Raw genomic sequence first — 72,089 nt, forward strand, 5'->3', positions numbered from 1 at the left:
GACTTCTTTCTCCCCTCTCTCTCCAGATAAAATCCTGCGACTTGTGACTGCAGGCCGCCCAACAACCTGCCCGCTTGACCCCATCCCCTCCTCTCTTCTCCAGACCATCTCCGGTGACCTTCTCCCCTACCTCACCTCGCTGATCAACTCATCCTTGACCGCTGGCCATGTCCCTTCCGTCTTCAAGAGAGCGAGAGTTGCTCCCCTTCTCAAGAAACCAACACTCGATCCCACTGATGTCAACAACTACAGACCAGTATCCCTTCTTTCTTTTCTTTCCAAAACTATTGAGCGTGCCGTCTTTAGCCAACTCTCTTGCTATCTCTCTCAGAATGACCTTCTTGATCCAAACCAGTCAGGTTTCAGGACTGGTCATTCAACTGAGACTGCTCTTCTATGTGTCACAGAGGCTCTCCGCACTGCTAAAGCTAACTCTCTCTCCTCTGCTCTTGTCCTTCTAGACCTGTCTGCTGCCTTTGATACTGTGAACCATCAGATCCTCCTCTCCACCCTCTCCGAGCTGGGCATCTCCGGCGCGGCTCACTCCTGGATTGCGTCCTACCTGACCGGTCGCTCCTACCAAGTGGCGTGGCGAGAAGCTGTCTCCGCACCACGTGCTCTCACCACTGGTGTCCCCCAGGGCTCAGTTCTAGGCCCTCTCCTTTTCTCCCTATACACCAAGTCACTTGGCTCTGTCATATCCTCACATGGCCTCTCCTATCATTGCTACGCTGACGATACACAACTAATCTTCTCCTTTCCCCCTTCTGATAACCAGGTGGCGAATCGCATCTCTGCATGTCTGGCAGACATATCAGTATGGATGACGGATCACCACCTCAAGCTGAACCCTGGCAAGACGGAGCTGCTCTTCCTCCCGGGGAAGTACTGCCCGTTCCATGATCTCGCCATCACGGTTGACAACTCCGCTGTGTCCTCCTCCCAGAGTGCGAAGAGCCTAGGCGTGACCCTGGACAACACCCTGTCGTTCTCCGCCAACATCAAGGCGGTGACCCGCTCCTGCAGGTTCATGCTCTACAACATTCGGAGAGTACGACCCTGCCTTACACAGGAAGCGGCACAGGTCCTAATCCAGGCACTTGTCATCTCCCGTCTGGACTACTGCAACTCGCTGTTGGCTGGCCTCCCTGCCTGTGCCATTAAACCCCTACAACTCATCCAGAATGCCGCAGCCCGTCTGGTGTTCAACCTTCCCAAGTTCTCTCACGTCACCCCCCTCCTCCGCACACTCCACTGGCTTCCAGTTGAAGCTCGCATCCGCTACAAGACCATGGTGCTTGCCTATGGAGCAGTGAGGGGAACGGCACCTCTGTACCTTCGGGCTCTGATCAGTCCCTACACCCAAACGAGGGCATTGCGTTCATCCACCTCTGGCCTGCTGGCTCCCCTTCCTCTGCGGAAGCATAGTTCCCGCTCAGCCCAGTCAAAACTGTTCGCTGCTCTGGCACCCCAATGGTGGAACAATCTCCCTCACGACGCCAGGACAGCGGAGTCACTCACCACCTTCCGGAGGCATTTGAAACCCCACCTCTTTAAGGAATACCTGGGATAGGATAAAGTAATCCTTCTACCCCCCAAAATTGTAAAGTGGTTATCCCACTGGCTATAGGGTGAACGCACCAATTGGTGAGTCGCTCTGGATAAGAGCGTCTGCTAAATGACGTAAATGTGCCCTTGAGCAAGGCACCTAACCCTAATTGCTCCTGTAAGTCGCTCTGGATAAGAGCGTCTGCTAAATGACTAAAATGTAAAAATGTAAATGTAGGTATGGACCATAATAACAATAGGAATGTTTTGGCTAAGTAAACAAGGGTATTGAACAGACGTTCAGAGCCAGGGTCAAACACAACGTTACAATCAAAGTAGAGCAAATATAAATTCAGTGAAAAAGCAAATTGTCTACCCAAGATCTTCTGGATGTGTAAATGAATATAATTCCAATAAGACTGGATCCTTCTACAGTACCAAAAAATTTGCCAGTATCCTGTTTACATTTGAAACATAAATGTGATGCATTGGAAAACATTATGTGAAGGCGGATAGGTATAAAGTAGGTTCTATGAAAATAATTGAGATGTAGTTATTTTATGCTTATGGAGGTGCATTTTGGGTAGACCCTTTCGCAGATAGAAGTCCATTCTTCCTCACCGAATGCATGTCCAATGTCTCTCTCCCAAACATGCCTCAACGCGTCACAGGATGAGGCACTTCTGTTCAATAAAATAGAATGTAAATCGGAGATGAAACTTTTCCGGATTTTTAAATAGTTTTTCAACTTCAGTAATTTGAAAACATAGTTTATTGACTTTCTTTTGACTCTCTATGAAGTGTCTAATTTGTAGATACTTCAAAAAACCTTTGTTGGGTCAAACTCAGTTTTTATCTGTAGGAACGATTTAAGAGCATCCTGAGTAAATAAAGGCGGAAGGTCAGAAGGTCAGAAGGTCAGATACCCTTCGTCTTCCAGTCCAGAAGTCCAATACTCCTTATTTGGGGGGGGAAATCAGGATTAAGGGCAATCGGTGACCAGAGTGATATATGGTCTTTCCAAGCTAAGAGTGTATTATGTACTGTAAAATGGTCAGATAAAGCCTGGATCCTTTCAAAGCTATTAATAAATGGTAAGGAAGCTAATGCTCTTGGATGACATGCTATTGATTCCATCCCAACCCAAAGTGAGAGGCGTCTGTCTAGGCACCAACCAATCACGTGCTTGATCTGAGCAGACCGGTAATATAGCAGCAGATTTGGCCCCAGAGACCCCTCCTAAGTCCTTAGGCTTCATTCGTTTGGTACATTTGGTTCTAGGTTTCTTATTATTCCAGATACAGTGGGGAGAACAAGTATTTGATACACTGCCGATTTTGCAGGTTTTCCTACTTACAAAGCATGTAGAGGTCTGTAATTTTTATCGTAGGTACACTTCAACTGTGAGAGATGGAATCTAAAACAAAAATCCAGAAAATCACATTATATGATTTTTAAGTAATTAATTTGCATTTTATTGCATGACATAAGTATTTGATCACCTACCAACCAGTAAGAATTCCGGCTCTCACAGACCTGTTAGATTTTCTTTAAGAAGCCCTCCTGTTCTCCACTCATTACCTGTATTAACTGCACCTGTTTGAACTCGTTACCTGTATAAAATACACCTGTCCACACACTCAATCAAACAGACTCCAACCTCTCCACAATGGCCAAGACCAGAGAGCTGTGTAAGGACATCAGGGATAAAATTGTGGACCTGCACAAGGTTGGGATGGGCTACAGGACAATAGGCAAGCAGCTTGGTGAGAAGGCAACAACTGTTGGCGCAATTATTAGAAAATGGAAGAAGTTCAAGATGACGGTCAATCACCCTCGGTCTGGGGCTCCATGCATGATCTCACCTCGTGGGGCATCAATGATCATGAGGAAGGTGAGGGATCAGCCCAGAACTACACGGCAGGACCTGGTCAATGACCTGAAGAGAGCTGGGACCACAGTCTCAAAGAAAACCATTAGTAACACACTACGCCGTCATGGATTAAAATCCTGCAGCGCACGCAAGGTCCCCCTGCTCAAGCCAACGCATGTCCAGGCCCGTCTGAAGTTTGCCAATGACCATCTGGATGATCCAGAGGAGGAATGGGAGAAGGTCATGTGGTCTGATGAGACAAAAATAGAGCTTTTTGGTCTAAACTCCACTCGCCGTGTTTGGAGGAAGAAGAAGGATGAGTACAACCCCAAGAACACCATCCCAACCGTGTAGCATGGAGGTGGAAACATCATTCTTTGGGGATGCTTTTCTGCAAAGGGGACAGGACGACTGCACCGTATTGAGGGGAGGATGGATGGGGCCATGTATCGCGAGATCTTGGCCAACAACCTCCCTTCCCTCAGTAAGAGCATTGAAGATGGGTCGTAGCTGGGTCTTCCAGCATGACAACGACCCGAAACACACAGCCAGGGCAACTAAGGAGTGGCTCCGTAAGAAGCATCTCAAGGTCCTGGAGTGGCCTAGCCAGTCTCCAGACCTGAACCCAATAGAACATCTTTGGAGGGAGCTGAAAGACCGTATTGCCCAGCGACAGCCCCGAAACCTGAAGGATCTGGAGAAGGTCTGTATGGAGGAGTGGGCCAAAATCCCTGCTGCAGTGTGTGCAAACCTGGTCAAGACCTACAGGAAATGTATGATCTCTGTAATTGCAAACAAAGGTTTCTGTACCAAATATTAAGTTCTGCTTTTCTGATGTATCAAATACTTATGTCATGCAATACAATGCTAATTAATTACTTAAAAATCATACAATGTGATTTTCTGGATTTTTGTTTTAGATTCCGTCTCTCACAGTTGAAGTGTACCTATGATAAAAATGACAGACCTCTACATGCTTTGTAAGTAGGAAAACCTGCAAAATCGGCAGTGTATCAAATACTTGTTCTCCCCACTGTATATGTAGAGATATTGGCATTCATTTTCTGAAAAAAGGACTGAGATAGATGGCAGGGGATATTTTAGAATAGATAATTCAGCCGAGGAAGGATATTCTTCCTGACGACATTAATCCTGCCATAAAGAGAGTTTGGTAGGGCAGACCAGTTAACCAGCTCCTGTTTCATCTTTGAGCACAAAGGCATATCATTTGAAGTGAACAGGTCTTTAAGATTTGGAGTAACATAAACTCAGCAAAAAAAGAAATGTCCCTTTTTCAGGACCCTGTCTTTCAAAGATAATTTGTGAAAATCCAAATATCTTCACAGATCTTCATTGTAAAGTGTTTAAACACCGTTTCCCATGCTTGTTCAATGAACCATAAACAATTAATGAACATGCACCTGTGGAACGGTCGTTAAGACACTAACAGTTTACAGATGGTAGGCAATTAAGGTCACAGTTATGAAAGCTTAGGACACTAAAGAGGCCTTTCTACTGACTCTGAAAAACACAAAAAGAAAGATGCCCAGGGTCCCTGCTCATCTGCGTGAATGTGCCTTAGGCATGCTGCAAGGAGGCATGAGGACTGCAGATGTGGCCAGGGCAATAAATTGCAATGTCCGTACTGTGAAACGCCTAAGACAGCGCTACAGGGAGACAGGACGGACAGCTGATCGTCCTCGCAGTGGCAGACCATGTGTAACAACACCTGCATAGGATCGGTACATCCGAACATCACACCTGCGGGACAGGTACAGGATGGCAAAAACAACTGCCCGAGTTACACCAGAAACGCACAATCCCTCCATCAGTGCTCAGACTGTCCGCAATAGGCTGAGAGAGGCTGGACTGAGGGCTTGTAGGCCTGTTGTAAGGCAGGTCCTCACCAGACATCACCGGCAACAACGTCGCCTATGGGCACAAACCCACCGTCGCTGGACCAGACAGGACTGGCAAAAGGTGCTCTTCACTGACGAGTTGCGGTTTTGTCTCACCAGGGATGATGGTCAGATTCGCGTTTATCGTCGAAAGGAACGAGCGTTACACCGAGGCCTGTACTCTGGATCGGGATCGATTTGGAGGTGGAGGGTCCGTCATGGTCTGGGGCGGTGTGTCACAGGATCATCGGACTGAGCTTGTTGTCATTGCAGGCAATCTCAATGCTGTGCATTACAGGGAAGACATCCTCAACCCTCATGTGGTACCCTCCTGCAGGCTCATCCTGACATGACCCTCCAGAATGACAATGCCACCAGCCATACTGCTCGTTCTGTGCGTGATTTCCTGCAAGACAGGAATGTCAGTGTTCTGCCATGGCCAGTGAAGAGCCTGGATCTCAATCCCATTGAGCACGTCTGGGACCTGTTGGATCGGAGGGTGAGGGCTAGGGCCATTCCCCCCAGAAATATCCGGGAACTTGCAGATGCCTTGGTGGAAGAGTGGAGTAATATCACACAGCAACAACTGGCTAATCTGGTGCAGTCCATGAGGAGGAGATGCACTGCAGTACTTCATGCAGCTGGTGGCCACACCAGATACTGACTGTTACTTTTGATTTTGACCCCCCCCTTTGTTCAGGGACACATTATTCAATTTCTGTTAGACAAATGTCTGTGGAACCTCTTCAGTTTATGTCTCAGTTGTTGAATCTTGTTATGTTCATACAAATATTTACACATGTTAAGTTTGCTGAAAATAAACGCAGTTGACAGTGAGAGGACGTTTCTTTTTTTGCTGAGTTTATATGCCTATGTATTTTAAGCCTGTTTCAGTCAATTGAAATGGAGATATCGTTTCTAAGTTGATTGTAGAGGGGATATTCAAAGGTAAAGCCATGGATTTATCCACGTTAATTTTATACCCTGACAGGTTACCATATTCAGATATGATGTCTCTGGTTTAGACATGTATAAAAGCACCTCATCAGCAAATAATGGAATTCTATGCTCTTCCTCCCCCATGGAGATGCCCCTGATGTTTATAGTAGACATTATTCAATGACTAACGAGAACAGAGCAGGACAGCCATGATGACAGTCCCTACCGATAGGAAATATTTCTGATAATTTACCATTTGTGTTAACTGTCGCTGATGGGGTCAGAATAAAATAATTTTACTAAATTAATAGAATCGTCACCCAGATTCACTTTTTCTAATACAGCACTGAAGAATTTCCACTCAACTCTATCGAAGGCCTTTTCGGCATCGAGAGAGACAATGAGTGCAGGGTCTTTAATTCTGCCAATGTGGTTTATGATATTCAAAGTACGTCTCACATTGTCCGTTCCAAATCTGGACTTGAGAAAGCCAGTCTGATCAGGTTTAATGAGGTCTGAAAGTAGCACCGCCAACCTGCGAGCAAGTGTCTTAGCGAATATTTTAACATTAACTCCTAGCAAACTGATAGGTCTAAACGAAGAGCAGTTTAATGGGTTTTTGTCCGTTTTTAGTATCCGGCTAATGGATGCAGTTTTCCAGGACTCTGGTATGATGTCTCTTTCAAACATATCATTTAGAGCAGGCATGAAGATATGGCATATCTCAGGTCAGAATTTGCAGAACTCTGCCGGGAAGCTGTCTAGGCCGGGTGCCTTGCCAGAAGGCATTGCCTTAATAGTTTCCCAAACCTCTTCAGGAGAAAATTAAGCATTTAGTGTATTTTTATGCTCATCTGATATAGTGGGCAAGATGATCTTATTCAGATATTTTGTAATTTCATCGTTCGATGTTGTACATTGTGCAGTATAAAGAGATTTATAGAAGTCTCAAAATGTGTTATTGATGTGCAATGGATCATAAGAAGTGGAGCCATCTGCCATCCTTACAGATTTAATCGATCTTTCATTCTGTTATTTTTAAGTTGGTGTGCAAGGAGACGGCTCGGACGGTTACCGAACTCATAATATTTTTGCTTGGTAAAAACAATATTTTTTTGACATGCTTTGTATGATCTAAATTGAGTTTGGCCTTAGCACAAGCTAGTGAATTCCAGTTCGCTTGGGTTGGTTGTTGTTTATGAAAAAGTTCTAAATGCTTTACTTCAGCCTCCAATTTTTCCCTATTTTCCATTCTAAGCTTCTTGATCAGAGGCTTGGGAAATGATATAACCCCTTATGATTGCTTTAGCAGCATCCCAGATAGTGGCAGCTGAGACAGGAGAGAGTTGATTGTCGAGCCAGTACTGTGATAATATTTATTTTATCAAAGGGCAGAATCATTCAATGTTAAGCAAAGATGTATTAAGTCTCCAATATCTCATTTTGGGGATTGTTTTGGGGCAGCAGGTAGCTTAGTGGTTAAGCGCGTTGTGCCAGTACCCGAAAGGTCGCTGGTTCTAATCCCTGAGCAGACTAGGTGAAAAATCTGTCGATGTGCCCTTGAGCAAGGCACTTAACCCTAATTGCTCCTGTAAGTCGCTCTGGATAAGAGCGTCTGCTAAATAACTAAAATGTAAAAATGTCTTGCCAATTTAAATATCTATTTACACTGGGGCATGGTCAGAAATTACTCTAGAACCAATAGCACATGACTGGACAACATGCCTGTAAGTAGAGGGCATTAAAAAATAGTCCAATCTAGAATATGAATTATGAGGTCTAGAGCAGAAAGTATTGTCTCTGACATTAGGATTTAGCTCTCTCCATACGTCCACTAAACCAGATGAATCACAAACGCTTCTGAGAGTATTTGAGGCTCTATCATTCGAGACTGGATCAGTTGATGATTTATCCAGTTTACCCAAAGTACAGTTAAAATCTCCTGAAATAAACCCAAGTCCCTTGCAGTGTTGATTAAATAATAAAAGCATGCCAGCCATACATTTGGGGGAGTCTGTGTTCGGCCCATATACATTTAGTATAGTAATATGTTGACCAAGTATATCACCTGTGATCAAAATAAATTGTCCTTCAGGGTCTGCATCTTGGTGCTCAAATATAAATGGGACATTTTTATTTACAAGGATGGCAGTGCATCTTTTGTATGAACTAAAATAAGAAAAGTACCCTTGGCTCACCCAGTCCCTCTTCAGCTTTAGCATGTTCTGTTGAAGATAAACCCTTTTCCTTTTTTAAGAATGTTAGAATTTTCTTCCTCTTGACCACATGCCTCGAACATTCCAGGAGGCTGCTTTAAATGGACTGTTTATGTTACACTAGTATTAAAGAATAAATTAACCCAGACTGAGTAGTGCATAACAAAAACAGAACAATTAATAAGACGTTTGTGTAATCCTTTAAGATTTAAGAGTCCCGAAATGAAACGTCAGACCCCCAAAACAGTACCTACCCTGTTTTTTGTCACTTTACTAACAGGAAGCCCACTAAGGGTTTTTAAGAAAGAAAAAATGTTTTCACTATTGCCCTATGTTGAATAAAGGGAAATCTATGGACTATGGATGAAGAATGAATAACCTAATCTTTTAAATTGTGCTAAGCATTATCGCTATTGTACTCATATGCACGTACCCGAACACACACATCATACAGTTACATGTAGCCTAGCCTATATAATAAATCAATTAAATACAAATTGCGGGCCTAAAGCAAATTAATATAGCCTAGTGATTACGCCCCTTTGCCTACCTTGAGGCCCAACTAAAGGAGCAAAATTAACAGGAACGTCATTGGGCCTTTGGCGTATTCATTCATGAAAAAAAATTAAAGAACCTCAGTTCTGTAGATTAAAAGCTTAGTTACATTATAACCATAACGCTTATTAACGATTACTTTGTATACCATGGCATGGTAGACGCTTCCATCCCGAGGTAGTCAGCCATCTATATGCGGTGCATGGACTGCCCAAATACGGCAAATAAAAGTTACCTCACGATCACGTCCGTAAACTGACCATGTGTGCACCCTAATAACATAACTAGCAGCCTTCACGGATCTGGGTACTGTGCTGCTGTTGAGTGTATATTGTCCCGGTAGAAGGTGAGCGCAGACTGGAGGTCGTCCAATGTGTGGCTAGCCCCCTGGAAAGTAATCCTCAGTTTAGCCGGGTGTATCAGGCCAAATCTGACTCCTGCCTTGTGAAGGTGGGCTTTCACATCTTTGTATGCAACTCTGCGTCTTGCCAGGTCTGCCGAGTAATCTGGTAAGATATGGATCTGCTTTTTCATTGTAGTTCAGCGGTCCTTTCGCGGGAGGTCAGAAGAATTTTCTCTTTGGTCTGGAAGTAATGCAGGCGGACCAGCATTGCTCTGGGAGGGCGACCAGGCTGTGGTTTTGCCGCTAGAGTGCGATGCACCCTGTCGATGACTGGGGGCCTGTCAAACGTCTCTCCACCGAGGAGGTCTTGCAAGAAAGAGGCCATGAACTCGGTAGGATTGCGCCCTTCCGTCCCTTCTGGGATTCCGACCACATATATGTTCTGTCTCCAGGAACGGTTTTCCAGTTCATCTAGACTAACCTTCAGCTTCACATTCTTGGAGACAGCTTGTCGTTTTTGGTCTCCAATTTGATAAGCCGCTTAACGATGTCGGTCATCGACGTTTCCATATCTTTATTTTGGGGGTTTGTGTCGCGACAGTTGTTTGTAGTGTCGCTATAGTTGACTGGACTTCTGTGAAAATGTCAGTTTGTAGACTTGACACATAGGAACGAAGTTCGGTCATGAAATCGGAGCGTAATGTAGCCATTTCTGCGCGGATGGTGACTAGCATCTCCATGACGTTATCATCCGCCATCTTGTTGCTAATGCTAGTCTTCGTTGTGTCTTCTTGTTTACCGTTTCGTCTCGTTTTCCCGGTTCCAGACATATCCAAGAATGCCACCCAAATGTTGCTAGAGCCACTAGGTGTGCAAAGTGTGTACTGGTTTTGATTTCCTACAACAGCCAAAGATGTAACATGCGTTTCCCAAAACACCACACAGAGAGAACTGTTGCTAAGTGCGTCGTTGGAGCATCCCACAGATGTCAATTCAAATCAAATCAAATCTTATTGGTCACATAAACATGTTTAGCAGATATTATTGTGGGTGTAGCGAAATGCTTGTGTTTCTAGCTCCAACAGTGCAGTAATATCTAACAAATCAATTCACAATACACACAAATCTAAAAGTAAAAGAATGGAATTAAGAAATATATACAGTTGAAGTCGGAAGTTCACATACACCTTAGCCAAATACATTTCAACTCAGTTTTTCACAATTCCTGACATTTACTCCTAGTAAAACTTCCCTGTCTTAGGTCAGTTAGGATCACCACTTCATTTTAAGAATGTGAAATGTCAGAATAATAGTAGAGAGAATGATTTATTTCAGCTTTTATTTCTTTCATCACACTCCCAGTGGGTCAGAAGTTCACATACACTCAATTAGTATTTGGTAGCATTGCCTTTAAATTGTTTAACTTGAGTTTTTAAAACGTTTCGGGTAGCCTTCCACAAGCTTCCCACAATAAGTTGGGTGAATTTTGGCCCATTCCTCCTGACAGAGCTGGTGTAACTGAGTCAGGTTTGTAGGCCTCCTTGCTCGCACACGCTTTTTCAGTTCTGCCCACACATTTTCTATTGGATTGAGGTCAGGGCTTTGTGATGGCCACTCCAATACCTTGACTTTGTTGTCCTTAAGCCATTTTGCCACAACTTTGGAAGTATGCTTGGGTTCATTGTCCATTTGGAAGAACCATTTGCAAACAAGCTTTAACTTCCTGACTGATGTCTTGAGATGTTGCTTCAATATATCCACATAATTTTCCTTCCTAATAATGCCATCTATTTTGTGAAGTGCACCAGTCCCTCCTGCAGCAAAGCACCCCCACAGCATGATGCTGCCATGGTTGGGATGGTGTTCTTCGGCTTGCAAGTACCCCCTTTTTCCTCCAAACATAACGATGGTCATTATGGCCAAACAGTTCTATTTTTGTTTCATCAGACCAGAGGACATTTCTCCAAAAAGTACGATCTTTGTCCCCATGTGCAGTTGCAAACCGTAGTCTGGCTTTTTTATGGCAGTTTTGGAGCAGTGGCTTCTTCCTTGCTGAGCGGCCTTTCAGGCTATGTCGATATAGGACTCGTTTTACTGTGGATATAGATACTTTTGTACCTGTTTCCTCCAGCATCTTCACAAGATCCTTTGCTGTTGTTCTGCGGTCTTGGCTGATTTCTTTTGATTTTCCCATGATGTCAAGCAAAGAGGCACTGAGTTTTAAGGTAGGCCTTGAAAACATCCACAGGTACACCTCCAATTGACTCAAATTATGTCAATTAGCCTATCAGAAGCTTCTAAAGCCATGACATAATTTTCTGGAATTTTCCAAGCTGTTTAAAGGCACAGTCAACTTAGTGTATGTAAACTTCTGACCCACTGGAATTGTGATAGTGAATTATAAGTGAAATAATCTGTCTGTAAAGAATTGTTGGAAAAATTACTTCTGTCATGCACAAAGTAGATGTCCTTACCGACTTGCCAAAACTATAGTTTGTTAACAAGAAATTTGTGGAGTGGTTGAAAAACTAGTTTTAATGACTCCAACCTAAGTGTATGTAAACTTCCGACTTCAACTGTAAATATTAGGACGAGCAATGTCGGAGTGGCATAGACTAAAATACAGTAGAATAGAATACAGGATATACATATGAGATGAGTAAAGCAAAAATACGTTAACACTATTAAAGTGACTAGTGTTCCATTATTCAAGTGGCCAGTGATTTCAGGTCTATGTATTTAGGGCAGCAGCCTCTATGGTGCAGGGTTACGTAACCGGGTGGAAGCCACATAGTGATGGCTATTTAACAGTCTGATGGCCTTGAGATAGAAGCTGTTTTTCAGTCTCTCGGTCCCAGCTTTGATGCACCTGTACTGACCTCGCCTTCAGGATGATAGTGGGGTGAACAGGTCGTGGCTCGGGTGGTTGATGTCCTTGATGACCTTTTTGGCCTTCCTGTGACATCGGGTGCTGTAGGTGTCCTGGAGGGCAGGTAGTTTGCCCCCGGTGATGCGTTTGGCAGACCGCACCACCCTCTGGAGAGCCCTGCAGTCGCGGGCGGTGCAGTTGAGAAACCAGGCGGTGATACAGCCCGACAGGATGCTCTCAATTGTGCATATGTAAACGTTTGTGAGGGTTTTAGGTGCCAAGCTAAATTTATTTAGCCTCCTGAGGTTGAAGAGGCGCTGTTGGGCCTTCTTCACCACACTGTCTGTGTCGGTGGACCATTTCAGATTGTCAGTGATGTGTACGCCGAGAAACTTGAATCTTTCCACATTCTCCACTATGGTCCCGTCGATGTGGATAAGGGCGTGCTCCCTCTGCTGTTTCCTGAAGTCCACAATCAGCTCCTTTGTTTTGTTGACGTTGAGTGAGAGTTTTTTTTCCTGGCACCACACTCCCAGGGCCCTCACCTCCTCCCTGTAGTCTTGTCATTGTTGGTAATCAGGCCTACTATTGTTGTGTCGTCTGCAAACTTGATGACTGAGTTGGAGGGAGTACAGGAGGGGGCTGAGAACGCACCCTTGTGGGGCCCCTGTGTTGAGGATCAGCGAAGTGGAGGTATTTTTTCCTACCTTCCCCACCTGGGGCCAGCCTGTCAGGAAGTCCAGGACCCAGTTGCACAGGGCGGGGTTCAGACCCAGGGTCCCGAGCTCATTGATGAGCTTGGAGGGTTCTATGGTGTTGAATGGAACAAGAACAATGGTGCACATCTTGAAGCAAGTGGGGACAGCAGACTGGGATAGGGAGAGATTGAATATGTCCATAAACACTCCAGCCAGCTGGTCTGCGCATGGTCTGAGGACTGGGCTAGGGATGCCGTCTGGGCCGGCAGCATTGCGAGGCAGCCTTGCGAGGCTTAAATGTCTTACTCTCGTCAGCCACGGAGAAGGAGAGCCCACAGTCCTTGATAGCGCCACTGTGTTATCCTCAGGCGGAAGAAGGCGTTTAGCTTGTCCGGAAGCAAGACGTCGGTGTCCGCGACGTGGCTGGTTTTCCTTTTGTAGTCCGTGATTGTCTGTAGACCCTGCCACATACATCTCGTGTCTGAGCCGTTGAATTGCGATTCCACTTTGTCTCTCATTTTGCCTGTTTGATTGCCTTACGGAGGGAATAACTACACTGTTTGTATTCGGCCATTTTCCCAGTCACCTTGCCATGGTTAAATGCGGTGGTTCGCGCTTTCAGTTTTGCGTGAATGCTGCCATCTATCCACGGTTTCTGGTTTGGGTAGGTTTTAATAGTTACAGTGGGTACAACATCTCTTATACAATTCCTGATGAACTCAGTCACCTTATCCGCATATTCGTCAATGTTATTCTCAGAGGCTACCTGGAACATATCCCAGTCCGCTTGATCAAAACTATCTTGACGCATGGATTCCGATGGTCAGACCAGCGTTGAATAGTCCTTAGCACGGGTACTTCCTGTTTGAGGCTCTGCCTATAGGAAGGGAGGAGCAAAATGGAGTCGTGATCAGATTTGCCGAAGGGAAGGCCGGGGAGGGCCTGGTAGGCATTTCGAAAAGCTGAGTAGCAGTAGTCTAATGTTTTCTCAGAGCGAGTGCTACAGTCAATGTGTTGGTAGAACTTCGGTAGCGTTTTCCTCAAATGTGCTTTGTTAAAATCCCCAGCTACAATAAATGCGGCCTCAGGATATGTGGTTTCCAGTTTGCATAAAGTCCAGTGTAGTTCCTTGAGGGCCGTTGTGGTATCGGCTTGAGGGGGAATATACACAGCTGTGACTATAACCAAAGAGAATTCTGTTGGGAGGTAATACGGTCGGCATTTGATTATGATGTATTCTAGGTCGGGTGAACAAAAGGACTTGAGTTTCTGTACGTTATCACAATCACACCATGAGTAGTTAATCATGAAACATACACCCCCGCTTTTCTTCTTCCCAGAGAGTTCTTTATTCCTGTCTGCGCGATGTACTGTTAACCCATCTGGCCGTATGGATGGAGACAGTATATCCTGAGAGACCCATGTTTCCATGAAACAGAGTATGTTACAATCTCTGATGTCTCTCTGGAAGGAGATTCTCGCCCTGATCTCGTCTACTTTATTATCCAGAGACTGAACATTAGCGAGTAATATACCCGGAAGCGGTGGATTGTGTGCACGCCTCCTGAGTCGGACTAGAAGTCCACTCCGGATAACTTTTCTCCGCGGGCGGTGTTTTGGATCAGCCTCTGGAATCAGTTCAATTGCCCTGGTGGGTACGAACAAAGGATCCAATTCGGGAAAGTCGTATTCCTGGTCGTAATGCTGGTGAGTTACCACCGCTCTGATATCCAAAAGTTATTTCCAGGTGTATGTAATAACACAACAACAAAAAAATCTGGGCTAATAATGTAAGAAATAAGACATGAAAAAAAAATAATACTGCAAAGTTGCTTAGGTGCTAGAAGCAGAGCTGCCCTATCTGTCGGTGCCATCTTGCCAACGTCTGTTCCATTTTGTTTCAACGTAATTATGTTGAAATTACGTGGAAACAACGTTTATTCAGCCAGTGGCCAGTGGGATGTTTTGATACTGATAGGATCGAAAAAAGGGAGCGCTGCTCTCAGGGTCAGCTTTCTCCATTCAAATCTTACCTTAAGATTATACTGTATATTGAGACACATTACAGACAGTAGCCTACAAGTAGCAAAATAGAACTAAATTGATTGAACATTAAATTTATTTCAATATGATTGAAATAGCTTGGCCTATAGCCTATTGTTTTATATTTTAATGCAGTATTTATATTTTTAATTTCAGTTTTCATTTGTTCATATTTTAATGCAGTCATCTCGGTTTTCATATGACGCATCATTTTAATATGTTGCTTGTTTGGATCAAATTGCTAAGACATTGACAACTTTTGTATTTGTAGTCAACTTTGTTTGGAAGTTATCGGCGGTCACAGAGAGACGGATAAACCATGTGATTCTAGGTTTAGCGGAGATCTTCTGTGTATAAAGTGATGCTGGAGGGCAAAAAAAGCATCTAACGACGCACTTAGCTGTTCCACGAGTGGTCCGAGGCAGGCGTTAGATTATGAGCTTTTTTCAAGCGTAACGTTATTTAACGATGGTTTTGGGAAACAACTCAGAGATTTAACGATGGTCCTACGAAGGTTCTAACGATTAACTTAGCCTTAAGATACTTTTGGGAAACCGGGCCCGGCCCATTTGCTTGGTCATGGTTCCCTCTTGTGGCCGTTCAATCAAATTACTTGAATATAGGTCACGATAACATCAACAAACATTCCTTATCTCAACTTACAATTATGTAGCATAATCGAATAGAATTACAGACTCCACCCTTAAACAGAGTTCATGTAAAAAGTTACTGTAGGTGTCATGGCATAGGACTGTATAGGATTGGGCATGACAACTTGCCCTACCTAAAGGCCCAGTGCAGTCAAAAACGTTATATATATATATATATTACACACTATGAGGTTGGAATAATACTGCGAAATCGTGAAAATTATGCAAATGCCGTTTTAGTGTAAGAGCTGTTTGAAAAAGACCGCCTGAAATTTCAGCCTGTTTTGGTGGGAGGGTGACATCACCATGCGGTACATTTCTTAATAGACCAATAAGACAATAACAGCAAACGTTTTGTTTTCCCCTCCCCTCTCAAACCACTCACAGACAGTCCTAGCAAAATTATTGCGAGAAATTCCTCTTTGCTAAGAAGCTATTTTTGTTTCTTTTTTTTAAACCATTTTAATTTAAAACAATCACAGTAAGGTACTTAATTGTTACCCCAAAATATTTTGATATTGAGATAAAAACGGCTACATTGGACCTTTAAAGTTGGCCATATTGGATTAGGCAGTAATCAGGAAGCGAGTTTGCCTGTGGTCCAGTCCGGGAGAGGAGAGGTGAACTCCCTGTGGCTATGTCTGGGACCCTCCGGTCCACTTCCTGGTTAGTGAGAGAGGTCTCTCACAGGCCAGACAGCTCCGGCTCTTGCACTTCATTACCGTGTTGAATTGTGCCAGAATTAAATCGTTACGGAGGAGAAACAGAACAGCCACCTTCCGCTCCAGTTCATTAGAGAATACATTGCATTACATTGTTTCTGACTTCACTTTACACAGAATGGCAACATAAGTATTACGAGTAATAAGAAATCAAGCGTCGTAGTAGTTGGAGCATAACTCAAAAAACGAAAACTAAGAAGTAGAAAAGTTCAAAGGCTTTTTCGAAGAGAGTAACGGGTCGTTGCCACATTCCTTTCCGTTTCTATGCGTAGTTTTACAGATGATGATAAGATGATAAAAATACTAATTTCCCATTTAAAGGAACATGCACATGCAGTAATACAAAATCAGGCTGAAGGGTTCAAGCTGGAAATATACAGAATGAAAGCAGCTTGATTACAATGAAAACATGTCAATACTGATGTTGCACAAGGTACAAAAGCATTACTATTAGCATTGGCACTGGAATGTTAAATCAATGACTAGCAACCTCATATCAGAGACATTAACTGCACATTTTACTGAACAGATCATAAGGCCTAATGTTTGCCCAGGACAAACGATCAACCCACTGGGCACAGACGTCAATTCAATGTCTATTCCACGTTGGTTCAACGTAATTTAATTGAAATGACGTGGAAACAACTTTGATTCAACCAGTGTGTGCCCAGTGGGAATATTTGCCAGCAAATATTCAAACAACAACGAAAATCTTAGATATAGGTCATATGACTTTCACTTAGTACAGTACCTTCATTTCCCCTTACAATGTACAAACAAAAATATGGGAGCAGAATAAAACCTTGGTACATTTCATAACTGTGACATTCAAGCACATACTAAGATACTTTGGTTCTATCTTGAATATTGGGGAATTACGTTCATAATGTTCTGTATCTTCAAGTTTCATTTTTCCCCATCATAATAAAAACAGGTGGATGGCAGTTACAGTTGTGTTTGGATGAGTGAATGGATGACTATTACAATTTAGTTGTAAAAGCTAGTGACCAAAACAAGAAAATTAAGTGTAATATCAGGTAACACAATCGATTTTCATTTGTTTGGCAACCGCTCCACCAAGATAGAAACAGCGCAAAGACACTCGCAGCAACAAACACAATGATGTAATGTTTCAATAAGATAATTGTATTTGATTTTGGTTATAATATCGGCATTATGTCTCATAGGATGATATTACAATAGAAAAATAAACATTGTATGTAGGCCACAGCACCGATAGATTCATATTAATTCGTACACCATTATTCTGAGTCAAATATTAAAACATAAAATGACATGGTGTAAAAAGAAAGTATTTTGTTACTATGGTCCCCAAAAAATATTCAGATAGTCACATCTCCGTGATGTTAATTTGTGTCTCTGTTGAGGTATGTCTTATTGACAAAATGTTGGAGTCAAACTTCTGAAATATAAAACAAAACTATAAGTAACACAAGGACAGTGAAACAACAATATTAACAAACATACCGTTACTCACAGACAATTGGCACATCTCAGTAAGTAGCAGTTTAACACAACCATACAGGAACCTCCATCGCTCCTCTCCTCTTGGTAACACAGTAGTTAAAGTGAGTGGGTGTACTCCAGCGCATCACACCAGTGTCTCTGGTAGTGTGTCTGTGTTGTCTGTTGATAGGAGCTGCCATATCTGCCACCTCTCTCTCTGCCACTCGGGGCTGTCTGGCACCTCCCCTTCCAGAGGACCAGAGGGGCTCTTAGGGGCCACAGTCTGGGGCCTGGGGCTGCAGCTGCCCTGGGGAGGCCGTCGGGGGCTCTGGGGGGTCACACACTCAGGCTGGTGCGTGGAGAGGGAGAGGGAAGGTGTGGAGTGAGAACATTCTCTGTGTGTTCCTCTGAGAGGTCCAGGGTAGGGAGGGGGAGGTCTTCCATCCCCGCTGCCGCCAGGCCTGCCTCTGAGGGAGGGGCTGGCAGGCTGTCCCACTCTGCCCCTTAGTGCAAGGTCCTCTGAGCTGCCGGCCCCTGGTTGGCCCTGTGGTCGGTGATGTAATAATGAGTCTGTACCCTGCTGTCTTAGCCCTCTCTCCGTCAGAGGGCTACTGCTGCAGCGAGTCACCGGGGGGTGTGGTCTGCACTCAGGCACACCCAATGAGGTGTAAGTTCGTCTGACAGGCAGTTTGCTGTTACCTTGGTGATGGTCGAGTCCTTCTGATGAGCCGCAGGAGCCGCGTTCCGAAACGTCGCCATGGGAACCTGGGGGAAACCATTTATACACATAATCAATGTCTATCTCCATTTAGTCTATGATGTTTATTCTAGCTTGCAAAGTTTAAAAGAGCAAATAATTATGTTTAAAGACAATCAATGTACCAGTGATGTGATGATCCATAAACCCTTTCCTTAGAGAGGCATGCCAGGCACCCCAGACATGTTCATCAGGTATGTCTAATGGAAAAAGAAGACATGTTTCTCAGCCTAAGTAGCCATATACAATACAGCATATTAGTGCTATTTTCAGAAATGAAATGGCCAACGACTCCACCATATTGGGCAGCTCACCTTTGCCTGTGGACGGTGAGTGACAGGTGATGCTGGGATGACCTTTGACGTGGCCAACCAGTGTGAACCGCTCCGGGAACCTGAACAGATCAGAGAGGGGGTTGCTGTCCTCCTGGGCCTTGGAGAGCAGGCGTTCCGACAGCACTGGAGAGTTGTTGTCATAGGGGGACAACTCCCCACTGGAAGCCTTGTTGGAGTCAATGGAGCAGCTCCTCTCCCTCAGAGAAAAGGGATCCTCAGTCCTCAGCGGGCCACTATAGGGGGAGAGGAGAAGAGAGAGACTTTATGAAGTATGTAAAAATGGGATATATGATGACCAGTAGATGTACCATAGCAGGTATTACCTGACCAGGAAAAAACGAATTGCCCTAGTTACAAAGTCTTCCATGATGTACAGAGAAGGGAGAAAACTGAAATTATATGTTATCACAATGAAACTACAGTATTGGTCGTATACACATATTTAACAGATGTTTATTGCGGGTGTAGCTAAATGCTTGTGTTCCTAGCTCCAACAGTGCAGTAGTATCTCATGTTTAGGTAAGAAAACTGAAACTCTATGTCATCACAATGATGTTTAGGTAAGAAAACTGAAACTATGTCATCACAATGATGTTTGGGTAAGAAGTGAATCCACACAGCAATACCACCAGGTGGTGGTCGTGTACCTTCTCAGAGACCCATTCATCACTGTACTGGATTGTCACTGAGCTTTTTACATTTTTTGTCACGTAGCAGATGTTATCTTATCCAGAGCAAGTGGGGTTAAGTGCCTTTCTGAAGGGCATATCGGCGGATTTTTTTTCACCTAGTCAGCTCAGGGATTCAAACCAGCGACACTTCAGTTACGCTCTTAACCACCAGGCTACCTGCTGCCCATTTGGCAGAGGCACAACAGCATGTTGGGGCGGCAGGTAGCTTAGTGGGTAAGAGCGTTGTGCCAGTAACCGTAAAGGTCGCTGGTTCTAATCCCCGAGTCGACTAGGTGAAAAATCTGTCGATGTGCCCTTAAGCAAGGCACTTAACCCTAATTGCTCCTGTAAGTCGCTCTGGATAAGAGCGTCTGCTAAACATTTTTAAAAAATTAAAATGTCCAATCGTCCATATCTAAGCACACAAAAAAGGCCACACACTCACGAGAGCTGAGAAGCCTTCCTCCTCAGGAGGTAATCCACCACGTCGGGATCCGTCTCTAGTAGACTCATTAGAACCTCATTCTGCAGGTCAGGCGGCACCTGGGAGGGCCAGAAACATACAATCCTTAACTAGACGTCTCAGTTGAACTGACAGCTGGTACATCTATCTCATTCTCTGTTGTCTTAAACTGGATATCTGACTCCTTCACTATAAACATCAGCTGTTCAGATGTAGGCCAACTGTTGAGACAGATATTGACACGATAACGTAAATATGTACTCTGAAACACTAAATTACAAGAGCTGAAGCAAGAATGTCTCCTACTCCTACGATGTGTCAAGAGAATGATAATATTGCAGCGGTTCATGTACAGTTTAAAGCTACTGCGCCATTGGTTAACACATGCTCATATCTATATATACAGTGCTATGAAAAAGTATTTGCCCCCTTTCTAATTTTCTCTACTTTTGCATTTGTGATACTGAATGTTATCAGATCTTCAACCAAAACCTAATATTAGATTTTTTTCATAAGTGAACAAATAACACAACAATTACATATTTATTTCATTTATTTCATAAACAAAGTTATGCAACACCCAATTCCCCTGTGTGAAAAAGTAATTGCCCCCTTACACTCAATAACTGGTTGTGCCACCTTTAGCTGCAATGACTCCAACCAAATGCTTCCTGTAGTTGTTGATCAGTCTCTCACATCGCTGTGGAGGAATTTTGGCCCACTCTTCCATGCAGAACTGCTTTAACTCAGTGACGTGTGGGTTTTCAAGCATGAACTGCTCGTTTCAAGTCCTGCCACAACATCTCAATTGGGATTAGGTCTGGACTTTGACCAGGCCATTCCAAAACTTCCAATTTGTTGCTTTTTAGCAATTTTCATGTAGACTTGATTGTGTGTTTTGGATCATTGTCTTACTGCATGACCCAGCTGCGCTTCAGCTTCAGCTCACAGACGGATGGTCTGACATTCTCCTGTAGAATTCTCTGATACAGAGCAGAATTCATGGTTCCTTCTATTAAGGCAAGTTGTCCAGGTTCTGAGGCAGCAAAGCATCCCCAAACCATCACACCACCACCACCATGCTTGACCTTTGGTATGATGGTCTTACTGTGGAATTCAGTGTTTGGTTTTCGCCAGGCATAATGGAACCCATCTCGCCCTCCATCTGTGAGCTGAAGCTGAAGCTCAGCTGGGTCACGCAGCAAGACAATGATCCAAAACACACAATCAAGTCTACATGAAAATTGCTAGAAAGCAACAAATTGGACGTTTTGGAATGGCCTGGTCAAAGTCCAGACCTAATCCCAATTGAAATGTTGTGGCAGGACTTGAAACGAGCAGTTCATGCTTGAAAACCCACACTTCACTGAGTTAAAGCAGTTCTGCATGGAAGAGTGGGCAAAAATTCCTTCACAGCGACGTGAGAACTTTGTTTATGAAATAAATACAGTGGGGAGAACAAGTATTTGATTTACTGCCGATTTTGCAGGTTTTCCTACTTACAAAGCATGTAGAGGTCTGTAATTTTTATCATAGGTACACTTCAACTGTGAGAGATGGAATCTAAAACAAAAATCCAGAAAATCACATTGTATGATTTTTAAGTAATTAATTTGCATTTTATTGCATGACATAAGTATTTGATCACCTACCAACCAGTAAGAATTCCGTCTCTCACAGACCTGTTAGTTTTTCTTTAAGAAGCCCTCCTGTTCTCCACTCATTACCTGTATTAACTGCACCGGTTTGAACTCGTTACCTGTATAAAAGACACCTGTCCACACACTCAATCAAACAGACTCCAACCTCTCCACAATGGCCAAGACCAGAGAGCTGTGTAAGGACATCAGCGATAAAATTGTAGACCTGCACAAGGCTGGGATGGGCTACAGGACAATAGGCAAGCAGCTTGGTGAGAAGGCAACAACTGTTGGCGCAATTATTTGAAAATGGAAGAAGTTCAAGATGACGGTCAATCACCCTCGGTCTGGGGCTCCATGCAAGATCTCACCTCGTGGGGCATCAATGATCATGAGGAAGGTGAGGGATCAGCCCAGAACTACACGGCATGACCTGGTCAATGACCTGAAGAGAGATGGGACCACAGTCTCAAAGAAAACCATTAGTAATACACTACGCCGTCATGGATTAAAATCCTGCAGCGCACGCAAGGTCCCTCTGCTCAAGCCAGCGCAAGTCCAGGCCCGTCTGAAGTTTGCCAATGACCATCTGGATGATACAGAGGAGGAATGGGAGAAGGTCATGTGGTCTGATGAGACAAAAATAGAGCTTTTTGGTCTAAACTCCACTCGCCGTGTTTGGAGGAAGGAGAAGGATGAGTACAACCCCAAGAACACCATCCCAACCGTGAAGCATGGAGGTGGAAACATCATTCTTTGGGGATGCTTTTCTGCAAAGGGGATAGGATGACTGCACCGTATTGAGGGGTGGATGGATGGGGCCATGTATCGCAAGACCTTGGCCAACAACCTCCTTCCCTCAGTAAGAGCATTGAAGATGGGTCGTGGCTGGGTCTTCCAGCATGACAACGACCCGAAACACACAGCCAGTGCAACTAAGGAGTGGCTCCGTAAGAAGCATCTCAAGGTCCTGTAGTGGCCTAGCCAGTCTCCACACCTGAACCCAATAGAAAATATTTGGAGGGAGCTGAAAGTCTGTATTGCCCAGCGACAGCCCCGAAACCTGAAGGATCTGGAGAAGGTATGGAGGAATGGGCCAAAATCCCTGCTGCAGTGTGTGCAAACCTGGTCAAGACCTACAGGAAACGTATGATCTCTGTAATTGCAAACAAAGGTTTCTGTACCAAATATTAAGTTCTGCTTTTCTGATGTATCAAATACTTATGTCATGCAATAAAATGCAAATTAATTACTTAAAAATCATACAATGTGATTTTCTGGATTTTTGTTTTAGATTCCGTCTCACACAGTTGAAGTGTAGCTATGATACAAATTACAGACCTCTACATGCTTTGTAAGTAGGAAAACCTGCAAAATCGGCAGTGTATCAAATACTTGTTCTCCCCACTGTATGTAATTGTTGTGTTATTTGTTCACTTATGTTCCCTTTATCTAATATTAGATTTTGGTTGAAGATCTGATAACATTCAGTATCACAAATATGCAAAAGTAGAGAAAATTAGAAAGGGGGCAAATACTTTTTAATCGCACTGTGTATATATATATATATATATATATATATTCTTAGATTAAGCAATGCAATGGAATGGGTAAGGGTCGTTGTGAGACAGGCAAAAATGGTTTAGTGTTGAAAGATCCCACAGACTAAGGTTAAGAAAAATAGAGCTAGATTATACTATACCTATTCCATCTATTTTTGGACTTATCAAATTAATGACATTGATTCTTGAAGAATATAACTTATAAATGCCTCATGAGCTAAGTTCAACGGTCGTACCCCATCAGAAACAAAAATATACTGAACAAAAATATAAACGCAACAATTTCCAAGATTTTACTGAGTTACAGTTCATAAGGAAATCAGTCAATTGAAACACATTCATTAGGCCCTAATCTATGGATTTCACATGACTTGGAATACAAATATGCATCTGTTGATCACAGATACCTTAAAGAAATGGTATAGTCTCCTGTAGCTCAGTTGGTAGAGCATGGCACTTGCAACGCCAGGGTTGTGGGTTTGTTTCCCACGGGGGGCCAGTATGAAAATGTATGCACTCACTAACTGTAAGTCGCTCTGGATAAGAGCGTCTGCTAAATAACTAAAATGTAAAATGTAGGGGCATGGATCACAAAACCAGTCAGTTTCTAGTGTGACCACCATGTGCCTCATGCAGCGCACCACATCTCCTTCGCATAGAGTTGATCAGGCTGTTGATTGTGGCCTGTGGAATGTTGTCCGACTTCTCTTCAATGGCTGTGAGAAGTTGCTGGATATTGGCAGGAACTGGAACATGCTGTCGATCCAGAGCATCCCAAACATGCTCAATGGGTGACATGTATGGTGAGTATGCAGAACTGGGACATTCTCAGTTTCCAGGAATTGTGTACAGATCCTTGATATGTGCCGTGCATTATCATGCTGAAACATGAGGTGATGGCAGAGGATGAATGGCACCACAATGGGTCTCAGTATCTCGTTATGGAATCTCTGTGCATTCAAATTGCTATCGATAAAATGCAATTGTGTTTGCTGTCTGTAGTTTATGCCTGCCCATACCATAACCCTACCGCCACCCATCTGGGGCACTCTGTTCACAATATTGACATCAGCAAACCGCTCACCCACACGACGCCATACACATCATCTGTGGTTGTGAGGCCAGTTGGACGTGCTGCCAAATTCTCTAAAACAACGTTGGCGCAGCTTATGGTAGAGAAATGAACACTCAATTCTCTAGCAACAGCTCTGGTGGACATTCCTGCAGTCAGCATGCCAATTGCACGCTTCCTCAAAACATGAGACATCTGTGGCATTGTGTTGTATGACAAAACTGCACATTTTAGAGTGGCCTTTTATTGTCCCCAGCACAAGGTGCACCTGTGTAATGATCATGCTGTTTAATCAACTTCTTGATATGCCACACCTGTCAGGTGGATGGATTATCTTGCCAAAGGAGAAAAGCTCACTAACAGAGATGTAAACAAATTTGTGCACAAAATTGGAGAGAAATACAATTTCTGGGATATTTTATTTCAGCTCATGAAACATGGGACCAACACTTTACATGTTGCATTTATATTTTTTATCAGTATACAAATCTTAGCAGTCTGTCAAATTAAATCTTATCACATCTAACTCAATTTCACACGGGGTGAGTCATCATGGCATAGTCTGAGGCAATCCATCTAGGGTGACCACATGTCCCAGATTGTGCGGGATAGTCCTGCATTTTATTTGTGATATACAGTGCATTCTGAAATTATTCAGACCCCTTCCCTTTTTCCTCATGTAGTTACGTTACAGCCTTATTTTAAAATGCATTAAATTAGATTTTTTTCCTCATCAATCTACACACAAAACCCCATAATGACAAAGCGAAAACAGGTTTAGAAAATGTTGCTAATTTATTTATTTTTATTTACATATGTATTCAGACACTTTGCAATGAGACTCGAAATTGAGCTCAGCTGCATCCTGTTTCCATTGGTCATCCTTGAGATGTTTCTACAACTTGATTGGAGTCCACCTGTGGTAAATTCAATTGATTGGACATGATTTGGAAAGGCACACACCTGTCTATATAAAGGTCCCACAGTTGACAGTGCATGTCAGAGCAAAAACCAAGCCATGAGGTCAAAGGAATTGTCCGTAAAGCTCAGAGGCAGGATTTTGTCGAGGCACAAATCTGAGGAAGGTTACCAAAACAATTTCTGCAGCATTGAAGGTCCATCACTAAGAACACAGTGGCCTCCAACATTCCTAAATGGAAGAAGTTTGGAACCACCAAGACTCTACCCAGAGCTGGCCGCCCGGCCAAACTGAGCAATCGGGGGAGAAGGGCCTTGGTCAGGGAGTTGACCAAGACTGAGATGGTCCCTCTGACAGAGCTCCAGAGTTCCTCTGTGGAGATGGGAGAACATTCTAGAAGGACAACCATCTCTGCAGCACTCACCCAATCAGGCCTTTGTGGTAGAGTGGCCAGACGGAATCCACTCCTCAGTAAAAGGCACATGACTGCCCACTTGGAGTTTGCCAAAAGGCACCTAAAGGACTCTCAGACCATCAGAAACAAGATTCTCTGGTCTGATGAAACCAAGATTGAACTCTTTGGCCTGAATGCCAAGAGTCACGTCTGGAGGAAACCTGGCACCATCCCTACGGTGAATAATGGTGTTGGCAGCATCATGCTGTGGGGAAATATTTCAGGGGCAGGGACTGGGAGACTAGTCAGGTTCTAGGGAAATATGAACAGAGCAGAGTACAGAGAGAACCTGCTCTAGAGCACTCAGGACCTCAGACTGGGGCGAATGTTCACCTTCCAACAGGACAACGACCCTAAGCACACAGCCAAGACAATGCAGGAGTGGCTTCGGGACAAGTCTCTGAATGTCCTTGAGTGGCCCAGCCAGAGCCCAGACTTGAACCCATCTCAAATCAAATCAAATCAAATTTTATTGGTCACATGCGCCGAATACAACAGGTGCAGACATTACAGTGAAATGCTTACTTACAGCCCTTAACCAACAGTGCATTTATTTTAAACAAAAAAGTAAGAATAAAACAACAACAAACAAGTGTTGAGAAAAAAAGAGCAGAAGTAAAATAAAGTGACAGTAGGGAGGCTATATATACAGTAAAATAAAGTGACAGTAGGGAGGCTATATATACAGGGGGGTACCGTTGCATAGTCAATGTGCGGGGGCACCGGCTAGTTGAGGTAGTTGAGGTAATATGTACATGTGGGTAGAGTTAAAGTGACTATGCATAAATACTTAACAGAGTAGCATCTATCATCTCTGGAGAGACCTGAAAATAGCAGTGCAGCAACGCTCCCCATCTAACCTGACAGAGTTTGAGAGGATATGCAGAGAAGAATGGGAGAAACTCCCCAAATAAAGCTGTGCCAAGCTTGAAGCGTCATAACCAAGAAGACTCAAGGCTGTAATCGCTGCGAAAGGTGCTTCAACAAAGTACTGAGTAAAGGGTCTGAATACTTATGTAAATGTGATTTCAGTGTTTTATTTTTAATACATTTGCAAAAATGTATAGAAACATTTCTTTGCTTTGTCATTATGCGATATTGTGTGTATATTGAGGGGGAAAAAACAATTTAATCAATTTTAGAATAAGGCTGTAACGTAACAAAATATGGAAAAAGTCAAGGGGTCTGAATACTTTGATTGCACTAAGCAAACATGGGGGTGTATACCCTCAAAATATGCTTAAAACTATACTTTTGATATATTGAGTGGTCAGTCCATGCGTCAATAGCTTTGTCTATGAATTTAAGAGTGATTACATTTCTCCAGGCCCATCCCTCAACTTTTCACCAAAACAGAGGCGGGGGTGTATGCTTTGTTATTGTTTCAACTGAGGATTTTCCCTTTAAGAAAAATAGAGCTTGGTCCAGAAAGAAACTGTAAAGACACTGTAAATCAGTCTGTCCCAATCCATGGTCCTTCTTTTCCTGGACCTAACAAGGACCCGTACAGGAGTGGAAAACAATGGCTTGAGTTTATTATCTTCTCTGTGGAGCTTGGTTTTATGAGGCTTAGGCCTTCTCGAAAAACGTATAAAGCTCATGTTTACATTTCATTAGATGGAGCCACTATTACAGGAATACTTCAGGATTTTGGCAATGAGACCCTTTATCTACTTCCCCAGAGTCAGATGAAGCCATGGGATACCATTGTTTTGTCTCCGCGTGCAGTTTGAAGGAAGTTCCTAACTAGAGCTAGTGCAATGGCTAACTACAGTAGCGTTACCGCGATGACCGGAAGTCTATGGTATCTGCTAGCAAGCGTCGAGTCATTGCGCTAACGCTAGTTAGCACTGACGTGCGAAACTACCCCTTTCCTTCTTAAAAATTGAATCCATGGGGAAATAGATAACAGGCCTCATTGCCAAAATCCAGAAGTATCCCTTTAACCATGAGAATTCCCCTAAACACAATTCTTCAAATTGTTTGTCAGCTCTGCCAATGTTTTACTCTGTCCTCTATCTAGTGTGATAAACGCTATATGTGTGTGCCATGTTCTAGTGTTTTCCGTAAGGCGAGAGCTTACCATGAAGAGGGTCTCATACGTGGTGATCATGCACTGTACCACGCCAATGATGGCTGCGCTCTCCTCGGCGCGGGCAAAACTCTGGACAGCAAACTCCTTGCCCGAACTCTTCTGCTTGTGTAGAAGGTTGGGCCCAAAGACGGTGGCCAAGTTGAGTGATGTCATCTTGTTCCCTGTAATCTAAAAGACAGCAGTTTTGACAATGAGGACACACACACACACACACACACACACACCTTTCTGAGATGCTCTCCTGCCAGTACAGGCAAACATGCGCTCCTTCTGCTCGGTAGGATACGAGCAGTTTGTTATGCATCGTCACGAAACCCCCAGTAATAACAGGATAATGAAGCCTGAATTGATCTCATTCTGGCTGTCTGGCCAGCAGCCCCACAACACAGGCCAAGTACGTGATTACATGAAACATTTCAGGATTATGCTGAAAGTTAGGTTTAACCTGGAAGGATTAGTCAAGGTAACGCTGAATACAAAACCTCAGACGACTTTCTGGTCTTTCTTTAAGTTGAATGAAGAATTAACATGGATAAGCAGTCATTATACAGATATTTTTTTTTTTATAAATGATGATTATGGTAGCAATGGAAAATAATTAATTCACATGGCTGACTTGAAGGCTTCTGATGTCTTACACAGAGAGGTGTATACATATTCAAACAGAGGAGTGTGGGAATGAATATGCACTTATGCCGCCCTTGTCAACATGAATAAAGATATGTCTGTCAATTTGTTACATCAGAATGTAAAAGGGATCCTTCACATGTACTCCACTTACTAGCATGTTAATAGCAGCTCAGCTGGTAGAGAACGGCGCTTGTAACGCCAGGGAGTGGGTTCGATCCCCGGGACCACCCATACACAAAAAATTTATGCACGCATGACTGTAAGTCGCTTTGGATAAAAGCGTCTGCTAAATGGCATATTATTATTTATTATTATTAATAACAATGTAGTCCGTGCTGTAATGTAAAATGATAGCAGTATTTCGATAGATGAATATGATTCATGACCTACTACAACATTCATCCTTGAAAGTTGATCCCAGACAAAATGAGAAAAGGACTTGAGCAAATTAATTACACTACTGACCTCCGATCCTGTCCTGCTCTGCCCTGTCCTCCAGTCGTCCTGTCCTGCTCTGCCCTGTCCTCCAGTCGTCCTGTCCTGCTCTGCCCTGTCCTCCAGTCGTCCTGTCCTGCTCTGCCCTGTCCTCCAGTCGTCCTGTCCTGCTCTGCCCTGTCCTCCAGTCGTCCTGTCATGCTCTGCCCTGTCCTCCAGTCGTCCTGCTCTGCCCTGTCCTCCAGTCGTCCTGTCATGCTCTGCCCTGTCCTCCAGTCGTCCTGCTCTGCCCTGTCCTCCAGTCGTCCTGTCCTGCCCTGTCCATTCCTCACCTCATGTCCGTTCCTGTCCTGGCTGTCCTGTCCTCCGGTCCTGTCCTCACCTCATGTCCATCCCGGTCCTGGCTGTCCTGTCCTGGCTGTCCTGTCCTCATCTCATGTCCGTCCCTGTCCTGGCTGTCCTGTCCTCATGTCCTGTCCTCCTGCCCGGTCCATTCCTCATGTCTATCCCTGTCCTGGCTGTCCTGTCCTCCGGTCCTGTCCTCACCTCATGTCCATCCCTGTCCTGGCTGTCCAGTCCTCCTGTCCTGTCCTCACCTCATATCAGTCCCTGTCTTGGCTGTCCTGTCCTGTCCTCCTGTCCTCCTGCCTCACCTCATGTCCGTCCCTGTCCTGGCTGTGCTATCCTGTCCTGTCCTCCTGCCTCACCTCATGTCCATCTCTGTCCTGTCCTCTTGTCCTGTCATCACCTCATGTCCGTCCCTGTCCTGGCTGTCCAGTCCTCCTGTCCTGTCTTCACCTCATGTCCATCCCTGTCCTGTCCTGTCGTCCTGTCCTCCTGCCTCACCTCATATCCATCTCCGTCCCTGTCCTCCTTCCCTGTCCTCACCTCATGTCCATCCCCGTCCTGGCTGTCCTGTCCTGGCTGTCCTGTTCTCCTGTCCTGACCTAATGTCCTGACCTAATGTCCTGATCTAATGTCCTGATCTAATGTCCCGTCCTGGCTGTCCTGTCCTCCTGTACTCCTGTACTGCCTCACCTCATGTCCGTCCTGGCTGTCTTGTCCTGTCGTCCTGTCCTCACCTCATGTCCATCCCTGTCCTGGCTGTTCTGCCTGTCCTGTCCTCCTGTCCTGTCATCCTGTCCTCCTGCCTCACCTTATGTCGTCCCTGTCCTGGCTGTCCTGTCCTTCTGTCCTGTCCTCCTGTCCTCACCTCATGTCCATCCCTGTCCTGCTGTCCTGTCCTGGCTGTCCTGTCCTCCTGTCCTGTCCTGGCTGTCCCACCTGTCCTGTCCTCCATTCCTCACTTCATATCCGTCTCTGTCCTGGCTGTCCTGGCTGTCCTCTCCTCCTGTCTTCACCTAATGTCTTTCCCTGTCCTGTCCTCCTGTCCTGTCCTCCTGTCCTCCATTCCTCACCTCATGTCCGTCCCTGTCCTGTCTGTCCTCTGCGTGGGTGGTCACCGTGGCCAGGAACTCCAGGAGGCGTTGCAGGGTGTCACTGTTGCAGGGTGGCAGCAGATACACCAGCAGCTGGATGGTGCTCTCCTGGTCTGGATGGTCCAGTACTGGAGAGGAGGACAAACACAACTCACTCTCATCCTCACAGACACATTTCAACTCACTACAGACGGTATAGGAATCAGTTGTGTGAAGTATATACAGTGAGGGAAAAAAGTATTAGATCCCCTGCTGATTTTGTACGTTTGCCCACTGACAAAGACATGGTCAGTCTATAATTTTAAAGGTAGGTTTATTTGAACAGTGAGAGACAGAATAATAACAAAACATTCCAGAAAAACGCATGTCAAAAATGTTATAAATTGATTTGCATTTTAATGAGGGAAATAAGTATTTGACCCCCTCTCAATCAGAAAGAGTTCTGGCTCCCAGGTGTCTTTTATACAGGTAACGAGCTGAGATTAGGAGCACACTCGTAAAGGGAGTGCTCCTAATCTCAGCTTGTTACCTGTATAAAAGACATCTGTCCACAGAAGCAATCAATCAGATTCCAAACTCTCCACCATGGCCAAGACCAAAGAGCTCTCCAAGGATGTCAGGGACAAGATTGTAGACCTACACAAGGCTGGAATGGGCTACACGACCATCACCAAGCAGCTTGGTGAGAAGGTGACAACAGTTGGTGCAATTATTCGCAAATGGAAGAAACACAAAATAACTGTCAATCTCCCTCGGCCTGGGGCTCCATGCAAGATCTCATCTCATTGCAATGATCATGAGAACGGTGAGGAATCAGCCCAGAACTACACGGGAGGATCTTGTCAATGATCTCAAGGCAGCTGGGACCATAGTCAACAAGAAAACAATTGGTAACACACTACGCCGTGAAGGACTGAAATCCTGCAGCGCCCGCAAGGTCGCCCTGCTCAAGAAAGCACATATACATGCCCGTCTGAAGTTTGCCAATGAACATCTGAATGATTCAGAGGAGAACTGGGTGAAAGTGTTGTGGTCAGATGAGACCAAAATGGAGCATCAACTCAACTCGCCGTGTTTGGAGGAGGAGGAATGCTGCCTATGACGAACACCATCCCCACCGTCAAACTTGGAGTTGGAAACATGATGCTTTGGGGGTGTTTTTCTGCTAAGGGGACAGGACAACTTCATCGCATCAAACCTCCTTCCCTCAGCCAGGGGATTGAAAATGAGTCGTGGGTGGTATTCCAGCATGATAATGACCCAAAACACACGGCCAAGGCAACAAAGGAGTGGCTCAAGAAGAAGCACATTAAGGTCCTGGAGTGGCCTAGCCAGTCTCCAAACCTTAATCCCATAGAAAATCTGTGGAGGGAGCTGAAGGTTCGAGTTGCCAAACGTCAGCCTCGAAACCTTAATGACTTGGAGAAGATCTGCAAAGAGGAGTGGAACAAAATCCCTCCTGAGATGTGTGCAAACCTTGTGGCCAACTACAAGAAACGTCTGACCTCTGTGATTGCCAACAAGGGTTTTGCCACCAAGTACTAAGTCATGTTTTGCAGAGGGGTCAAATAATTATTTCCCTCATTAAAATGCAAATCAATTTATAACATTTTTGACATGTGTTTTTCTGGATATTTTTGTTGTTATTCTGTCTCTCACTGATAATTTCTTTGTCAGTGGGCAAATGTACAAAATCAGCAGGGGATAAACTACTTTTTCCCCTCACTGTAAATAAAAAAATATATATAATTTTCCTCGTTTTCTTAATAACAAACTACTTTATGTGTAACTAAACCCTTCACACATTGGGTTGATGAAGGCTATGTGAAGTGTGGTGGTGAGATTGTGTGTCATATTGTGGTATGAGGTTTAGATGTGAGCATAAAGTATGGGGTTAATAATGTGTGTGTGTGTGGCCAGGCCAGGGTGTGTGGGGCCAGGGGCAGGCCAGGCCAGGGTGTTTGTGTGTGTGTGTGGCCAGGCCAGGGTGTGTGTGTGTGTGTGTGTGTGTGTGGCCAGGCCAGGGTGTGTGTGTGTGTGTGTGTGTATGTGTGTGTGTGTGTGGGGCCAGGCCAGGCCAGGGTGTGTGTGTGTGGCCAGGCCAGGGTGTGTGTGTGTGTGTGTGTGTGTGTGTGTATGTATGTGTGGGGCCAGGCCAGGCCAGGCCAGGCCAGGGTGTGTGTGTGTGTGTGTGTGGCCAGGCCAGGGTGTGTGTGTGTGTGTGTGTGTGTGTTTGTGTGGGGCCAGGCCAGGCCAGGCCAGGGTGTGTGTGTGGCCAGGCCAGGGGTGTGTGTGTGGCCAGGCCAGGGTGTGTGTGTGTGTGTGTGTTTGTGTGGGGGCCAGGCCAGGCCAGGCCAGGGTGTGTGTGTGGCCAGGCCAGGGTGTGTGTGTGTGTGTGTGTGTGTGTGGCCAGGCCAGGCCAGGGTGTGTGTGTGTGGCCAGGCCAGGGTGTGTGTGTGTGTGTGTGTGTTCCTTACACATGGTGTTGATGAAGGCGGTGTAGAGCTCTCTGCTCAGCAGGGGTTCAGGCATGTCCCTGAGGAACTCCTTGAGCAGCGCGGCCACATCATGGACACTGTGCGCCTCGTCCACCTGGACTTCCACTCCCTGGTCACACTCCTCTCTCAGCTGGACACAACATCACAACACCCCACCCTCCACAGGTTAACACTAGAAACACACTAGGAATTTCACAGTGTGTTTGACGAGCACCTCATCTATGTGTTCATCTGCATTTTCCAGAGAAACCTTACCTGCCGTACTCTCTTCTTTGAGCTTCCTACACGGAAGATGCCAACCGTCTGTAGACCTAAATTACATGGAGAAATAGAAGGGCAAATCTGCTGTGACACCAACAGGGAAAACGTGTCCATAAACTCAAGTCACGATAAAAAAAATCCTCTGCAAATCATATCCTCCATTGACTTCAGTGACTGACTTATGTGAAAGTCTGTGTTGTCGGTGCTTATCTCAACTGTGAATCGGACCCAAATATGCGTAAGACTGTAAAAATGTACGACTTTTTTGAAGAATGACGGCAGTACTGTCTCCGTACCATATTTCTCCAGGTGCAGGCAGCAGTTCTCCACTACCCTGGGAACCTGTCTGTAGATGGGGTTGAGGCTGAGCTTCTTGTCCCTCTGCTTCTGCTTGTTGCTGGGCGTCTCGGCTGGTAGGGACAGCTGCAGGGCCTCCAGCAGGCGAGACTGATTGTCATCCAGGTCAGTGATGCAATCCACAGACACTCCTCCCTGCCAGATACACAGACACAGGGTTGAGTGAGTACAGTACAGCAATATGGAGAAGTGATGGATAGCATATGGCAACTAGCATAGCATCGAGTGCATGGCATGGAATGATGGATTATATACACAATGCATTCGGAAGGTATTCAGACCCCTTTCACTTTTTCCACATTTTGTTACGTTACAGCCTTATTTTAAAATGGATAAAATTGTTTTTTTCCTCCCCTCAGGAATTTACCCACAATATCAAAGCAAAAAACAGGCTTTTGGAAATGTATTACAAATAAAATAAAAAAAATGAAATATTACATTTACATAAGTATTCAGACCCTATAATCAGTCCTTTGATGAAGTGCCTTCGGCAAAACATGCAAACATTTCTAAAAACCTGTTTTCGCTTTTGTCATTACGGGATATTGTGTGTAGATTGATGAGGAAAATGTTTATGTAACACATTTTTAGAAATAAGGCTGCAACGTAACAAAAGGTGGAAAAAAAGGGAAGGGGTCTGAATACTTTCCCGAACGCACCCTAAGTGGATGGCATACATTGAAATGAAGTGGGAGCCTGGCCAGCAGTATTTCTACCTCTGCCCATCAAGTGATATGAACAAGCTGGTGTGGATATTACAGAATATATTCAGACTCATCCTATAGGCTTGTTAGAACAGCCACCTACCCTCCTGCGGGTGTGTGGCGCTGCCTCGGGCATGTTGGGCGAGGGCAACTCGCTGGCCGTCTCAGAGGTGGAGCTGAGAGACGAGTTGCTGCTGGACAGCTCCTTGTCTTTGGTGCCCTTCCGGGAGGTGAGGTGTAGCAGGGAGGACACAAGGTCACTGGGGTCACGGTGCTCCTCGCGCTGGGGCTCCTGACGCTGCTTGTGGGCGCGATCATTAGAGATCACCTGCGACAGCAGTATGCCGAAGGCCTGGGGCGTTGACTCTATGGTGGATTGGGACGGACAAGGAGGCAAAAGGGGAGGAGCCAGAGTTAATATTCATATATTCAGCATTAAATTAAATGGTCAATCCATAGCCTTGCTTCAAAGTACGAAGTACTGTGCAGTGAAGCATGGATGGCTATAAACCATGCTTCCTTTTTTTGTTGTTGCTGCCTTTTAATTTCCCGTAGGCCCTCTAATTGAAAACTCTTATCTATATAAAAACTTCTCTAAAAAGGTCCTTGGGGAAATGCAATGTTTAACCTAAACAGTATCTGCACCACGTATACACTATCCCCAGTCAGGGGATTTGTCTCTTTAAACAAGGATAGAAAATGAAAAGAGAGCAGGGGTGGGATAGGCTGGGATGACTGAGGTTAGGCTGGGATGACTGAGGTTAGGCTGGGATGACTGAGGTTAGGCTGGGATGACTGAGGTTAGTCTGGGATGACTGAGGTCAGTCTGGGATGACAGACACCTCTCAAGATTGTTTATGTTCTTTCCTTCACCGCCCAGGCGACAGAGAGAACTCACATTCCTGTGAACATTGTTGCAGAGGGCTGGGCAGCAGTTGGCAGTGCAGTTCAGTTCAGTGGAGGCTGCTGAGGGGAGAACGGCTCATAATAATGGCCGGGACGGCGCAAATGGAATGGAATCAATCACCTGGAAACCATGTGTTTGGTGTATTTGATACCATTCCACTGATTCCGTTCCAGTCATTACCACGAGCCTGTCCTCCCTAATTAAGGTGCCACCAACCTCCTGTTGTGGAGTTGTTGAAGCAGCCCCGGCCCTTTCAGGAGGAGGCTTCTACTGTATATTTCCCCCGTCAGAGCTCGGCGGGTAGAAACAGCTGAGAACGCCTGCTCCAGGGAGCTCCACATAGCTCCAGTGAAACGGATCAAAGAGTCAACGGATGGCCAGGCCAGTGTGTGAGAAAACAGAACCCAGCTGGACATGAACAAAGGTCTACAGGACTCAGTGTCTATCCCACAGCCTCCAACTAAAAAGAGACATGTTTATCTACACTGAAAAATTTACATCAATATTATCACTGACTGCATGTAAGACACTTTTCTCAATATGGTGTAGTGATGGAGAGAATTTGAGAATCCCCCAATATTGTCATTGTATGGTATGGCAAAGTGTAACCGTCTCACCTTTTATATATACTTTCCGAGGCAGTGGAGGCTGCTGAGGGGAGAACGGCTCATAATAATGGCTGGAACGGCGCAAATGGAATGGCATCAAACACCTGGAAACCATGTGTTTGATACCATTCCACCCCATTCCGCTCCAGCCATTACCATGAAGCCCGTCCGCCCCATTTAAGGTGCCGTCAACCTCCTGTGTTCCGAGGGTATCTTGAGACTAGAGCTGCACAATTAAAAATCGAATTCACATCCAAATCGCACTTTTGACATGTGCAATATCCATGTCGCAAGAGAGCCATGTCACATGCAATATTTTGAAACGCCACTCAGCCGCGTGTAATGTCTGTTTCTATAGTTTACTCGTTTGTTGTCCCTCTACCTCTCTTCTCTAGCGGCTGCTTCCCACACACACCAAGCCCCCGCCACTCAAGCAGTACAGTTCCTCCCCGCTGTTAGATCCACTACACATTTGCATGCTATTCTGTTAGGTCAAACGCAGTCAACACATTGTTTCAAAAACAACGATCCTGCTTTCCACTTTGCTTCTTAATATAAAATCATTCTATTTCTATGATTCCAACAGTTCGGCCAAGTGTTTTCATCTATATCGCAAGTCAAATTGCAAAAGCAATATTTGGTTAAAAAATAAAATAAAGATTGCAATGAAATGTTTTGCCCATTTCGTGCAGCCCTACTTGGGTCATATTACTACATAAAATGAACATAGATAATTCATGTAACTAAGTTCCACAGTACCTTTGTCTTTACTCTTCTCTTTGGCCAGTGAATCCAACTTCCTCCTGAGGGACTTCTTACGCTTTTGACCATCTAAGAAAATAACACAGATTTTACACTTAATAACATTCTACCACATTGTACTACATTCTACCACATTGTACTACATTCTACCATACTTGTAACATGTAACTTCATGACTCAATATTGCATTTCCATACACCAATGTTCTCATCAAAATCTGAAAGAGAGGCCTCAAAATATCCTTATAACAAACCCAAGCATAAATCCTGTAATATTTAAAAATTGTGCAATGTGAATCCTAATCGTAGTTTTCAATAGCACCATTAAAGTCATATGTGACTTTCCACACAAAAACATGACTGGCTATACTGTGTCCTGTCTTTCCTAACTCAATCCATATGTAGACAGGGTGGTTTTAAAGTCTGCTACTATTTCAGACGACATTCAATGTGTTTTTCCTACAGTTGACTGTTTACTTTTCACGCTAGTATTTTCTAAAGGTTTCATGCTGGAGTTATTGCGAGGGATTTTTGACGGCAGTGCACGTCTATAGGGTGTCTGTCCCATGTTAGCCTGAGATAGTTAAGCCAGGAGCACATGAGGAAATGTGATCCAAGACAGAGCCTGGCTGACCAGAAACAGACCATGAGGTGAAGACAGACAACCTCACACCACGGCAAGACAGTTGAAAAAAATACCTCCTCTAGCTACATACCTTTAAGTTACTATCTTCTATACACAGTTAAAACATGGTGTTACAAATTGCCATCCATGCAAACGCTAAATACACAGAATAACCTAGAAATGATATATTACATTCTGTTTTGGTGTCAATATCTGTTGTGTAACATTCAGACTTGTTGTGACAAGAATGTTTTCCAAGTAGCTTTGCTCGTTGAATGGGAGGTTGAATGGAGAGAGAGAGATCAGGAGATAGTGGATGTTAGATGGCCTCCAAGCCTGAATGGTAGAGTACCTTTGGGGATGGTGATCTGGCAGCCCAGGTTGTAGTCCTGCAGCAGCCTGCTGAAGGCTACTTCCTGCAGGCGGACTCTCTCCAGCTCTGAGAGGCTCTGGAGGGGCACCGGCTTCAGGCGAACGCTCCGTCCTGACATGCTGTTCCACGTGAAGTCACCCTGTGGTGAGGAGACAGGACACACACGTCAGAGAGGGACGCACACGCGTGTGCACACACACCAGAGACATCTATCAGTACTGTTACCGTGGAGGTAACTGACACGTCATGCATTTGTAAAGCAACAGATATTTCTGCCTGACCTGACAGCTGAAAGACTCAAGCATCTGACATTTCCCATAACTAAAAAGAGGAGATCCTCCAGAGAGTCAAGAAGACAGTTGGTTTGTGTGTTCAGCTCTTGCTCAGTTTCTATTGTACATCAAATTATTTAAGTAACGTTCAAATTCTGCTTTCTTTCTTTCAACTCTGGAAGCGTAAGTATGAACCAGAGTTCATGTGAATGATCTACTCTCCCTGACGACGGATGGCTCTTTTTCCCCCAACAAGGGGAATTTCTGGAAGAGAATGTAAAAACGGAGTCATGCCAACCACTCTAAAAGCAGAAGAGTTAGATGATGTGATGTTCTCAATCCAAGGAAACAGACTCATGTACTTTCCACAAACTGAACAAACCTTTACAAGTGAGACACAAGAGGCAAAACTAGAATTGTAAACACATTATCTCCAGACCTCCTAAATGAGAAGCTTGTAGGTAGCAACATAGGCATAACAGTGTAAAGAGACTATATTTCATTAGCCCGTTCTGTTAAGTGGAACCCATTTACTCAGCCATTACCAAATACGTCGCTCTCCCGTCATCTCCCCTGGTCTATAATGAGGTCACAGTCCATGGTTTCAACAGGCCATCAATAAAAAAGCCCAGTTGTTGTAATTTCCTCTCTGACTGGAGAAGTTGGTGAATAACACAGCTGGATGGGCTGAAAGTCCCGCTGTGAGAGAGCTTGTCAGAGCACCATCCATGCTTAGGAATGTCAAGACATTGAGCCCTGTGTTTTCAAGCCTCATTACTGCTTCTCCCAGCTCTGGTTGGAGAGGTATGTGCTGCTGACCTACTGTAGGACAACTCTCTCTGTCTAATGTTGAGGCGGTGTTCAGTGTAAATACATTCATTTTCATCCGTACAGTATCCAAGAGCTATGACATGGTGAGAGTTCAATACTCATCCGGTCACCATCATGCATCGAAGTCATTCCACACAATACAATCTGACTAACATTTCAGGCTTGAGGAAACAAACAGGCTTAGTTTTATACTGCAAATCCAAGACTAACAAAATGAACAGTTAATGATCTTTTATGAAAAAGGACTCTGCTGAGTTAGTTAATAGGGATGAACCCCTGTTGTGATCTACCAGTCTAACTCAAGAGCTGAAAACCCTGACCTCGGAGCATCTCTTTAATAAATCCAGCCATCAGATTTAGACTTCCTTTGATCTCATCTCAGCCATGCGCCAAATAGGCTTACAGGCTCATTATCAGGCTTTCGTCTTCACTACTGTACGGTAGTTTACTCTCTCTTGTTGGGGAAAGAAATATCTTTACTTCACCAAGTCTAACTACTTAACTGAGTTAATATCAAGCATCTGACACTGAACCACGGACCGACATGTAAATCGAACAGCTCTGCTCAGGCGTGCTCCACCTCTATGGCATTGTCTAACAATCAGAGGTTCTGGGGAGAGTACAAATATAACAGAACAGAATAACAAACTAATTAATTCTGGCGAGGAAATCAACAAACAGGCATAGTTGGGAGATCTAACAGGAGATCTAAGGGAGATCTATCTATTCTACCAGTATCAACCAGTTTCTCAGGCTTGATGGCCTCCTGACATTACAGTGTTTACCTCAGTGAGCTCATTGTGATGGTTCCTCCCTTTGTAGGGTGTTGAATCATCGAGTCATTTTCCCCAGTCCTACCCTCCGTCGGCTACACAGGTGACTGATCCTGTGTAGCCCTTCCTTCCCTCATCAACAAACAAAAGATTGGCTCTGTTGCGATTCTCTCCATGTTCTGTCCACTGGAGCCAAGATCTCTGCTGTAGCCAGAGAATGTGTTTAATCTCCCTTCTCTGTATGCCAACCAATAAAGGCCAAACACACACACACACACCCGTTTGGTGTTAATTATCCACAGCTGGGAGGCATCAACACCCAGTAATATATCACAGCACGTTATCACAACGTGGGATTGATCACAGAGTAAATGGGACTATAAGTCTGACCAAACAATCCGGTTCATCAGCATTACATCTCATCGTGTGAATACACGTGATATATTGTGAAGATTGTCGAACAGTTTTGCTGATATGAGAAAGTGGTGGAGAAAGGAAAATATATATATATTCTATTCTGTTCAGTTCTATTATTTTAACAAATGAAACTCAGATGTAAAGCTCAAAGTTAATAAAGCTACTGCCTCATACTGCTTATAGGTCCTTACTAGTTCATGTGATAATGGTTGAGGCTTGAGCAGGTGTCAGTCCAGGGTTGGGATACAGTGAGAAAGTGAAATAAAGCAGTCTGTAAAACCCTTTCCAAGATTCCAGCGGTTCTTTTTTAATATGTCTGGTAGGTAACTTGGCAACCACTTAATGGTTTACTTTCCCCCTTGCAGTTTTACATATATTTACATAACAGGCTGTAGCATCTGTCCACAACATGGCAGTGTATTTGTTTACAACCCACTCTGATTAAGATGAAAAGAGAAGTGAGCAGTGGAGGCTGCTGAGGGGAGGACGGCTCATAATAATGGCTGGAACGGAGCAAATGGAATGGCATCAAACACCTGGGAACCATGTGTTTGATGTATTTGATACCATTCCACTGATTCCGCTCCAGGCGTTACCACGAGCCCGTCCTCCCCGATAAAGGTGCCACCAACCTCCTGTGATGGCAAGACATCACCCCTAACTGAAACCACGTTTGACCCCATTCCATTTATTCCATTCCAGCCATTACAATGAGCCCGTCCTCCTATAGCTCCTCCCACCAGCCTCTTCTGCAGTACATGCCATGGTCCCACCGTCTATAAGGGCACGGTCCTCACATTGAAAACTACAGACATGTGGACTAGACTCTCACTTTATCCCACCACTCATAAAGCATCTCTCGTTTAAATGTTTAGTGTGAAAGCGGTCTTGGATAAGGTTGCAAAGGCAGGGTATATAACTGGAAACTTTCTAAGATTACCAGTAAACTACCAAAATGTTAGTATCTTTCAAGTATTTTATGTAATCTATCACAAGACATCTAGTGGCCCTTTTGGGTACTTCAGATTACGACAGGTGTCTCTAATTATCTCTGGCCCTCTCTCTGGCCTTATCACATGTAACATATATCAAATAATTAAATATGATGATAAATTAAATAATATAAACCATCCACTAAGTGAATACCATTGGTATTTAACATGAGGGTTTCAGCAATACATATCCTATATATACAGTGGGGGAAAAAAGTATTTAGTCAGCCACCAATTGTGCAAGTTCTCCCAACTATGACAGACAAAATGAGAAAAAAAAATCCAGAAAATCACATTGTAGAATATATAATGAATTTATTTGCAAATTATGGTGGAAAATAAGTATTTGGTCAATAACAAAAGTTTCTCAATACTTTGTTATATACCATTTGTTGGCAATGACACAGGTCAAACGTCTTCTGTTAAGTCTTCACAAGATTTTCACACACTGTTGCTGGTATTTTGGCCCATTCCTCCATGCAGATCTCCTCTAGAGCAGTGATGTTTTGGGGCTGTCGCTGGGCAACACGGACTTTCAACTCCCTACAAAGATTTTCTATGGGGTTGAGATCTGGAGACTGGCTAGGCCACTCCAGGACCTTGAAATGCTTCTTACGAAGGCACTCCTTCATTGCCCGGGCGGTGTGTTTGGGATCATTGTCATGCTGAAAGACCCAGCCACGTTTCATCTTCAATGCCCTTGCTGATGGAAGGAGGTTTTCACTCAAAATCTCACGATACATGGCCCCATTCATTCTTTCCTTTACACGGATCAGTCGTCCTGGTCCCTTTGCAGAAAAACAGCCCCAAAGCATGATGTTTCCACACACATGCTTCACAGTAGGTATGGTGTTCTTTGGATGCAACTCAGCATTCTTTGTCCTCCAAACACGACGAGTTTAGTTTTTACCAAAAAGTTATATTTTGGTTTCATCTGACCATATGACATTCTCCCAATCCTCTTCTGGATCATCCAAATGCACTCTAGCAAACTTCAGACGGGCATGGGCATGTACTGGCTTAAGCAGGGGGACACGTCTGGCACTGCAGGATTTGAGTCCCTGGCGGCGTAGTGTGTTACTGATGGTAGGCTTTGTTACTTTGGTCCCAGCTCTCTGCAGGTCATTCACTAGGTCCCCCCGTGTGGTTCTGGGATTTTTGCTCACCGTTCTTGTGATCATTTTGACCCCACGAGGTGAGATCTTGCGTGGAGCCCCAGATCGAGGGAGATTATCAGTGGTCTTGTATGTCTTCCATTTCCTAATAATTGCTCCCACAGTTGATTTCTTCAAACCAAGCTGCTTACCTATTGCAGATTCAGTCTTCCCAGCCTGGTGCAGGTCTACAATTTTGTTTCTGGTGTCCTTTGACAGCTTTTTGGTCTTGGCCATAGTGGAGTTTGGAGTGTGACTGTTTGAGGTTGTGGACAGGTGTCTTTTATACTGATAACAAGTTCAAACAGGTGCCATTAATACAGGTAACGAGTGGAGGACAGAGGAGCCTCTTAAAGAAGAAGTTACAGGTCTGTGAGAGCCAGAAATCTTGCTTGTTTGTAGGTGACCAAATACTTATTTTCCACCATAATTTGCAACTAAATTCATTAAAAATCCTACAATGTGATTTTCTGGAGAGAAAAAAATCTCATTTTGTCTGTCATAGTTGACGTGTACCTATGATGAAAATTACAGGCCTCTCTCATCTTTTTAAGTGGGAGAACTTGCACAATTGGTGGCTGACTAAATACTTTTTTTCCCCACTGTATTTGGGCTGCAATTTCTGAGGCTGGTAACTCTAATGAACTTATCCTCTGCAGCAGAGGTAACTCTGGGTCTTCCATTCCTGTGGCGGTCCTCATGAGAGCCAGTTTCATCATAGCGCTTGATGGTTTTTGCAACTGCACTTGAAGAAACTTTCAAAGTTCTTCACATTTACCGTATTGCCTGACCTTCATGTCTTAAAGTAATGATGGACTGTCATTTCTCTTTGCTTATTTGAGCTGTTTTTGCCATAATATGGACTTGGTCTTTTACCAAATAGGGCTATCTTCTGTATACCCCCCCTACCTTGTCACAACACAACTGATAGGATCAAACTCATTAAGAAGGAAAGAAATTCCACAAATTAACATTTAAGAAGGCACACCTGTTAATTGAAATTCAATTCTACACACAACACCCCATAATGACAAAGCGAAAACAGGTTTTTAGACATTTTTGCTAATTTATTTAAAAATAAAACACTGAAATACCTTATTTACATAAGTATTAAAACCCTTTGCTATGAGATTTGAAATTGAGCTCAGGTGCATCCTGTTTCCATTGATCATCCTTGAGATGTTTCTACAACTTGATTGGGGTACACCTGTGGTAAATTCAATTGATTGGACATGATTTGGAAAGGCACACATCTGTCTATAGAAGGTCCCACAGTTGACAGTGCATGTCAGAGCAAAAACCAAGCCATGAGGTCGAAGGAATTGTCTGTAGAGCTCCGAGGCAGGATTGTGTCGAGGCACAGATCTGTGGAAGGGTACCAAAAATATTCTGCAGCATTGAAGGTCCCCAAGAACACAGTAGCCTCCATCATTCTTAAATGGAAGAAGTTTGGAACCACCAAGACTCTTCCTAGAGCTGGCCGCCCGGCCAAACTGAGCAATCAGGGGAGAAGGGCCTTGGTCAGGGAGGTGACCAAGAACCCGATAGTCACTCTGACAGAGTTCTAGAGTTCCTCTGTAAAGATGGGAGAACCTTCCAGAAGGACAACCATATCTGCAGCACTCCACCAATCAGGCCATTATGGTAGAGTGGCCAGACGGAAGCCACTCCTCAGTAAAAGGTACATGACAGCCCACTTAAAGACTCTCAGACCATGAGAAACAAGATTCTCTTGTCTGATAAAAACCAAGATTAAACTCTTTGGCCTGAATGCCAAGCGTCACGTCTGGAGGAAACCTGGCACCATCCCTACGGTGAAGCATGGTGGTGTTAGCATCATGCTGTGGGGGTGTTTTTCAACGGCAGGGACTGGGAGACTAGAAAGGATCGAGGCAAAGATGAATGGAGCAAAGCACAGAGAGATCCTTGATGAAAAACTGCTCCGGAGTGCTCAGGACCTCAGACTGGGGCGAAGGTTCACCTTCCAACAGGACAACGACCCTAAGCACACAGCCAAGACAACACTGGAGTGGCTTCAGGTTAAGTCTCTGAATGTCCTTGAGTGGCCCAGCCAGAGCCCGGACTTGCATCCGATAGAACATCTCTGGAGACACCTGAAAATAGCTGTGCAGCAACGCTCCCCATCCATCCTGACAGAGCTTGTGAGAATCTGCAGAGAAGAATGGAAGAAACTCCCCAAATACAGGTGTGCCAAGCTTGTAGTGTCATAACCAAGAAGACTTGAGGCTTGTGTGTAGATTGATGAGCAAAAAAAACAATTTAATCGATTTTTGAATAAGCCAAAATGTGGAAAAAGTCAAGGGGTCTGAATACTTTTCTGAAGGCACTGTGTATATATATATATGACTAATTACAACAAGATTTGAGTTCCATGATTATCTGAAGGATTATGATTGTATGTATATAAACAAATGAAGAGCATTCTATGAAATGGATCAGTCACTTTCCCCTGAACAGCTTGAAAGACATCCTGCCAACGTGTCACTCTTACTGTGCATTCTTGCTCACTAAAGGGAGCGCCTGGTTTTGAACAGATTGAATACGTCATTAAATGGGGATGTTGTGAGTCATACTAACCCTGAGTTCAATCTCTTCTTAAACATGGTATGTGAAAACATTACGCAATTCAGTGGTGTTTTCTGTCCAATTACAGGTAAGATGTGCTGCCCTGCCACTAAACCACACCCCAGATGATGGAAGAACCTTACTGTATATAGCCATATGTTATGAGACACATAGCCATAAACCTCTACATGTGTGAGTATGGATGCTAACTCCTGTTACTAACAAGTTCTAATAGTTAATAACATAAAATAGAATGGATTTCCATTCAGTTCGATTAAATAATACTTAAATTCATCATATACTGTAAAACTGTAACAGCTATATATGAAAGAGTTGCCACAATGTGCATTTCCTTCAGTGGTCCATTCCCGATAAAAAAAGAGAAAGCGTTAGCCATCATTCAGTGAAGTACAATGAGCGGAAATGAGCAAGGTAAACACAAAGTGAGACTGACAGCCCAGAATACAGCCATTAACCACACTTGAGCTAGGTATGTTGGGTGATGAATATTCCTCCCTATTCAGGAAGCCGTTGAATGGAACATTTCACGACTCCTGTTCTCCACAAAGGCTTCAAACTGCGGCTTGACTAATTTTAGAAACAAATACCGAAAACAAAGAAAAGCTGATGCTCATTTTCCAAAACCTCTACACAGCATTAATATTATTAACTAACAAAGTGGAAGAGAGACAGCCATCTTCCCAATCTGAACTAAACAGGATTCTGCATGCTGATCAATATTTATGACTGCACCTATTTTCGGGTTGGTTGACTATTCATTGACTTTCTGATATCTGGGAAGTTCACAACCTGCACACGCAGCAACCATTGATCTAGAATGAGGGGAAACACATGATTGGTTATTTCCAATCTGATGAGGAGGTAATAAACTCCGCAAAAAAAGAAACGTCCCTTTTTCAGGACCCTGTCTTTCAAAGATCATTTGTAAAAATTAAAATAACTTCACAGATCTTCTTTGTAAAGGGTTTAAACACTGTTTCCCATGCTTGTTCAATGAACCATAAACAATTAATGAACATGCACCTGTGGAACAGTCGTTAAGACACTAACAGACAGTAGGCAATTAACTCCCGAGTGGCGCAGTGGTCTAAGGCACTGCATCGCAGTGCTAGCTGTGCCACTAGAGATCCTGGTTCGAATCCAGGCTCTGTCGTAGCAGGCCACGACCGGGAGACCCATGGGGTGGCGCACAATTGGCCCAGCGTCGACCAGGGTAGGGGAGGCAGTTGGTAGAGCATGGCGTTTGCAACGCCAGGGTTGTGGGTTCGATTCCCACAGGGGGACATTATGAAAAAAATAATATATATGTATGCACTCACTAACTGTAAGTCGCTCTGGATAAGAGCGTCTGCTAAATGACTAAAATGTAAATGTAATTAAGGTCACAGTTATGAAAACTTAGAACACTAAAGAGGCCTTTCTACTGACTCTGAAAAACACCAAAAGAAAGATGACCAGGGTCCCTGCTCATCTGCGTGAACGTGCCTTAAGCATGCTGCAAGGAGGCATGAGGACTGCAGATGTAGCCAGGGCAATAAATTGCAATGTCCGTACTGTGAGACGCCTAAGACTACTGGGAGACAGGATGGATAGCTGATCGTCCTCGCAGTGGCAGACCACGTGTAACAACACCTGCACAGGATCGGTACATCTGAACATCACACCTGCAGGACAGGTACAGGATGGCAACAACAACTGCCCGAGTTACACCAGGAACGCACAATCCCTCCATCAGTTCTCAGACTGTCCGCAATAGGCTGAGAGAGGCTGGGCTTGTAGGCCTGTTGTAAGGCAGGTCCTCACCAGACATCACTGGCAACAACGTCTCCTATGGGCACAAACCCACCGTCGCTGGACCAGACAGGACTGGCAAAAAGTGTTCTTCACTGACGAGTCGTGGTTTTGTCTCACCAGGGGTGATGGTCCTCTGTGGCTCAGCTGGTAGAGCACGGCGCTTGTAACGCCAAGGTAGTGGGTTCGATCCCCGGGACCACCCATACACAACAAATGTATGCACGCATGACTGTAAGGCGCTTTGGATAAAAGCGTCTGCTAAATGGCATATTATTATATTATTATGGTCGGATTCGCGTTTATCGTCGAAGGAATGAGCGTTACACGAGGCCTGTACTCTGGAGCTGGATCGATTTGGAGGTGGAGGGTCCGTCATGGTCTGGGGCAGTGTGTCACAGCATCATCGGACTGAGCTTCTTGTCATTTCAGGCAATCTCAATGCTGTACGTTACAGGGAAGACATCCTCCCTCATGTGGTACCCTTCCTGGAGGCTCATCCTGACATGACCCTCCAGCATGACAATGCCACCAGCCATACTGCTTGTTCTGTGCGTGATTTCCTGCAAGACAGGAATGTCAGTGTTCTGCCATGGCCAGTGAAGAGCCTGGATCTCAATCCCATTGAGCACGTCTGGGACTTGTTGGATCGGAGGGTGAGGGCTAGGGCCATTCCCCCCAGAAATATCCGGGAACTTGCAGGTGCCTTGGTGGAAGAGTGGGGTAACATCTCACAGCAAGAACTGGCAAATATGGTGCAGTCAATGAGGAGGAGATGCACTGCAGTACTTAATGCAGCTGGTGGCCACACCAGATACTGACTGTTACTTTTGATTTTGACCCCCCCTTTGTTCAGGGACACATTATTCAATTTCTGTTAGTCCCATGTCTGTGGAACTTGTTCAGTTTATGTCTCAGTTGTTGAATCTTGTTATGTTCATACAAATATTTACACATGTTAAGTTTGCTGAAAATAAACGCAGTTGACAGTGAGAGGACGTTTTTTTTGTTGTTGCTGAGATTAGATAGGGGATTGTAATGACAGCTTCAGTGGCACCAAAGAAACTAAAGGAACCTAGATTCTTGGCATATTCAAAACAATACCTTAAGATTTTCTATAGACATTGTGAACAAAAACAGCCTTCAATGACTACTATTATTGAGCTTTTAGTTTAATAGTGTTTTTGGAATAATGGTGTAAAACAGTTTATCATATTTTATACAGTACTTCCTGCTTTTAAGCAAAAGGTCACATATTATTCAGCTACAATAAGGTGTCATACTTCATACTTCATGAAGCACAAGGTCACATACACATATTTTCAAGGATAATTAATTAAAACCTTTACTTAAAAGTGACCATGGAAGTTGCAGTATGATTTCCATCCTACATTTTCTACATGAATCACTGAGGTCCAATAAGATCAATAAAAAATATGGCTTTAGCGCAATGGGCTAACAGGGTCTTCTTACATTTATTTGTTTAGTTTTTACATTTCAGTCATTTAGCAGACACTCTTATCCAGAGCAACTTACAGGAGCAATAAGGGTTAAGTGCCTTGCTCAAGGGCAAATTGACAGATTTTCACCTAGTTGGCTCAGGGATTCGACCCAGCAACCTTTCGGTTAACTGCTAGGCTACCTACTGCCAAAATCATATTGATAACCCCGGTTCGAAACATCTGCAAACAGAAAAAATCATAAGCTTGGCACAGCTCCAGCCTTCACTGAAAGCACTATAGCAGGGATCATCAACTACACTGAAAAAATATATAAACACAACATTTGTTGGTCCCATGTTTCATGAGCTGAAATAAAAGATCCCAGAAATGTTAAATACGCACAAAAAGCTTATTTCTCTCAAATTTGGCGCACACATTTGTTTACATCTCTGTTAGTGAGCTTTTCTCCTTTGCCATGATAATACATCCACCTGACAGGTCTGGCATATCAAGAAGCTGATTAAACAGCATGATCCTTACACAGGTGCACTTTGTGCTGGGGACAGTAAAAGGCCACTCTTAAATGTGCAGTTTTGTTACTCAACACAATGGCACAGATGTCTCAAGTTTTGAGGGAGCGTGCAATTGGCATGCTGACTGCAGGAATGTCCACCAGAGCTGTTGCCAGAGAATGTATTGTTCATTTCTCTACCATAAGCCGCCTCCAACATCGTTTTAGAGAATTTGGCAGTACGTCCAACCGGCCTTACAACCGCAGACCACGTTTAGCCACGCCAGCCCAGGACCGCCACATCCGGCTTCATCACCTGCGGGATCGTCTGAGACCAGCCACCCGGACAGCTGATTAAACTGAGGAGTATTTATGTTCATTCTGATTTGCTGGGTCTGGCTCCCCAGTGGGTGGGCCTGGCTCCCAAGTGGGTGGGCCTGGCTCTCAAGTGGGCCCACCCATGGCTGGACCCCTGCCCAGTCCCACCCATGGCTGGACCCCTGCCCAGTCATGTGAAATCCATAGATTAGTCCCTAATGAATTTATTTCAATTGACTGATATCCTTATGAGCTGTAACTCAGTAAAATCGCTGAAATTGTTGCATGTTGCGTTTATATTTTTGCTCAATATAGATTCAGCCGTGGGCCGATTCTTTTCTTGAGCAGGTGGTCAGGGGGCCGGAACATAATTACAAATAATTTGTAGATAGAAAATTGACTGCAAGAAGCCCAAACAGATATAATATTTCACTACAACATAATAATTTCAAACCTTGCTTACATTTGTATACGATCACATATACACTATATACACAAAAGTATGTGGACACCCCTTCAAATTAGTGGATTCGGCTATTTCAGACAGTTGTATAAAATCAAGCACACCGCCATGCAATCTCCATAGACAAACATTGGCAGTACAATGGCCTTACCGAAGAGCTCAGTGACTTTCAATGTGGCACCGTCACAGGATGTCACCTTTCCAACAAATCATTTTGAGAAATGTCTGCCCTGCAAGAGCTGCCCCGGTCAACTGTAATTGCTGTTATTGTGAAGTGGAAAGGTCTAGCAGCAACAACGGTTCAGATGTGAAGTGGTAGGCTACACAAGCTCAGAGAACGGGACCGCCGAGTGCTGAAGCGTGTAAAAATTGTTTGTCCTCGGTTGCAATACTCACTACCAAGTTCCAAACTGCCTCTGGGAGCAACGTCAGCAAAATAACTGTTCATCGGGAGCGTCATGAAATGGGTTTCCATGGCCACAAGCCTATGATCACCATGTGCAATGCCAAGTGTCGGCTGGAGTGATGAGAAGCTCACCGCCATTGGACTCTGGAGCAGTGGAAATGCGTTCTTTGGAGTGATGAATCACGCTTCATCATCTGGCAGTCCGACAGACAAATCTGGGTTTGGCGGATGACAGGAGAACGCTACCTGCTCCAATGCATAGTGCCAACTGTAAAGTTTGGTGGTGGAGGATTAATGGTCTGGGACTGTTTTTCATGGTTAGGGCTAGGCCCCTTAGTTCCAGTGAAGGGAGATCTTAACACTACAGCATACAGTGAATCACATTCTAGATGATTCTGTGCTTCCAACAGTTTTGGGAAGGCCCTTTCCTGTTTCAGCATGACAATGCCCCCGTGCACAAACCGAGGTCCATACAGAAATGGTTTGTCGAGATTGGTGTGGAAGAACTTCAACCCCTCAACCCCATCGAACACCTTTGGGATGAATTGGAACACCGACTGCGAGCCAGGCCTCATCGCCCAACATCAGTGCCCGACCTCACTAATGCTCTTGTGGCTGAATGGAAGCAAGTCCCCGCAGCAATGTTCCAACATTTAGTGGACATCCTTCCCAGAAGAGTGTAGGCTGTTATAGCAGCAAAGGGGGGACCAACTCCATATTAATGCCCATGATTTTGGAATGAGATGTTCAACGAGCATGTATTCACATACTTTTGGTCATGTAGTATATATCTCTCTGTTATGCGTGGGATTACTTTGGAACAGATTTTTTAAAAAGCTGATTGGAGCTGATTTGCTGGTCTTTTTTACAAACTTTTATGCCCAACAATTAAAAAAATTTAAATAAAAAAACTATTATTTTTTTTGCTCAAACTTTAGGGGCCAAATAAAATCACCCAGATGGGGAACCCTATAGTATGCACTATAGTATAGTTACACTGTTTTAGGGGGTGGCGACACAATCTCAGATATGTTATGTTTTCTAAAACCAAAACAAACCATGTCACTTTACTAGAGTTTCAACTCAGTTTAGCCTTCAGACATACAGACGGCTGATTGTGTCTGAACGGATCAGAAATGCTTTCAGTAGAAAAGCAAGTTATTTTGTCAGGATGTTGTCAGTCAGTCAGTCCCATAATATTTACTAAGAATTCATGCTGGTTCTGACGTCATCATAACCTACAAAGTCTGCTGCAGTCCTTGCACCACTCAGATTCCTAAGTAACACATGATGTAACATGAGACTCACTGGTACAACTCTCTCTCATTTCTATGTCAGTGCATTACGTCCTAACATCATGTTGAAAAGCGAGAAATTGGCTGTGTTTAAGCAATTACGCTCTTAATAGAGTTGCTTAACAAGTTTCACAATGAATAATTGATGCAAGGTGGGTTAAGCATTAATACCAACAGTGGAGATGTAGAACATGTTTTTTAGCAGCAATATAGACGGTGAGGAGGACTCACTCTCCCATTGTGGAATTAAGTTTCCTAGTTCTAGCCTCAGGTAGGTTCCTTATAGGCCAGGTATGGGGTCAAAGTACCTAGACCACTGCCTCTAGACTATCACACCCTGACGCCCAGCCCAATTACAGTTTGTGAAGCTATCCACTGGGCACACACTGGTTGAATCAATGTTGTTTCAACGTCATTTCAATGAAATTAAAGTTGAACCAACGGGGAATAGACGTTGAATTGACGTCTGTGCCCAGTGGGTATACTTATTGGTTCTTAGCCAAATACACAGCTGATATCACATGATAAGAGGTCATGCATGATTTCTTACTAAAATTCCCACATGACTGACTCAGAGATCCACCTAATGAATCTGGGGAACTCCTCGTGGACAAGACAAAGGGAAGCCAACTGCTCTTAAGTGTTCCTATTGGCTACCTGTTACTGTAAATGACTGGGCAGCAATGTACTGCTTATGAGATGTCACTTTAAAGCCACGTGGTAAAATGTGCATGTAGCCTTCCAATAAAGAGTGGAACCCCAACAAAAACAAACAAACGATGGAGCAATGGCGTCCCATTATATTTTAATTGTGATGATTTGTAGGACATAACACTCAGGGAATGATATTCCATGTGAGCAGCATTACTTTTTAACACGATTTGAAGTTATAGGTAATATATAAAAGTCTCAAGAGAAGCAGACATGAGGCATTTCCATTTGCAACTAATATCTCCAAAATTATGTTATAATTAACACCTTTTCAAATCACAACTTTCAATACAAAATTTAGGAAATTCTCAATATCTTGGTTAAACATATCGTACACAAATGTTGGTTAGTTCAAAAAGGCTACAAAGCTGACGCAGTACATGAGAAGACTGGCCAATACTTACAAGGTAAGAGATGCGCCTGTCGAAGGGTAGGAGGTCCCCCATGATCCGAATACATAGACAGCCCGCTACACAGAGCGTTTGTGGAGTTACATTTCAGCAAACTTGATGTAAATGAAAATGTAAGTCGCTACGTCAATGACTACATTGTCGTTTAACTCTCATTTGCGCGTCCCCTTGTCTAGTGAAGCGGAGGTCCTTGAAGAACGAAGCGCAAAGGAAGCCTGACGATAAACGGGGCGAGGCAGTTAGAGGCGCTTTCTCTCCATCAGAAAGTTCAACAACTCAGTTATTAATGACGTGATAACAAACACTGTCAAAATCCTCAGAAAGATTCAGCCATTTGTGTTTTAACGCATATTAAACATGCCATCCTTCACACAATACGTATCTTCCAATCCAAAATGTATCGACTTGTCCTACTGTGATCAAATATATTATAGCCTAGAGGCCATACCTCAACATCATTCAATACCGTATTTACATTCCACTATCAATGTGTTGTCCGTGAAATCTATTTGCGTGAATAATTTGCAATGCAGAACATTTGGCAGAGGAGGTTTTGATGGGAGGAATGTGACTGTGTTGTAATAGAACGTTGTTTATACAGTATGACGTGTCCAGACCAGATGTGAGGCATCAGGACATGCAGATAAATGTAAAGACCTTTGTGATTTAGTAAGTATATGGGTAGCCTACTTAAATGATATGCAAAATGCCAAAGAAAATGCTATGACCCTACTAAACATATATTACTCTGTGCAATATGTTGTAGTTGTATTAACCTGCTTCCCACACTTGAAAATGTAGTCAATCTAAACGAGATCCAGTCTACATGATTACAACATGGTCCTATCCACAAAGTGTAAACAAAGGTCTCTATTGCCCGAGAATGTGGATTGACTCTCCCTTATGGAGAAGAGAAATGGACATGTTTGTTATTACTGTGACATGCTGACATCTTCAGCAGCTTTTATCATCTAAACAGGAACAACTCCTGTTCGAACAAAACAAACAAACTGCAGGTAGAGGCTTAAAAAACTTTGACCATTCTGTTTTTGCACAACAAATCTAAATTATAACCCTAAACTTTCGACCGCATTCTTGGGATTAGCAAGAAGATCGAGTTTCAAGACACGAGGACACAGTACTTCTACAAGGATAATCAAAACTTGAAGTGTTTTTCATTGAATATCAGCTTGTTTGACTCTGGTTGTATTTTACATTGTTTTTCTATAACATATATTATCATATTTATAAATTGGGACATTATTATGATGCAAAGACACAATGTTTTATCTCATTAGAATTAACCGTTTTTCAAGCCAATACTTTTTTTGGGGGCTCAGGGGTTCAAAATAATTTGAAATAAATGTATCATCTGACAAGGAACATAGTTGTTTAAAGCCTATAGATTTGGAAAATTTGACTTTTAATTAGACTTTTAATCAGACTCATGGGATAGCTTTCCTCTGCAAGATAATGGCTCAGTAAAGTTTGATCCAAAATATATCTGATGAAATGGGGTTACAGTTTTAATAAGCTCTTGAGATTGGCATTGCGATCCTCTATTTTGTCAGTGTAGTGTGGAATAATGGAGGCTGCTGAGGAGAGGACGGCTCATAATAATGGCTGGAACGGAGCGAATGGAATGACATCAAACACATGGAAACCATGTGATTGATGTTGTTGATACCTTTACACCGATTCCGCTCCAGCCATTAACAGGAGCCTGTCCTCGCCATTTAAGGTGCCACCAATCTCCTGTGGTTTGGAGGAATACCAAGATGCTTAGCCCATCAGAAACAGCCCTGAAATACGTAACATTCAGAGCAGGTTGTGCTTTGCTAGCACACCGATCCAAATTGCAAAGCCTAACTAATTTGATCGTTTGAAACCATCCAAACAGCGGGATCTTCGTCTTGACTAATTTCTTATGTCATTCTCGTTGGCAACAAAAGTTTAAAAAGTGTACAGAATGCGGTCGGACCGTCAAATAATTGGCATATATATTACTCTTACATAATTTCCACGTGGGCGAGGATATTGGACATTTAATCAAAGCCTATTGGATGACATCTTGTTATTAACCAGGAGAGAATAATTTATAACTGACTTTTTCTGACATAATACACTCTATCGGTCAAAAGTTTTAGAACACCTACTCATTCAAGGGTTTTTCTTTATTTTTTACTATTTTCTACATTGTTGAATAATAGTGAATACATCAAAACTATGAAATAACACATATGGAATCATGTAGTAACCAAAAAAGTGTTAAACAAATCAAAATATATTTTAGATTCTTCAAAGTAGCCACCCTTTGCCTCGATGACAGCTTTGCACACTCTAGGCAGTGTCATAGTTTTGATGTCTTCACTATTATTCTACAATGTAGAAAATAGTAAAAAATAAAGAACAACCCTGGAATGAGTAGGTGTGTCCAAACTTTTGACTGGGACTGTATATATTTACAATATATATATGTATGGGGGATTGGAAATTATGCTGACAATTACATTGATGGAAGCCACAGTCTATTTGCAATATTAAAGCTGATCTAACCCCTAAAGAAATAAAAATACAAAATGTAAACACCTGGATCTTGCCAAAAGCTGCGACAACTCAAATACAGTTTGCTCCTTCTTCCAGTTGACTAAACACATTTTGATTAATTAATGACATAGTATTCATTCTTACGGTTTTAGCAGGAACTGGTTACGTCTGTTTTTCTACATCAAACCTCAAACTGCCTTATTACCTTATTATCTCCAGTTTTGGTTTTAGCTATTGGTATAATGATATGAGTATAATGATATGAGTATAATGATATTAGTATACTGAATACAACAGGTTGTATTCGGCGCATGTGGCAAATAAAATTTCATTTGATTTGATATGAATATAATGATATGAGTATACTGATATGAGTATCATGATATGAATATACTGATATGAGTATCATGATATTAGCACAATGTTGTACGACACAATAAGAAATTATTTACGAAACACCCTCATATTTCAAACAATTAGCAGTACTTATTCAAGCCTAGATTTGATCTTGACTATTTGTATTTTGCATAGTCGTGGACTGTGAGAGCTAAGCAGGATTTTTGTTTATGAAAGATAGTCTCCAGCCCCCTGCTCCTTCACCAAGCCCTCTAGTCTCCTCTCCTCTCTCTAGAGCTCTTAGGAATGCAGACGGCATTCCGGCCAAACACTGGGAGATAGCTACCCACACTGCAGTCCTCCAGACCCAGACCCACACCTCTCTCTCTCCCAGTCAGCATCATATCACCCTATCCTGACTGCTCTCTCTGGAGGAGTAGGAGACAATAAGGAGTCTGCCATTCAAAGTATTTTTAATGTTACTTTAGTACTTTTGTGTGTAAAGCATGGAGAGTCAGTCTCAACAGCATAGGGATCTCAGTGTAAAGGTAGATATGTGAAATGTACAGATTTCCACTCCAGCTGGGAGTCTAAAATCAGTAGACCTGCATTTCTTTAATAATGATGGACATGCAAAGTAGGCCATCTTACAGTAGTGATGTATGGCTGATACTGTCTGTGGGTTAAGTATGCCCCTGACTCCCAGCACACCAGATAAAGTGCTTTGGACCAAAGGTCAGAAAGAAGAGTCAGTCTGCTATTATTCCTTCCAGCTGCCAGCAAGCAGGAGATGTAGCGCCATCCAAACAGGAAACTGGAGATGTAGCACCAGTCAAACAGGAAGCTGGAGATGTAGCACCATTCAAACAGGAAGCTGGAGATGTAGCACCATTCAAACAGGAAGCAGGAGATGTAGCACCAGTCAAACAGGAAGCTGGAGATGTAGCACCATCCAAACAGGAAGCTGGAGATGTAGCACCAGCCAAACAGGAAGTTGGAGATGTAGCACCATCCAAACAGGAAGCTGGAGATGTAGCACCATTCAAACAGGAAGCAGGAGATGTAGCACCAGTCAAACACGAAGCTGGAGATGTAGCACCAGTCAAACAGGAAGCTGGAGATGTAGCACCATTCAAACAGGAAGCAGGAGATGTAGCACCAGTCAAACAGGAAGCTGGAGATGTAGCACCATCCAAACAGGAAGCTGGAGATGTAGCACCATTCAAACAGGAAGCAGGAGATGTAGCACCAGTCAAACAGGAAGCTGGAGATGTAGCACCATCCAAACAGGAAGCTGGAGATGTAGCACTATCCAAACAGGAAGTTGGAGATGTAGCACCATCCAAACAGGAAGCTGGAGATGTAGCACCATCCAAACAGGAAGCTGGAGATGTAGCACTATCCAAACAGGAAGTTGGAGATGTAGCACCAGTCAAACAGGAAGCTGGAGATGTAGCACCATTCAAACAGGAAGCAGGAGATGTAGCACCATTCAAATAGGAAGCTGGAGATGTAGCACCATCCAAACAGGAAGCTGGAGATGTAGCACCAGTCAAACAGGATGGTGGAGATATAGCACCATTCAAACAGGAAGCAGGAGATGTAGCACCAGTCAAACAGGAAGCTGGAGATGTAGCACCATCCAAACAGGAAGCTGGAGATGTAGCACCATTCAAACAGGAAGCTGGAGATGTAGCACCATCCAAACAGGAAGCTGGAGATGTAGCACCATTCAAACAGGAAGCAGGAGATGTAGCACCAGTCAAACAGGAAGCTGGAGATGTAGCACCATCCAAACAGGAAGTTGGAGATGTAGCACCATCCAAACAGGAAGTTGGAGATGTAGCACCATCCAAACAGGAAGCTGGAGATGTAGCACCATCCAAACAGGAAGCAGGAGATCAGAAGAAAGGCCAAACATTCCCCTCATGCTGTTGAATGATGCCATTATAAAAGCAAAGGTGACATTTGGAGTGTGAAAGGGCTGGTTTCACATGTTGAGCTAAATTTCACGTGAAAAAATCTAACTCATATGTGGCATTGATTTTTCACATATGACAAATGTAACATTTACATTTTAGTCATTCAACAGACGCTCTTATCCAGGGCACGGTTTCCCATAGCGATGGAACTTAGCCTTATGAGTGTTTTAACAAGACGTAACATTTCTCAAAACACCACCAAAGAGACAGGTCGCTAAGTGCGTCGTTGGAGCATGTGTCCATGCAGATAGAATCGAAAGAAATGGAGTGCTGCTCTCGGATCAGCTTTCTTCATTCAAATCTTTCCTTAATATTATAATTATTTAACAATACTGACGACGGACCAACTTCTAGAGGGATATTACCACCTATGGCTGCAAATATTGAGGCGGCTTATTCTAGTGCTTACCCAATACAAATACACTAAATCACCGATTTGGCACATCAGTGAGCACGTATTAGGCTACACGTCATGAGACATGTTACAGACAGTAGATTACAAGTAGAAAAATAGAACTCAATTGATTGAATATGAAATGTATTTCAATATGATTGAAATAGGCCTAGGCTATAGCCTACTGTATATATTTTAATGCAGTCATCTCGGTTTTCATTTGAAGAATATTTTTAATACGTTGCTTGTTTGTATCTTTTGCAAAGACTTTGGCAACTTTGTATTTGTAGTCAACTTTGGAAGTTATCGGCGGTCACAGAGAGACGGATAAACCATGTGATTCTATGTTTAGCGGAGATCTTCTGTGTATAAAGTGACTCTGGAGGGCAAAGAAAGCATCTAACGGCGCAATTAGCTGTTCTAAGAGTGGTCTGACGCAGGCGTTAGATTACGAGCGTTTTCAAGTGCAACGTTAATAACAATGGCTTTGGGAAACAGTTCGTAGTGTGATGAACGCCGAAGTCTGCCCGAACAAGGAGGGGAGGCAGCCTCCGCGGAAGTCGTGACACGTAGATTTGCTCCTACAAAGGTTTGAATGATGAATTTAGCCTTAAGATGCTTTTGGTAAACCAGGGCCTAGAGCGATTTACAGGATCAATTAGGGTTAAGTGCGTTACTCAAGGGCACATCAACAGATGTGGGCTCAGGGATTCGAACCAGCGACCTTTCGGTTATTGGCATATTGCTCTTAACTGCTAGGCTACTTGCCTCTAGGCTACCTTTCACATGTGAAAATCTAACTTTCAGTTTTACATGGAAGAAATATGTGGAATTGCTAGTTCACATGTGGGGGTGAAATAGTGTTATTCCCCTCACATGTTAAAAGGTGGCGCTAACATGTTGCAATAGCAATGTTTCCACATGTGGAATTACAAAATCTGTAATGGCATTCTGTAAAAACGTTACTTAGCCTACCTGAGTTTAATAGTTATTTCTTATTTCTGAGCCATCCACTCCATTATTACTGTAGTCCTCCATGGTGTTGGTTGATATACTGTACGTGTATACTTAGTGCTAACACTAGAGGGAGACATTCGGAGTGTTACTGCAGCAGGCGCAGGCCTCTTCTTCATACTGAGAGGGAAAGGGGGATACCTCATCAGTTGTACAACTGAATGCATTCAACTGAAATGTGTCTTCCGTATTTAAAAAGATGCCCAGTGAAAAGAACAGAGAAGCTATCTCTTCTTATCTTGTTTATCCTGTTTTCCGGTTTGTATGCATGGTTACATTTTCAAAATCTAGAGATAACATGTTTAACTAAACTGTGTTGAGTTTTCTGTTCATTTGGATGTATAAATTAATTGTTTTGAGATTTTTCCATTTTCTTAAGTGTAGCCAAGCTAAGTAGCTAGCTAGCTAGCTCATTTTGTATGCAAGTCAATGAGAACATGGCATTACGGATAATTTTTTATTTCCGTTATAAATGGCTCTTAAATAGTTAAACATTTGACAAACAAGGGCATATGTTGAGTGTACTTACATGTGTTCATATGAACCACGCTAATGATATGTATTTTAGGTAACGTTTTATGACATTTGTATCTAATGGTTTCATGCCAATTGCTAACCACTAACTAGCTTAGTGATTTTTAGCTTCTGTTATTGTTCACTGTCCATTAGTTTTTGTTACATTTAATACACAGGCCTAATAAGGATTTTAATGAATTTGAAAATGTGTGAATGTGTGAATGTGTTTGCTATTGGATTGAATGTGAACAGGTAATTTTCTACAAAGAGCTGTCAAAGTTAATCAATTAATTCAAGTTAACTTTTTGTAATTTTAGTGGACTCATTTTTTTTTACTGTGATTATTTGCATTGTCTGAAAATGTTCAAAATACACTGAAAACATCCCCTATACAGCTAAAAAACAACAATGTGATCTCAAACCAAGTTGACGCTGAGGTACAAGAAAGTGTGCTTCATCAATTTACCAGATTTTCCTCGCCGTTACTTTGGACAAAATCAAGACGTCAACAATTTTCTAATGCTTTTTATATAAAGATCTTAAATTACAGCTCAATTTTTGCAAATTCTAAATTTGCGATTTATTGTGATTAATCACAGCAAATCCTGTGATTAACTCGATTACATTTTTAAATGTTTGTCAGCCCTATATTGAATTGAACTGTCAATATTCTGAGTTTGAGAGAAATTTATAATAAAAGCTACATTGGAAGAGAAACACAGTGTTTCATCCTCTTGGTCTAATGGTCAAGAAATTGGCTTCTCCTGGACTCTAATCCTGCTGGTTACAAAAGCACACATTTGAAACTTAGAACATCACAAGTGAAATGTTGGGAAACCACATGTCTGAGTCATGTGAAAAAAATGTACACGTAAAAACAAATCGATGTGAAATCCATTTGAAAACCTACATCTGAAAACCACGTCTGACTCCATGTGATTTGGTCATACAAGTGTGTTTATGCATGTGTTCAAAATCAACATGTATCTTTTTCTACTGTGTTTTTTTCGTGTGATTTCTTAATGTGTTTTTTTTTTTGTGAGGGTGGAGATTGATTTAACACATGGGCTGTAATTTTGTCAGTTGTTTCCAGACAGACCTTCAGCATGATACTTCTAGGTTATTCTGACCTGAGTATGTAAGACAGACAACCGTAGTAGACAGTCAACTGTCCACTATATACTAGTTGTTATGTGTCTGTGACTAAACTAAACTAAACTAAATTGAAAATATTTAGCCATTTTAAAAGTAAGAATGATTTTGTTTTCAAGGATGTGTGTTCTGGCAACCAATATTCATTGGACAACTCTTCTTCCAATGACACTTCATTTAATGTAACATTTAATCAATTGTAATTTAGTTGAGACAAATGTTATACTATTAAAAACACAACATGTACAGTCGTGGTCAATAGTTTTGAGAATGACACAAGTATTGGTCTTCACAAAGTTTGCTGCTTCAGTGTTTTTAGATATTTTTGTCAGATGTTACTATGGTATACTGAAGTATAATTACATGCATTCCATAAGTGTCAAAGGCTTTTATTGACAGTTACATTAAGTTTATGCAAAGAGTCAATATTTGCAGTGTTGACCCTTCTTTTTCAAGACCTCTGCAATCCGCCCTGGCATGCTGTCAATTAACTTCTGGGCCACATCCTGACTTTGGCAGCCCATTCTTGCATAATCAATGCTTGGAGTTCGTCAGAATTTGTGGGTTTTTGTTTGTCTACCCGCCTCTTGAGGATTGACCACAAGTGTGTGAGTGTGTGAATGAGTGACCTGTTGTACTCACTAACTGTAAGTCGCTCTGGATAAGATCGTCTGCTAAATGACTAAAATGTAAAATGTAAATGTAAGTTCTCAATGGGATTAAGGTCTGGGGAGTTTCCTGGACATGGACCCAAAATTCCGATGCTTTGTTCCCCAAGCCACTTAGTTATCACTTTTGCCTTATGGCAAGGTGCTCCATCATGCTGGAAAAGGCATTGTTCGTCACCAAACTGTTCTTGGATGGTTGGGAGAAGTTGCTCTCGGAGGATGTGTTGGTACCATTCTTTATTCATGGCTGTGTTCTTAGGCAAAATTGTGAGTGAGCCCACTCCCTTGGCTGAGAAGCAACCCCACACATGAATGGTCTCAGGATGCTTTACTGTTGGCATGACACAGGACTGATGGTAGCGCTCACCTTGTCTTCTCCGGACAAGCTTTTTTCCGGATGCCCCAAACAATCGGAAAGGGGATTCATCAGAGAAAATGACTTTACCCCAGTCCTCAGCAGTCCAATCCCTGTACGTTTTGCAGAATATCAGTCTGTCCCTGATGTTTTTCCTGGAGAGAAGTGGCTTCCTCGCTGCCCTTCTTGACACCAGGCCATCCTCCAAAAGTCTTGGCCTCACTGTGCGTGCAGATGCATTCACACCTGCCTGCAGCCATTCCTGAGCAAGCTCTGCACTGGTGGTGCCCCGATCCCGCAGCTGAATCAACTTTAGGAGACAGTCCTGGCGCTTGCTGGACTTTCTTGGGCGCCCTGACGCCTTCTTCACAACAATTGAACTTCTCTCCTTGAAGTTCTTGATGATCCGATAAATGGTTGACTTAGGTGCAATCTTACTAGCAGCAATATCCTTGCCTGTGAAGCCCTTTTTGTGCAAAGCAATGATGACGGCACGTGTAACCATGTTTAACAGAGGAAGAACAATGATTTCAAGCACCACCCTCCTTTTAAATCTTCCAGTCTGTTAGTCTAACTCAATCAGCATGACAGAGTGATCTCCAGCCTTGTCCTCGTCAACACTCTCATCTGTGTTAACGAGAGAATCCCTGACATGATGTCAGCTGGTCCTTTTGTGGCAGGGCTGAAATGCAGTGGACATGTTTTTGGGGGGGATTAAGTTCATTTTCATGGCAAAGAGGGACTTTGCAATGAATTGCAATTCATCTGCTCACTCTTCATAACATTCTGGAGTATATGCAAACTGCCATCATAAAAACTGAGGCAGCAGACTTTGTGAAAATTAATATTTGTGTAATTCTCAAAACGTTTGACCACGACTGTAGTGTATAGATTTTGTTGAGCGGGTGTTCTGCAGTGTTAGAGTAACGTGGTAAATGTCTCCCTCTAAAGGACTTTAGAGGACTTAAATACTATCTATCTGCTGGGAAATACAGAGGATTCTATGCAATAGATTAAAATTTAAATGTCTTCCAAGCTATTGATTAATGAAAGCAAGTCAATACAAAGCCAATCATTGAATATTACTTTTCCAGACATGTTTTGACGTGGCTAATTAATTGAATACAAAGGGTTGTTTAATCTCTTTATTTATAAGAGATGAAAACAACTCATACACATTATTTAAGAATTTTATATTGCAAAGGGTCAGGTTAGTTCAGAACATGAGATTGTGAATAAAAATAAGTAACCACTAGATATCAGCATTGAGCTACACCCTGAGATTCAACTGAGCTTTGCCTTCATAGGAGGAAAAGAAAGAGCGTCCTCCATAACAGCCATCATCTGAGAAAACAGCAACAGACACAGACACAGAGTTGTATCATATACAGTCATCCCTGTGGGGTCCACAATAATCTGGGTTTTTAAAAAATGGCATTGATTAAATCTACATTTCACATTTTTCTCAAAGGGTGCACCAAGTTTCATACTTTAGCCTGGGGGAAATTGAATAACAAAGCAACGTGATATCCTAAAATCAACCTAAATGAAACCCAAAGCCTTCATAACTAATGCTGTGGAGGTTACAGATAGACAATGAATGTCCACAGCCACATGAAACATGAATTCACTTACTGTAAAGGCTTTGATGCCTAAAGCCATCATATCAAAAAAAATATCTGTAAACATTAACAACAAAGCTCTCCTGCTCAGGAGGGGTAGCCCCTTACACGCAACGAAAGGTCATGACCTTCCTCTCTAGATCTCTATGTATATTCATATTAGGTTCACTGCCTCATGTGTCTCTAATCTAATCTCCTTCTCCAGTGAGAGATCTTATTTTTTTGTCTTATGATCGGGTTGATAAGAGTGAGGTGATTATTAGATTTAATGAGACACAGCCAGCCCAAGATATTACATTGTGATGAGCCACAGAGAGCAGCACACTAATATGAAGCAATATGATCCCCCAATGAAGTTCCCCTCCCTGAGTGTGACTGATGAATGTTCCTTCTCCTCCATTACATTTTCATATCCTCAAGAAGCAGCCACTGTGCCGTCTATATTTAGAAAGGCTTTCTCACCAAATAACAACAACAATGTTCTGTGGCGAGCTCTCCGTCAGCCCATTTACACTGAACTAGGTAGACATCCATTCCAGAGTCAATTCTCTCTCTGAGAGTGAGTAATACGGTCAGTAATTATGTGAGGAGAAGTGAAGATACTTCTCTTAGAAAATGATTCAGGAGACTTCTCTTAGAAAATGATTCAGGAGACTGTCTTTGAAAATAATTCAGGAGACCGTCTTAGAAAATAATTCCAACTAGTACTATAAATACTGACAAAGCAGGCAAACAGACAGACACCTTTGTCACCCCTGGCAAGTAAAACATTAGGAGGAAATTCATCGTCTTCATACTGGTCTATTTTTAACATAGAAAACATGGACTATTTCTAACTGACTTATCTGGCTCGACATATTCTGTGGCAGTCATCCAGGCTGTGGGTTGGAGAGGCTTTCTGGTCTCAAACTGAGCTTCTGGTAGTTGTTACAGTTGTGTAGCTATTCAGGCAGAACACATTGAGCTGACTGGCCCTCTGGGTCAGGGACAGGGTGACCGTCTGAAAACATAGCCATACGGACCACGAAATGAAAATAACCATTTGATTTATTTGTTGAAATGTTCCTTTCGGTTCACAGTTTCACTATCTAACTCATATATTGTATATTTTCGTCCCTTTCGGACAACGGAGGCGTATGTATATGAATACTACACTACTTTGAGTGGTGGGTTCTACAGGCAGGTCTAGTTCCATGCCATACATGCTGACCGTCTATATTTGCCTGAGGGAATGTTGCCAAGGATCAGGTTCTGCTGTTCTGCTGTGAGAAATAAGAGTTGAGGCTTACTTCATGTAAACCAGATGTCTCTTTGCTTTACATTTCAACCCAGCCATCACAGTCCTCAGGTAGATCCTATTCAGGACACATTCTATATGATATACACAAGAATACAAGCGAAAACTAGACAAGGCCTTCAATGTTATCTAACAAATTAAATGTAAATCATGTGTCAAATCACTGTGCTGGGATAGGATTGACAATGATATGCTTTTTTTTGGTGAGATTGTAATGCCATAGCAACCTCGGTCCCTGCGCTAATTGCTACCACGTAGAGCCGACTGGGGGACAACACTAATGCCATAGTGATCCTACAGTGTATTTGTTAGGGGATAGAATAATGAGCATAACCATCAGTTTTACTTGTCAAGTGTATTGGAACATGTTTAAATGCATGAGTCTTGCTTGTAAAGTGTATTGGAACATGTTAAATGCATGAGTCTTGCTTGTAAAGTGTATTGGAACATGTTAAATGCATGAGTCTTACTTGTAAAGTGTATTGTAACATGTTAAATGCATGAGTCTTGCTTGTAAAGTGTATTGTAACATGTTAAATGCATGAGTCTTGCTTGTAAAGTGTATTGTAACATGTTACATGCATGAGTCTTACTTGTAAAGTGTATTGTAACATGTTACATGCATGAGTCTTACTTGTAAAGTGTATTGTAACATGTTAAATGCATGACTTGCATGTAAAGTGTATTATAACATGTTAAATGCATGAGTTTTACTTGTAAAGGGTATTGTAACATGTTAAATGCATGATTTCTATTTGTAAAGTGTATTGGAACATGTTAAATGCATTCGTTTTATTTGTAAAGCGTATTGTAACATGTTAAATGCATGAGTTGTATTTGTAAAGTGTATTGTAACATGTTAAATGCATTACTTTTATTTGTAAAGTGTATTGTAACATGTTAAATGCATGAGTTTATTTCTAAAGTGTATTGTAACATGTTAAATGCATGGGTTCTATTTGTAAAGTGTATTGTAACATGTTAAATGCTTAAGTTTATTTGTAAAGTGTATTGGAACATGTTAAATGCATGAGTTTTATTTGTAAAGTGTATTGTAACATGTTAAATGCATGAGTTTTATTTGTAAAGTGTATTGTAACATGTTAAATGCACTTTAAATACATTGAGATTTGATTTAGTTTGATGTGAGTGTACCACCATCCACACTTACATTGACATCTCCCCCTTTGGATTCCATGGGGTTCATCCAATGATTGAACCAGCTTGTTGCTCATTTGCATACGACACTCTATATGAACACTATATGCCAATAGGGAATCCACTCATGAGGCAAATTGTATTGCGCATGCATGTTACATCTACAGATGTATTATCTTAATTTGACCAGTTTCTCACAGAATAAAAATTATCCTGCAGCAACAGGAAATGTGAATTATTATGTGGATTTTTTTAAAAAATGTCTAGTTAGGGTAAATCAAGTCTGACCTTTTGAAGTGGAAATTACAAACTTTAGAAGCCTTTTTAAACCTTGAATACACTACAATTTGCATTTCCTGCTACACAGGAACATTATACAACAGAGTGATCAAATTAAGATAGTATATCTGCAAGTGAAAGTGGACATTGTGTAAGGCAGAGAATGCTCCTTACAGAAACAGAATATCTGTGGACATTTTAAATTGACTCTTGGATCTGGGTCTGAACCTTTACCAACCAAATAGAAAACTTCACCTTTAACAACCCCATGGAAAACTTCACCTTTAAAAACCCCATGGAAAACTTCACCTTTAACAACCCCATGGAAAACTTCACCTTTAAAAACCCCATGGAAAACTTCACCTTTAACAACCCCATGGAAAGCTTCACCTTCAACAACCCCATGGAAAATTTCACCTTTAACAACCCCATGGAAAACTTCACCTTTAAAAACCCCATGGAAAGCTTCACCTTTAAAAACCCTATGGAAAACTTCACCTTTAACAACCCCCATGGAAAGCCTCACATCAGAGACCAGAGGCTAGTGCAGCATGAATTACAGAACATACTGTACATCTTATTAGAGGAGCGTAAGAGAGAACTGGCTCTTAGTGGGGGAGAGGTGCCATGTTTCATACAGTGGGGAAAACAATTTCAAACTGACTTCACTGTTGTTATTCAGTCGGTCCACAGTCTCTAAGATACAGCAGGAACACAGGGCCACAGTCTCTTAGATACAGCAGGAACACAGGGCCACAGTCTCTAAGATACAGCAGGAACACAGGGCCACAGTCTCTTAGATACAGCAGGAACACAGGGCCACAGTCTCTAAGATACAGCAGGAACACAGGGCCACAGTCTCTAAGATACAGCAGGAACACAGGGCCACAGTCTCTAAGATACAGCAGGAACACAGGGCCACAGTCTCTAAGATACAGCAGGAACACAGGGCCACAGTCTCTTAGATACAGCAGGAACACAGGGCCACAGTCTCTAAGATACAGCAGGAACACAGGGCCACAGTCTCTAAGATACAGCAGGAACACAGGGCCACAGTCTCTTAGATACAGCCGGAACACAGGGCCACAGTCTCTAAGATACAGCAGGAACACAGGGCCACAGTCTCTAAGATACAGCAGGAACACAGGGCCACAGTCTCTTAGATACAGCCGGAACACAGGGCCACAGTCTCTAAGATACAGCAGGAACACAGGGCCACAGTCTCTAAGATACAGCAGGAACACAGGGCCACAGTCTCTAAGATACAGCAGGAACACAGGGCCACAGTCTCTAAAATACAGCAGGAACACAGGGCCACAGTCTCTTAGATACAGCCGGAACACAGGGCCACAGTCTCTAAGATACAGCAGGAACACAGGGCCACAGTCTCTTAGATACAGCCGGAACACAGGGCCACAGTCTCTAAAATACAGCAGGAACACAGGGCCACAGTCTCTAAAATACAGCAGGAACACAGGGCCACAGTCACATATTATGGCACCTTGGGCCTAATACTTGTGACTGTGGTTACTGACCTGAACTGAGATATGCTTAAGCAATAAGGCCTGAGGGGGTGTTAGACGTGGTATATTTGGCCATATACCACAAACCCCCGATGTGCCTTATTGCTATAATAAACTGTTTACCAATTAGAGCAGTCTGAGCGGTCTGATATACCACGGCTGTCAGCCAATCAGCATTCAGGGCTCGAACAACCCAGTTTATAATGAAAGCTAGTCTTGTCAGTTTACATATGTACCTCCACACTGATCATGGTCATGTGAGTCTGTAGGATCTCACACCCTCATCTGAACTGAACTGGCTGAAATGGAGTCTGGACAGGCCTCTGCTGTTCTACCACATTCTTGGGCAATAAAGCAAATGGTAGCACTGGCACCCGACACACCCTCCCAAGAGCTTTTATTAGACAGAAGAAGAAGAAGAAGAAGAAGAAGAAGAAGAAGAAGAAGAAGAAGAAGAAGAAGAAGAAGAAGAAGAAGAAGAAGAAGAAGAAGAAGAAGAAGAAGAAGAAATCTGATTGAGCATTAGTAATGAACATCTGTGCTTCGTAACACCATCACACAAACGATATGAGCCAAGAAGAACATCTCATCATCATTATTACCATTGATGGAGTCAGTCTTCAACAGGTTTTAATCCAGAAGACTAACATAATTGGTTTATCATGTAGATTTAGTTTTGAATCAACATTATAAACCATTTGCAGGAGGTAACACAACATTTCATTCATGTTACTATAGCATAAGTAAATATGCATAGCGCCCACTAATCAACTCACTCGTGGTGTTGTGAACACAGGCAGCTGATTTCCAGAGCACGATCACCACGTGAGATCTGCAGTCCCAATTACATAATAAATCATATTAAGTATCCTGCTGTCATAGAACTGCTCCCCTTGCTATTAATCAGCCTCAATAGAATTTATAGTGATTACATTTCTGAGGGGTCTGGCTTTGGGTTCGGAACCATTGCTGATGACTGTGGTATGGAGAAACCAGAAGCCTGGTCTTCATTAAAACCCTATCATAATGTCACCCTTTCAATACGTCTCGGTAGTACTAAATAAACAGTACACCCGTGGATACCTTCTTAAGGAAGTGCTGCTGGGACTTGATGTGCACAGCCTCAGAGTTCCCTGCATTTATCCTTCACCTTGAAGGATTGCCACTGATTTAGTAAGCTGCCTCTGGCTTTTCATGTCGTCTGTTGGGCACTCTAAATAAGAAATCATGTAAAAGGCATCTTTGGCATAACAAAAGAACTTACATGAACTGAACGGCCTTGTGGTTCTGATAAGTCTGAACTTCCCTTAGTGTCCTGAGGGTTTGTGTCCGTCAAGAGCTGTAGGGAAGTGTGTCATTATGGCATGACATCAGAAGAGCCTCTATCCCTGGCTAAGACCATCGTTAAATTAGCTCTGCTTCCTGCATTCCATATTACACACAGCAGACCCATTCACCTGGTAAAGGTAGCTTAGCTGCAACCAAAACCAACAACAACAAGTTTGTCAGGCACTCCCATCATCCCAAAGCACTGCTGTGGGGAGTGCTTTAGGAACAGGTGAGTAGAAGCCACTCACTACTAAAGGCTTAAACACCACCTTCTTCTTGGCTCATATCGTTTGGTGATGGTGTTACGAAGCACAGATGTTCATTACTAATGCTCAATCAGAGGATAGGACACCACCACTCAACATGCCCTGTAACTCTTCTGAAGTAAAATCTCGTACCCCCCAAATACTTCTCTGCTGCTGTCACCACAACATCTATTTCCTGTGACTTACGTTCAATCTCTGCTGTACAGTTCATAAGCATAGCTATGAACGCTAAGAATCCAACATTACTGAAGCATATACCACTCATTGACCTATCTTTCTGTGCTGGCACAGATCTACTACTCACTGGGATCCTCTCAGGATCCCTCACACTTGACCCATCTTCCTCTACTTTCTTCAATGCCTCAGCACACAACACCCTACGCACTACTCTAACCCTGGAAACCTCAAGCTGCCTCTCTCACACCGGACACTTCAGATCCCCAGCCCCATAGGCACCCCTACAATTAACACATACCGCTTCTTTCCAAAATACTACATATTCCATTTGTCTCATGCCCTTCTGCACACTTCTCACATCTAGGAACCTCCCTCCTACACACTGCTGCCACTTGCCCATAAGCTTGACACCTGTAACAACATAATGGGTTTGGCACAAAAGCTCGTACTGGATAACTGAAATATCCTAACATCCTAACCTCGCGGGCAGCTGGGACCATAGTCACCAAGAAAACAATTGGTAACATACTACGCCGTGAAGGACTGAAATCCTGCAGCGCCCGCAAGGTTCCCCTGCTCAAGAAACCACATATACAGTGGGGGAAAAAAGTATTTAGTCAGCCACCAATTGTGCAAGTTCTCCCACTTAAAAAGATGAGAGAGGCCTGTAATTTTCATCATAGGTACACGTCAACTATGACAGACAAATTGAGAAAAAAAATCCAGAAAATCACATTGTAGGATTTTTAATGAATTTATTTGCAAATTATGGTGGAAAATAAGTATTTGGTCACCTACAAACAAGCAAGATTTCTGGCTCTCAAAGACCTGTAACTTCTTCTTTAAGAGGCTCCTCTGTCCTCCACTCGTTACCTGTATTAATGGCACCTGTTTGAACTTGTTATCAGTATAAAAGACACCTGTCCACAACCTCAAACAGTCACACTCCAAACTCCACTATGGCCAAGACCAAAGAGCTGTCAAAGGACACCAGAAACAAAATTGTAGACCTTCACCAGGCTGGGAAGACTGAATCTGCAATAGGTAAGCAACTTGGTTTGAAGAAATCAACTGTGGGAGCAATTATTAGGAAATGGAAGACATACAAGACCACTGATAATCTCCCCTCGATCTGGGGCTCCACGCAAGATCTCACCCCGTGGGGTCAAAATGATCACAAGAACGGTGAGCAAAAATCCCAGAACCACACGGGGGACCTAGTGAATGACCTGCAGAGAGCTGGGACCAAAGTAACAAAGCCTACCATCAGTAACACACTACGCCGCCAGGGACTCAAATCCTGCAGTGCCAGACGTGTCCCCCTGCTTAAGCCAGTACATGTCCAGGCCCGTCTCAAGTTTGCTAGAGTGCATTTGGATGATCCAGAAGAGGATTGGGAGAATGCCATATGGTCAGATGAAACCAAAATAGAACTTTTTGGTAAAAACTCAACTTGTTGTGTTTGGAGGACAAAGAATGCTGAGTTGCATCCAAAGAACACCATACCTACTGTGAAGCATGGGGGTGGAAACATCATGCTTTGGGGCTGTTTTTCTGCAAAGGGACCAGGACGACTGATCCGTGTAAAGGAAAGAATGAATGGGGCCATGTATCGTGAGATTTTGAGTGAAAACCTCCTTCCATCAGCAAGGGCATTTAAGATGAAACGTGGCTGGGTCTTTCAGCATGACAATGATCCCAAACACACCGCCCGGCAATGAAGGAGTGGCTTCGTAAGAAGCATTTCAAGGTCCTGGAGTGGCCTAGCCAGTCTCCAGATCTCAACCCCATATAAAATCTTTGGAGGGAGTTGAAAGTCCGTGTTGCCCAGCGACAGCCCCAAAACATCACTGCTCTAGAGGAGATCTGCATGGAGGAATGGGCCAAAATACCAGCAACAGTGTGTGAAAACCTTGTGAAGACTTACAGAAAACGTTTGACCCGTGTCATTGCCAACAAAGGGTATATAACAAAGTATTGAGAAACTTTTGTTATTGACCAAATACTTATTTTCCACCATAATTTGCAAATAAATTCATTAAAAATCCTACAATTTTTTTTCAGGATTTTTTTTCCTCATTTTGTCTGTCATAGTTGATGTGTACCTATGATGAAAATTACAGGCCTCTCTCATCTTTTTAAGTGGGAGAACTTGCACAATTGGTGGCTGACTAAATACTTTTTTTCCCCACTGTACATGCCCATCTGAAGTTTGCCAATGAACATCTGAATGATTCAGAGGAGAACTGGGTGAAGGTGTTGTGGTCAGATGAGACCAAAATGGAGCTCTTTGGCATCAACTCAACTCGCCGTGTTTGGAAGAGGAGGAATGCTGCCTATGACCCCAAGAACACCATCCCCACCTTCAAACATGGAGGTGGAAACATTATGCTTTGGGGGTGTTTTTCTGCTAAGGGGACAGGACAACTTCACAGCATCAAAGGAACGATGGACGGGGCCATGTACCGTCAAATCTTGGGTGAGAACCTCCTTCCCTCAGCCAGGGCATTGAAAATGGGTCGTGGATGGGTATTCCAGCATGACAATGACCCAAAACACACGGCCAAGGCAACAAAGGAGTGGCTCAAGAAGAAGCACATTAAGGTCCTGGAGTGGCCTAGCCAGTCTCCAGACCTTAATCCCATATAAAATCTGTGGAGGGAGCTGAAGGTTCGAGTTGCCAAACGTCAGCCTCGAAACCTTAATGACTTGGAGAATATCTGAAAAGAGGAGTGGGACAAAATCCCTCCTGAGATGTGTGCAAACCTGGTGGCCAACTACAAGAAACGTCTGACCTCTGTGATTGCCGACAAGTCATGTTTTGCAGAGGGGTCAAATACTTATTTCCCTCATTAAAATTCAAATCAATTTATAACATTTTTTACATTTGTTTTTCTGGATTTATTTGTTGTTATTCTGTCCCTCACTGTTCAAATAAACCTAGCATTAAAATTATAGACTGATAATTTCTTTGTCAGTGGGCAAACGTACAAATTCAGCAGGGGATCAAATACTTTTTTCCCTCACTGTAGTAACCCAAAAAGTGTTAAACAAATCAAAATATATTTTATATTTGAGATTCTTCAAATAGCCGCCCATTGCCTTGATGACAGCTTTTGGCATTCTCTCAACCAGCTTCACCTGGAATGCTTTTCCAACAGTCTTGAAGGAGTTCCCACATATGCTGAGCACTTGTTGGCTGCTTTTTCTTCACTCTGCCATCCAACTCATCCCCAACCATCTCAATTGGGTTGAGGTCGGGGGATTGTGGAGGCCAGGTCATCTGATGCAGCACTCCATCACTCTCCTTCTTGGTCAAATAACCCTTACACAGCCTGGAGGTCTGTTTGGTCATTGTCCTGTTGAAAAACAAATGATAGTCCCACTAAGGCCAAACCAGATGGGATGGCGTATCGCTGCAGAATGCTGTGTTAGCCATTCTGGTTAAGGGTGCCTTGATTTCTAAATAAATCACAGACACTGTCACCAGCAAAGCACCCCCACACCATAACACCTCCTCCTCCATGCTTTTTTACGGTGGGAACTACACATTTACATTTACATTTACGTCATTTAGCAGACGCTCTTATCCAGAGCGACTTACAAATAGGTGCATTCACCTTATAGCCAGTGGGATCACCACTTTACAATGTTTTATTATTATTATTATTATTATTTTTTTTTGGTTGGGGTT

At 43.2% G+C, this 72,089-nt stretch overlaps 1 protein-coding gene across 1 annotated transcript; it reads right to left on the reverse strand.

Moving 5' to 3' along the window:
• Positions 1-17,479: 17,479 nt before the first annotated feature.
• On the reverse strand, positions 17,480-51,992 carry LOC121536463 (rho GTPase-activating protein 6). The gene is made up of 13 exons (XM_041843751.2): positions 51,775-51,992; positions 37,367-37,526; positions 36,388-36,459; positions 34,217-34,479; positions 33,349-33,544; positions 33,047-33,102; positions 32,771-32,921; positions 30,273-30,421; positions 27,778-27,957; positions 20,030-20,127; positions 18,893-19,146; positions 18,704-18,778; positions 17,480-18,586 (listed from the first exon to the last, which is right to left on the reverse strand). The coding sequence occupies exons 1-13, from the start codon at positions 51,814-51,816 to the stop codon at positions 17,967-17,969; spliced, it is 2,316 nt and encodes a 771-aa protein (XP_041699685.2). The 5' UTR covers positions 51,817-51,992; the 3' UTR covers positions 17,480-17,966.
• Between the last annotated feature and the right edge of the window lie 20,097 nt (positions 51,993-72,089).

Source organism: Coregonus clupeaformis, chromosome 23 (assembly GCF_020615455.1).
Source record: "Coregonus clupeaformis isolate EN_2021a chromosome 23, ASM2061545v1, whole genome shotgun sequence".
Lineage (NCBI taxonomy): Eukaryota > Metazoa > Chordata > Actinopteri > Salmoniformes > Salmonidae > Coregonus > Coregonus clupeaformis.

Bases quoted from the DNA above. Each gene is read 5' to 3' on its own strand.
- LOC121536463 (XM_041843751.2), bottom strand. From the start codon at position 51,816: ATGGGGGACCTCCTACCCTTCGACAGGCGCATCTCTTACCTT. The intron at 33,545-34,216 runs GTAGGTGGCTGT...TGTATCTGGCAG, and splicing joins CGCCACACACCCGCAGGAGG to GGAGGAGTGTCTGTGGATTG. The intron at 32,922-33,046 runs GTAAGGTTTCTC...TGTTGTGTCCAG, and splicing joins CAAAGAAGAGAGTACGGCAG to CTGAGAGAGGAGTGTGACCA.